The 72,089-nt window shown below is 38.9% G+C and overlaps 2 protein-coding genes across 5 annotated transcripts; one reads left to right on the top strand and one right to left on the bottom strand.

Annotated features, from left to right (window-relative positions):
• The first annotated feature begins 30,815 nt into the window (after positions 1 to 30,815).
• On the top strand, positions 30,816 to 32,344 carry LOC122052286 (protein WHAT'S THIS FACTOR 9, mitochondrial-like). Its single transcript, XM_042613736.1, has one exon. It carries the CDS (start codon positions 30,863 to 30,865, stop codon positions 32,093 to 32,095), a length of 1,233 nt encoding a protein of 410 aa, XP_042469670.1. The 5' UTR covers positions 30,816 to 30,862; the 3' UTR covers positions 32,096 to 32,344.
• Positions 32,345 to 32,707: 363 nt separating this feature from the next.
• Positions 32,708 to 51,821, bottom strand: LOC122052287 (probable serine/threonine-protein kinase PBL11). 4 transcript variants are annotated; one of them, XM_042613739.1, is made up of 8 exons: positions 51,692 to 51,821; positions 51,159 to 51,604; positions 47,299 to 47,380; positions 45,168 to 45,472; positions 44,665 to 44,800; positions 33,943 to 34,076; positions 33,735 to 33,858; positions 32,708 to 33,349 (listed from the first exon to the last, which is right to left on the bottom strand). In XM_042613739.1, the coding sequence occupies exons 2-8, from the start codon at positions 51,570 to 51,572 to the stop codon at positions 33,036 to 33,038; spliced, it is 1,509 nt and encodes a 502-aa protein (XP_042469673.1). In that variant the 5' UTR covers positions 51,573 to 51,604; positions 51,692 to 51,821; the 3' UTR covers positions 32,708 to 33,035. The 4 variants fall into 4 exon arrangements, with proteins under 4 accessions (XP_042469673.1, XP_042469674.1, XP_042469672.1 ...); XM_042613740.1 differs by lacking the exon at positions 51,692 to 51,821 and having other exon boundaries at positions 45,168 to 45,463; positions 51,159 to 51,678; XM_042613738.1 differs by lacking the exon at positions 51,692 to 51,821 and having other exon boundaries at positions 51,159 to 51,677.
• Positions 51,822 to 72,089: the final 20,268 nt, after the last annotated feature.

Genomic DNA, 72,089 nt, shown 5'->3' on the forward strand with positions numbered 1-72,089 from the left:
TTTTACATCCATTTGAAATAGCTTGAATCCTTTGTGTGCTGCATAGGCCAACAACATCCTGATGGATTCAAGTCTTGCTACAGGAGCATAGGTCTCATCATAGTCTAGCCCTTCTATTTGATTGAACCCTTTGGCTACTAACCTGGCTTTATTTCTTACTATTTCACCTTGATCATTTAATTTATTTCTAAAAACCCATTTAGTGTCAATTATGATTTTGTTAATGGGTTTAGGCACTAATTCCCATACCTGATTTCTTTCAAATTGGGCTAATTCTTCTTGCATTGCTATAGTCCAATCTGGGTCTGGTAGGGCTTCTTCTATGGTTTTGGGTTCAATTTTTGAAATTAGGGCTATTTGACTCTGGTTTCTATATGATGACCTAGTTCTTACTCCTACCGTTGGATCACCCAAGATTTGATCCGATGGGTGATTTGTGCTTGTTCTGGTTGGTCGTATGTCATTTGAATTAGTGACTTGTTCTTCAGATTCAATATGTTCAGATTGAATTTCGTCATCTTCTCTGTTTATTGGATTAGCATTTTCTGTATCTTCAGTTTCATCTATAGTGTCTTCATCAAATTTTATATTTGTTGTTTCTTCTACTTTTAGGGTATTCTTGTTATATACTCTATATGCTCTACTAGTGGTTGAGTACCCTAAGAATATTCCTGGGGTTGTTTTTGATGTAAATTTTCCTAAGTAGTCTTTAGTGTTTAAAATAAAAACTTTACACCCAAATACTTTTAAATAATTTAAGTTAGGAATTTTATTATAATAGATTTCATAGGGGGTTTTATTTTGAAATTTGTTAATTAAGATCCTATTTTGAATGTAGCATGCTGTATTAACTGCTTCAGCCCAGAATTGATTAGATAGATTATATTCGTTTAACATGGTTCTAGCAGCTTCTTGTAAGGTTCTGTTTTTACGTTCTACTAAACCATTTTGTTGGGGAGTTCTGGGGCAGGAGTACTCATGTTTGTATCCATTTATCTCACAAAATTCAGTGAAGTTGTGATTTTCAAATTCTCCTCCATGATCACTCCTTATCCTTTTAATTTTAGTATCTTTTTCATTTTCTGTTAGTTTGCAAAAATTACTAAATTTTTCAAAGGTTTCATCTTTTATTTTTAGAAATTTTACCAAGGTGAACCTGGAGTAGTCATCAATTATAACTAAGCAATACTGGTTCTTGCTTAGTGATTTGGCTCCATGTGAATCAAATAGATCTAGGTGAAGGAGCTCAAGTAGATAGGTAGTTCTAACCGTATTGGTTGACTTGTGGGTACACTTGGTTTGTTTTCCTTGTTGACATGCATTACAGATTGAGTTTTCAATAACTTTTAATTTGGGCAACCCTCTAACTAGTCCATTTTGACTCATTTTTGAAATGAATCTTGTGTGAGTGTGACCGAGTCTTCTGTGCCATAACTCAGTTTCCTCTTGTTGTGTTAGAAAACACTTTATTGAGGATGATGGTAGATAAATAGTGTAGACATTATCTTTCCTAGTGCCCTTAAGTATGATTTTTAGATTATCGACATGTTTGACTATACATTCAGACTTGGTAAAATTGACTGAATAACCAGTATCGCATAGTTGACTTATACTTAACAAATTAAAATTAAAATTTTCAACTAACAGTACTTTTCGAATAATAAAATCAGAATTAAGTTCGATATTACCTTTTCCGATTACTTTCAGTTTTCCATCGTTGCCGAATGCAACTGATCCTAGGTTCTTTAGTTTTAGCTTAGTGAACTTCAACCTATCTCCAGTCATATGTCTGGAGCATCCACTGTCCAACATCCATTGATCCAATTGTTAGGACCAAAAGTAGCTAGAGGGGGGGGTGAATAGCTCGTCGCGTTCGCTCGTTGCTCGGCGTTGCTTGTTCCTTCAAAGATGTGCAGCGGAAAATACAGAAACAAACACACAACGCTAACACGGTTGGTTTTACTTAGTATCCACCTCACAAGAGGTGACTAGTCCAAGGATCCACACCACGCACGCACCCTCCACTATGAAAACACTCCTTTATGGTAACTACCAAGGGCGGAGAAGCCCTACAAGACTCAATACAAGAAGAGAGGGAAAGGATACAAGAAATACAAGCTTACAAGCTTACAATGAGTACAAAACCCTAACCCTAGCTTCTCTTCTTGGCTTTGATCCGCCTCTTGACTTGGAAAGCTTCCAAGATCCTTCAAGAACTGGCGATCTGATCTTTGAGAGCGCTGTGGAGGAGCTGGCGAGTAATCTGGAGTGAATCGGAGAAGCGATGCCGCAGCCATCGAACGCCTGCAGCTATAAACGATGCCAACGGTCGGATCCCGATCGATTCGAATATTCCCAATCGATCGGGGAGGCTTTGGATCGATCCACGGATCGATCCAGAGCGCCTCTGTGCTTTGGAAACGCGCCTGGATCGATCCAGCGCTTATCGCGTGAAGCAGCCGCGTCCCAATCGATCCACTGATCGATTGGGACATCTGGATCGATCCACGGATCGATCCAGAGACTCTCTGTTCGCTGGGACAGGTCTGGATCGATCCACTGATCGATCCAGAGCCTGGATCGATCCACTGATCGATCCAGCACTTGATTTTTGTCCAAAACCAAGTCCCAAACCTCCCAAACCAACATCCGGTCAACCTTGACCTGTTGGTATGTCATGCCTAGCATCTAGTCACTCCCTTGACCTGCTAGGACTCCCTTACCAAGTGTCCGGTCAATCCCTTTGCCCCACTTGGACTTTTCTCTGTGCCAAGTATCCGGTCAATCCCTTTGACCTACTTGGACTTTTCTTTCATGCCAAGTATCCATCAATCCTTTGACCTACTTGATTCGACCAGATGTCCGATCATCCTCGATCCATCTGGATTTTCCTGCCCGGCTTCACTCACCGTGACTTTCACCCAGCTTCACTCACTGGGTTTTCCATCCGCCACCTTCACCACTAGGACTTTCACCCAGCTTCACTCACCAGGATTTCCTCCTAGCTTCACTCACTAGGACTTTCACCGGCTTCACTCACCAGATTTCCATCCGCCTAGCTTCACCACTAGGACTTTCACCGGCTCACTTACTGTGATTTCCATCGCCTAGCTTCACTCACTGGACTTCCTTCCCGGCTTCACTCACCAGGGACTTTCCTCTCTCGGCTTCACTCACGTGACTTTTCTTCTGGCTTCACTCACGGGACTTTCATCTTGCCTAGCTTCACTCACTAGGTCTTTCATTTTGCCTAACATCCCGCTAGACTTCCCATCAAGTATCCGGTCAACCTTGACCTACTTGACTCTTCTTCAATCAATATTTTATTGTCAAACATCTAAACCCAAACCAAGACTCACTTGGTTACCCAGTCAACCTTGACCGAGGGATATTGCACCAAGAATCTCCCCTTGATGTTTGACAATACCACAATAACACTTACAATCCCATATGTAAGTTAGGCTAATCCCATAGCCTCCTTCTTCATGCCACTAGGTAATGAAAGCATAAATTAAGCTCTTCATTCTCCCCCTAAGAAGGCAAACTCCTCTAGGTAATGAAAGTCTAACTTACTCCCTTTCATGAGTCCTTTCATTCTCCCCTATGACCTTCCCATAGGTAATGAAGGCCTAAGCTTAACCATACATTCTCCCCTATTGGCACACATCAACCCATCGTTGGACACACATCAACCTATGCTCCAATTCTAGGCACACTTCAACAAATCCATTTGTTGAAGACTCTCCCCCTGAAGAGTTGCTCATCGTTGTTCACAACATCACTCGTTATGATGATAAATGAAGGTCTCATACCCTTCATTTATCCTTAACTTCTCCCTCAATGTAGACAACTACCCAACCTTGAGCATTATCTACCACTTGAGTGTCCACTTGAAATAATGAGGATATCCACCCCATTTCTCCCCATTTCAAGTTTAAATGCTCAACCTTGAGCAAGTTCACAATGAAGGTTAACCACCTTCCAAGGTTCATGAAAATAATTTTCATGTCTTTAAAGAGTCCCTCCCCTAAAGACATGGTGGTAACTTCTGTCATTGCACCAACAATGACTTGGAATCCCTAAAACATTAGGAAACCCAAATTTAGAAGTTTTGAGGTTCAAATATTCAAAATTTGAAACAACCTCAACCTAAACTTCTACTTAGTCTTCGTTAACCAATCCATCCTTGTTTTCAACATGAAAACACCCTTTGTATGTATACAAATGTATTTAAGGGTTTGGAATGGTTACCTAGACTCAAAGAGGTTCAAAGATGCTGAAATCAAGCCTTCCCAGCCAAAATCAACACTTGGATCGATTGGAGTTGGGTTCCAATCGATTGAACCTTTCTCGAATCGATCCACCGATCGATTCAGACTCCTGATCGATCGGCTGATCGATCCAGGACTTCCATGGAATTACTGCTTGAATCGATCCATGGATCGATTCAGAACTCCAATCGATCCATGGATCGATCGAGCCGATAGTTGCTGAAATTCCATTTCAGTCAACTTCAGAAACCCCTAGAAAATTCTACAAAAATCCAAAAATTATGAAATTTAGTGTAGACATTATTTAGGGCGTTTACTATCACGGAAAAATAGTTTTCTATGAAAATACATCATATTTTCAAAGATTGACACAAACTTGAAAACTTGCAAAAACTTTAGTGTTTTTCTTCAAGTTTGTGTCTAACTATTCAATGGTGATTACTATCAAAAGATAGCCTTCACCAAGGTTTTCCAAAAACATTTTGAAAACATTTTCAAAACCAATATCCCATCATGTTCCTTGGGCATAATGCACATGACTTGTACATTAGCTTTCCCAATGATGGGAAAACACATAACCATAACTATGTGTTTTGATGAATTTAAAACTCAAAGGAATGCACTAAATCAACATCTTGAGCTTTGTTCATCATCCTAACATCTCACTTGTATATAATATGCACTAAAACACATACAAGTCACCTTATAGTCTTTGTGAGATGTAGATTTTGGTTTTTACCCTAATCTAGGGATCATGCATATTTATCTAGGCATTTTAGAAATGTTAGACATCCACCTAGGATGTCACTTGTTAATAAGGGTTGTTAAATGCTATTTGTCCTTAGTTACAAGGAATTAAACTTAATGCATGATTATGTTATGGCATACATCAAAAGAAAATAATTTTCAAAAGAAAATATCCTATTACTACATGATGTATGAATGTCATGACATGGTATTTTTGGATTTTTCATAATAAAACATGAATGCAAAACTAGACATGATGTCATGGCATATTGTGGGCAAACAATCATGGCAAGATTTAGCATAAATAAAATATACCTAGATTAGCTATCTAAGTATCCTTAAAATCTTAGCTAAACTTACAACTTAAACCTAGATTGCCCTAAAGTGCTTCAAGAGAATGCCAAAACCTAAATTGGCATTTCTAATTTCCTTGATTTAATGTATGCCAATTGAAAGTAAACATGTCCTCAAATGTTGGCATATTCCATTTTTCCTCAAGAGTAGCACTTTTAAATTTTAAGGCCCGGATTGCCTTAAATTGCCTAAGAACATACCAAAATCCCAACTTGATAGTTCTTATGAATTTCCCAATATGTGCCATTTAATATTAAAATCAATTCTTCCACCATTAGGCACATTTTACTCTTTCAAGGAGTAATCAATAATTCCATTTCATTTTCAAAGGTTAACTAAAACCTTGAAAATGCTCCTTGAGTGTCAATTTCCTCAAAGTTGGGTTAACTACCCTTCTAATCGGAGTTGACACTCTCTAACCCATCTATGGGGTAGAGAAGATGCTCCTAGGAACCCAACACCTATTGGTGCTCCTTGGATGCTCTAGGTACTCACTAGGGATAACTTCCTTAGATACCTTCCTAGTGACCTTGTTGGGCTTCTTAGAAGCCTTGGTCACATTTTCTAGGTCAACTCTAGGGATAACCTCCCTTGTGACCTTGTTTGTGACTTTCTTAGACTTCTTAGAAGTCTTAGTCACATTTATTGCAAAAATACTCTTAGGGATGACTTCCCTAGTATTTTTGGCTTGACCACTAGACCTAGGGTTTGTTCCATAACTATATGGAACTCTATGGTAAGAGGGCACATCCTTCTTAGCCTTTGGCTTGTATCCCAAACCTCTATGGCCATTGGATGGCTTTTGTACCCCTAAACCTAGGTTATGCTCATTTTGCCCTAATAGGATATTTTCCATCCTTTTTAGGGTCTTTTCCATTTTATCAAGTCTTGACCTCAAGACTTGATTTTCTATCACTAAGTCCTTAGTTTTAGATTTTTCATTTGATTCATGAGCATATTTGTTCTTGGGCTTGTATCTAAAATCTTTAGAGTTATTGCCCAAGTGTCTATCTACCTTCCTAACCTTAGGTTGGGTAGTTTTGGCATGTAGGGCCACATGTTTTTCCTTAAAGCCCTCATGCTTTCTATTCTTATGGTAAATTGCATTAAAATGATAAAAGTTAGAACTATCATGCTTTTTACCATAATGTAAAGGGGTAGGCTCAATAAATGTTACCTTCTTCTTTACCTTGGAGGCTCCCCCTTGACTAATGCCTCCTTGAGCCTTGACCATCTTCTTCCCCTTGGGGCATTGACTTCGGTAATGCCCTTTTTGGTTGCAAGAAACACACAATGTGCTCCTTGCTCTTCTTTGTCCCGGGTTTGGTCTCCTTTTTCGTCTCCTTGCCCTTTTGTGCCACTTGGCCCTTCTTCTTGGCCAAGTTGGGACACTTGCTCTTATAGTGCCCATGTTCCCTACACTCAAAACATATTATATGATTTTTATTTTTAATTGAAACATTTATACCTTCTTGTATAGGGATGGCACTTGCTCCTCCATTTGATATTTCTTGAATTTCGGAGGTGGCACCATCTTCTTCTTCTTCACTTGACCCGGATGTAGAAGCTTCTCCTTCTTCTTGATCCGGCGTCACCAAGGATTGCTCCCCCTCAATCCTAGAGGTGGAGGCTTCATCATCTTGAATATGAAACAAGGAGTATGCTCCCTCCTTGTTCCCTTCGTTGCATTCCCTTGAGGATGAAGCTTCTTGGATCTCCTCTTCTTCGGAGGTTGAGCATCTCTCAACCTTGGAGCCCTCCTCTTGGTCTTGCTCCAAAGAGTCACCCTCTCTGGATACTTCTTGCTCTTGTACAGTGGAGGGGATCTCTTCATGAAGCTTGGCCAATTTGCTCCATAGTTCCTTTGCATCTTCAAATTCTCCAATTTTGCAAAGGATGGTGCTTGGCAATAAATTGACCAAAAGCTTGGTCACTTTGTCATTGGCCTCGCACCTTTGGACTTGCTCTTGGTTCCACTTGCTCCTTTTGAGTACTTTGCCCTTGGAATTTGTGGGAGCTTCAAAACCTTCCATGAGAGCAAACCATTGCTCTATCTCCATCATAAGAAAATTTTCGATTCTTGATTTCCAAGAATCGAAGCTTGTAGATGAATATGGTGGAGCCACCCTTGTGTCAAATCCAAGTCCATCTTGGAATTGCATCTTGAAGTTGAGCTTCATAAAATCTTGAACTTGAAGAATTTGCTCCAACTTCTTCACCCCTCTAGCTTTTCTTGATATGTTTGCCCCTTCCGGCGGTGATTCCGGTGAAGAGCAACCTTGCTCTGATACCACTTGTTAGGACCAAAAGTAGCTAGAGGGGGGGGGGTGAATAGCTCGTCGCGTTCGCTCGTTGCTCGGCGTTGCTTGTTTCAAGAAGATGCAGCGGAAAATACAGAAACAAACACACAACGCTAACACGGTTGGTTTTACTTGGTATCCACCTCACAAGAGGTGACTAGTCCAAGGATCCACACCACGCACGCACCCTCCACTATGAAAACACTCCTTTATGGTAACTACCAAGGGCGGAGAAGCCCTACAAGACTCAATACAAGAAGAGAGGGAAAGGATACAAGAAATACAAGCTTACAAGCTTACAATGAGTACAAAACCCTAACCCTAGCTTCTCTTCTTGGCTTTGATCCGCCTCTTGACTTGGAGAGCTTCCAAGATCCTTCAAGAACTGGCGATCTGAGCTTTATGAGCGCTGTGGAGGAGTTGGCGAGAGCTCTGGAGTGAATCGGAGAAGCGTCGCGCCCATCACACGCCTGCGGCTATAAACGACGCTAACGGCGGTCGGATCCGATCGATTCAATATTCCCAATCGATCGGAGGTTTGGATCGATCCACGGATCGATCCGCAGCGCCTGCTATGGAAGCGTTCGGATCGATCCACGGATCGATCCAGCTCTTGGTCGATCGCCCCAATCGATCCATCGATCGATTGGGACCTCTGGATCGATCCACGGATCGATCCGGAGGCTCGATTGGGACAGTGCGGATCTATCCACCGATCGATCCGGATCCTGGATCGATCCATCGATCGATCCGACTCGATTTTGTCCAAAACCAAGTCCCAAACCTCCCAAACCAACATCCGGTCAACCTTGACCGTTGGTATGTCATGCCTAGCATCTAGTCACTCCCTCCTGCTAGGACTCCCTTACCAAGTGTCCGGTCAATCCTTCGACCCACTTGGACTTTTCTCTGTCAAGTATCCGGTCAATCCTTGACCTACTTGGACTTTTCTTTCATGCCAAGTATCCAATCAATCCTTTGACCTCTTCTCAATACCGGATGTCCGATCATCCTTGATCCATCCGGATTTTCCTTGCCTGGCTACTCACCGGGACTTTCACCTAGCTTCACTTACTAGGGTTTTCCATCTGCCTAGCTCACTCACAGGACTTTCACCCAGCTTCACTCACCGGATTTCCATCCGCCTAGCTTCACCACTAGGACTTTCAGCTTCACTCACGGGATTTCCATCTGCCTAGCTTCACTCACTAGGACTTTCACCTGGCTTCACTTACCAGGATTTCCATCTGCCTAGCTTCACTCACTAGGACTTCCTTCTGCCTGGCTTCACTCACCAGGACTTTCCTACTGCCTGGCTTCACTCACCAGGACTTTTCTTCTTCCTGGCTTCACTCACCAGGACTTTCATACTGCCTAGCTTCACTCACTAGGTCTTTCATTTTGCCTAACATCCCAGTTAGGACTTCCCAGTCAAGTATCCGGTCAACCTTGACCTACTTGACTCTTCTTCAATCAATATTTTATTGTCAAACATCTAAACCCAAACCAAGACTCAGCTTGGTTACCCAGGTCAACCTTGACCTGAGGGATATTGCACCAACACCAATTCCTACACATAAAGTAGTTGATGGATCAAAAGACAGTTTGATTGAAGTAAGTCTCTAATTTAGCATCTTACCTAATCTGAGTTAATTTTATGGGGGTTTGTTTGGTGATTTGATGTTTAATTGAGAATTATTTTAAATTAGTTCAATTTTGAAATTGTTTAAGTTAATTTGATTTGAAGATGTTTAAGTTAAGTAATTTGGAGGAATATTTAAATTTTAATTTGCTTAGTCATCTCACCTGATGTATGTTTTCAATCAGGGGATCCTATTATTTTGTGAGATGAATTAGTTCAATTTATAGGGTTTTCTTTAACTTTATGTTAGATTCGGGTTTAGCTTTGGGTTCAACAAGTAAGCGTTCTTTGGATAAACTTCTGGGCTATGGTGAGTCACAAGGAGCTCATTAAAGTAACCATGCCTTCGAGGTTTCCCAAATAGTCCTACCCATTGAGTTTAATAATAAACCTTGGTCTAACTAGTTAGGATCTATTTAAGGGTAGCTTCGGTTAGTTCCACTTGGCCAAATGCATCAGGTCGAAGTCATATCTTCCTAGACATGCGATGCCCAAGTTTTCCCAACGTACTATCATCCAAAAACTTCACCAGTACTGTGCTTCAAGTTAAAATTTAACCCTTTTTAATCTATCCTTATTTACCCATCCGGGTAATCTACTCTTGTTTACCCATTTCGGGTAGATTAAGTTCGGTTACCCTGTCGGGTAAATAGATTTCGGAGTTGCCAGTTATTCTGGACCCTCCTTCTATTTGATTTTTGAGTTTTAAATTTTATTAATAATTTTAAGTTTGAATTTTAAATTTTAATTACGAATTTTGAGTTTGAATTTTAAATTTTAATTTCGAATTTTGAATTTTGAATTTTGAGTTTTAGATTAATTTCGAATTTTGAATTTTGAGTTTTAGATTTATTTTGAATTTTGAGTTTTAGATTTATTTCGAATTTTGAATTTTGAGTTTTCGATTAATTTTGAATTTTGAATTTTGAGTTTTCGATTAATTTCTAATTTTGAATTTTGAGTTTTAGATTAATTTCTAATTTTTATTGTTTTAGCTCCCCCTTGGATCATAGCCTCGATAAGGTTTATTGAGGTAATGTATTTGATCCTTAGGAACCCAATAATGTCCAAGTCCAACTTGATTGATCAGGTTGGACTTGGCAACCCATGCTTGGATCATTTTTCTATTTGGTTTGTTTATTAAGGATAGGTAAGATTTATATTTCTTTTTATATCCTAGTCCAGTTCGATTGTAGATTGCCCTTTGTATTCCAAGAATCAAGTCAAGATTCTTGGATCCCAAGGAAAATCGTTCTAGGGTAGTTTTCAAATCCTTTACCTGACTTTTCAAATTGGAATTCTCTTCCTCAAGTTTTTGAACTTGAGTTGAGGTTCCAGTCTGAACTTGATCAGTTAAGGATTCGTTGTTTGGCGTTTCTTTAAGGAGTGTTACCTCCTTTAGAAGCGTTTTGATTCGAATCTTGGACTTAGCTACTTTATGCATTAAATAATTAATTAAGCTATATAAATGATTTTTACTTACAGAGAGGTTCGGTCCTTCGGAAACGGATGCGGATCCGTGGCTTCTCTCGGACTCGGTTTCCGATTCGTCCTCACTTCCGGATCCGTTGGTGTAGTCCCGGGCTGTCAAGGCGAGAAAGTTCGTCTGTTCTAGTTCTTCGTCGTCGGATTCCTCGGAAGAAGACTCGTCCCATGTTGCCTTCAATGCTTTCTTTCTTTGTTGCTTCTTATTTGGGCAATTTGCCTTGATGTGCCCTTTCTGATTGCATCCGTAGCAGGTGACTTTAATTTAACCTTCGAGCTTGTTTGGGCTGTCTTTTGGTTTTTGGATCCTTTTTGTTGAAGCCCTTCTTTTTGCAGAGCTTCTTTACTAAGTTGACTATCTCGATTGTAAGTTTATCGTCGTCTTTTGAATCTGATTCTTCTTCTGACTTAGGTTCGGTTCTCCGCTTGATTTTTGACTCACGCGATCTCCCTGTTCCTGCAACCAAAGCCAACCCTTTCTCGGTCGGGCGTGCATTAGTCTATTTATGAAGTTCGAGTTCTGCAAAAAGTTCATCTAGTTTAATGGTAGATAAGTCCTTGGAGACCTTGTAGGCATCTACCATGGATGCCCACAAGGTGTTCCTTGGAAAGGCGTTTAGAGAATACCTTATGATGTCCCGGTTGTCTACCTTCTGTCCAATTGCATGAAGACCATTGAGCAGATCTTGAATCCGGGCATGAAGTTGGGCAGCTGTTTCACCTTCCTGCAATTTGATGTTAAATAATTTATTAAAAATTAGGTCTCTTTTACTTACTTTGGTGTCGGATGTCCCTTCGTGAAGTTCAATTAGTTTCTCCCACAACTCTTTGGCACTATTGAAGGGGCCGATGCGGTTGAGTTCTTCTTTTGATAGGCCACACTGGAGGGTGCAGGTTGCCTTGGCATTAGCTTCCACTTTCTTTATCAAAGATGCATCCCAGTCCTCGTACGGTAGTGGTTTGTCGGCGCTGTCAGATGGTAGTTCGAATCCGGTTTTGACAATCATCCAGACTTCAAAGTGAGTCTGGAGATATGCCTCCATCCGACCTTTCCAGTACCCGAAGTCGTCTCCGGTGAATAGCGGAGGGCGGGTAGTACTGTAGCCTTCTTGAAGGGCCATTTTAGTTTTACCTAAAGTGAAAAACAACCAAAAAAAAAATGTCCCAGGACTTGGTCCTGGCTTAGTAGTGCGGTAGGAAAAAAAATGGATCACGAACTCGGGTGGTGTTGCACCAATTCCGAGAAAAACCGATTCGAGGGAAAAAGAATTATAATATAACTATGAGGCTAAATTCTAATCGATTCCGAAAATAAAAAATACCACGAAAAAATATTTTGAATGGTGGTTGCACCGATTTAAAATGACCCCGCTCTGATACCAATTGATGGATCGAAAGCGCTAGAGGGGGGTGAATAGCGCTCGTGACTATTTCGTTTTTCGAAATCGTAAAAGCTTGTTCAGAATTAACGTAGCGGAAAAGTAAATAAAGTGGACACGAAGGATTTACTTCGTTCGGAGCCTGTGACGACTCCTACTCGAAGGCCCGTGATCCTTGATCGCTTCCGGTGGGCAACAACTATAATTCATAAAAGCTATTACACGCTAAGTACAATTTAAGCAGAAAAGAATATTGTACCGACAATAAAAAGAATAAAGTTGAAGCTCCGAATTGTCGTTGCAGCACTTCTGAGTCGAGACGTTAGCAGCTTGTCGCACGGAGAATGCTTAGAAGATGGTTGTTTTTGAAGTTGCACCTCAACCCTCCTTTTATATGAGGTTCCGGGCGCCTGGGACCTTTCCGGGCGCCTGAAGTGTGACGTGGTCAGCCAACTAGGTTGCTCCACGTGGTGAAGTCGCGCAGGGGATAAAAGTTGGTCCCGGGCGCCCGGACCTCCTGCGCGCGGACCTGTCCGGGCGCCCGGACCTCCTTTTTCCAGGAGCCGCTTCTCCTGCAAAACAAGATTAGTCCGAGCAATTGCATACCTTGCAAGACAATGTTAGAATCTGATAGTTCATAAGTGAAAAAGAGCTGACAGTCTTCGGACTGTCCGAGTCTGACTTCGGATTTCCAACCAAAAACCCTAGGTCGACCCGACACCTACTGTTCCCTCTACGGGGAACGCGTCCTCACCTACTCCCCTCAGGAGAGATTACCTGATGCCAGTCCGGTCCTCCAGACCGACTGGACTTTCCATCTAGGGTTACCACCCCTTAGGACCTAGGGTTACCACCTCCTAGGGTTTTTCTCCACCTAGGGTTGTCACCCCCTAGGACCTAAGGTTACCGCCCCTTAGAGTTTTCCTCCACCTAGGGTTACCGCCCCCTAGGACCTAAGGTTACCACCCCTTAGGGTTTTTCACCTGCCTAACCGCAGCTAGGACTTTCCTGAAACACTCATTCAAACATGTTAGATCACACACTAACTTAACTTTGAATCCTTTGCCATTATCAAAACTAAGGTTTGATCGTCGGATGCTTCCCGCACCAACAATCTTTATGTTTTCGGATCTCTTTCTTAGATTGATAGAGTAGTTTGTCTTTGTTCTAGGATGAAGGGAGTATTTGTAAGGATTTCTTGATGTAAACTCTTGTGGATTTACCAATTCCCTATTTCTATGATTTTTCCCTATTTGTATCAATTAAATCTTGGATGTATTGTTGTGATTTGGACCTAATGCACATTCTTGATTGATTGTTTAAATGTCTTGTGGATCTTGTAGAGATTATCGCTGACTCGATTTTCTGAGGGAAGCACGCGTAAGGTGCAAGCTCATGAAAGGACGTTTGAGGGATGAGCTTTAGGGGGGAAATAGGATAATTCAAGAGGGTAGGATAGATTTATGCATTAATCTTTATATCTTAAGGGTTGAGAGGTAATGATTTTTATGTTGATTTTCCGAGAGATCTTCGTGACAGGAACATGCCCGTGTAAGGACAACATAGGCTCATATCTAATTGATCATATTTAGGTATAAATTTCAGTCCTAAGCCGGTTGTCTATTGCAAGAGAGAACCGACAACCTTCTTCAAATGGTGGACAATTAAGAAATAAGATTTGGTAGATCATTTACATTGAGGAATCTTACAAAGAAACCAAAACTCCTAGAACATCCCTTATCATTGCCCTTGTTCTTGTTTCCTATTCTTTTATTACTTTGTTTACTTTTCATAGTTACACTTAGACTTTCTTAATCTATTGATTTGTTGTCTGGCTAGTTCACGTTGAGATATTCTTAGTGCTTATTCCAGTCCCTGTGGATACGATAATCTTTTATATTACTTGCGATATTTCCGTACACTTGCGGAGGTTAACAATACCTTGACTTATCTTTTTGATATTGTCATTTGATATGTATAGTGGATTTTAATGAGTAGTAATAATTATGTTATATCTGCATCAGTATGTCATTGCTTGATTCCTTCAGCATGCTTATTTATTACCTGTTTTACATCCATTACCCTCTTGATTATTTACGCTCAAAGAGGTAGTAACATACCATACCTTATGATATACCAGACTAGAGATTTACCAAATCTGATACGTGTACCTAGATCTTCTTATTTGAGCCATTTATTTTTGATACATGTTTTATGGAGGTAGATATGGTCAGGATTTTCATGCTTAGTGTCATGCACCATCTCGCATGATTACATGCTGAGCGATTATCAGTTCCATTATTGTTGAGTAGATCGTCAGTTACATGGATCTGCACACAAAACCACTCACAGGGTAGTAGTTTTTATTCAGGCAGGGTGTATTGCAGTAGGTTGCTCGATGATCCGAGAGGCCCAGGTCGGTGACCAGTGCTTATAGTTCATTGGCAACCAGATAGCTTCTAGGCAACAGACGGAGTTCACCCGAGATGACAAGGGTGTTATTTATTTCTGAGGCAGGTTATGTGTACCTCAGTCTCACTCGATCTTGGAGAAGTTACTTCAGGAGGCTCACCGCTCTCGATTTGTGATACACCCAGGCAGAACTCACATGTATCGAGATTTGAGGCATTCCTATTAGTGGAACGGCATGAAGAAAGACATCGCGGAGTTTGTAGCTAGATGTCTAGTCTGTCAACAGGTGAAGGCTGAGCACCAGAGACCTGCCAGATTACTTTAGAGGATTCCGATTCCAGAATAGAAATGAGAGCACATCACCATGAATTTTATGGTGGGTTTGCCTAGGACACGACGAGGCCATGAAGTGAATTGGGTGATCGTTGACCGATTAATCAAATCTGCATACTTTTTAGCAATCCGGAAGACTAATTATCTGGATCGATTAGCAGTGCTGTATTGTCGGGAGATCATCAGATTGTATGGTATCCCTTTAAGCATTATATCAGATAGAGACCCACGGTTCACGTCCCAGTTCTAGCAAAGTCTGCAGCAGGCCTTGGGCACCCAGCTCCAATTCAGCACAGCATTCCATCCACAAATAGATGGGCAGTCAGAGCGGACCATCCAGACATTAGAGGATTTGCTGAGGTCTTGCGTTATGGATTTCGGAGGTAGCTGGGAGGACCACTTGCCATTAGTAGAGTTTGCCTACAACAATAGTTATCATTCAGCTATCCAAATGGCATCATTTGAAGCATTGTATGGTAGACCTTGTCGGACACCCACCTTCTGGGGGGAGGTTAGGGAGACCCAGCTGCTAGGACTTCAGAGAGCTCAGCAGGAGGCAGAGTTGGTCTGTACTATCAGACGGAGGATGTTAGAGGCGCAGGACCGCCAGAAAAGTTATGTTGATCGGAGACGTAAACCCCTGGAGTTCTCTACTGGCGACCATGTATTCCTTAGAGTTTCACCCACGAAAGGGGTGAAGAGATTTGTCTTCCGAGGTAAGCTAGCTCCATGATACAATGGGCCTTTCCAAATCTTGGAGAGGATTGGAGCAGTAACTTGTTGGTGCGGGAAGCATCCGACGATCGAACTCAAGTTTTGATAATGCCAAAGGGATTCAAAGTTAAGTTTAATTGTTATCTAATGTGTATGATTGAGTGTTTCAGGAAAGTCCTATCTATGGTTAGGCAAGGGGAAAACCCTAGGGGGTGGTAACCCTAGGTCATAGGGAGTGGTAACCCTATGCGGAAAGTCTTGGCAGGTCGGAGCTTTGGGCAAAAATCCTAGGGGGTGGTAACCCTAGGTTAAAATCCTGGTCTCCCGAATCGGGTAGAAGTCTGGATGGGTCGAGGACCGGACATCCAGCATGAAGACCGGAAGTATCGGACGCCGAGCAAAAGTCTAGTCGATCTGGAGGATCGCACTGGCAACAGGTAAATCTCCTGAGAGGAGTAGGTGAGGACGCGTTCCCCGTAGAGAGAACAATAGGCATCGGGTCGACCTAGGGTTTCCGGTAGGAAATCCAAAGTCAGACCCAGACAGTCCGGAGACTGTCAAATAGTCATTTATCATATTTATTATGTGCTAACTTTATGCTGCAAGGTATTTTTGGGGATTAACGTATCTTGCAGGGACCAAAGTACATTTTACACCTCATATGAACAGTACCCGAGGCGCCTCCATGGAGCTTGGAGGCGCCTCAGGTACAAGGCTGAAGATGGCTATGAAGTGAAGTTGGAGGTGCCTTCATGGAGACTGAAGGCGCCTTGGACTGCTTCATGGAGGCACCTTGGACCAGTGATGAAGGCGCCTTGAGTCGGATAAGAGGCAGCGACTAGAAGATTATCACAACGTTAATGACGGGATAAAACCTTATGGTTTGAGGCACCTCAATGGGGCTTTGAGGCGCCTCTAGTAGGATTTATAATGGGACTCGAGCAGCAGGTTCGATCATTGATCTTCCAAGCAACCTTCAAGCACCAAGCTGCTAACGAGACGTTCCGGACAAGCTACGACAAGCTCCCAACAACCCGGCACTCCGATCTCCTTAATTTTTATTGTTGGTATTACTTAAAATTCTGTTGTACTTAATTCATATCTGTACTTTACGATTTGATAGTGAATTGCCTAAAGTAATCGCTCAACGAGTGAGGGCCTTGGAGTAGGAGTCGCCCAAGGCTCCGAACCAAGTAAAAACACTTGGGTCTTTTCTGTGCATGTTCTAATTCCGCTGCGATTTCTCTATTGTTTTACGAATCCAAAACGAGTGAAAGCCACGAGCGCTATTCATCCCCCCCCTCTGTGCTTCTCGATCCAACATAGCTTATCGTCTGGCGCTACCACCGGCTCTGACAGACATTCATGATGTGTTCCATATGTCTATACTGAGGAGATATGTTGCCAACCCAGCACATGTTTTGTCAGATATATCAGTTCTCATTCAGCCTGACGTTACCTACGAGGAGGTTCCGATAGGGATTCTAAACCACAAAGAGCGTCAGTTGCGGAACAAGACTATCTAGTTGGTTAAAGTCGAATGGAAACATCATTTCGACGAGGAAGCTACTTGGGAGCATGAGGATACGATCCGAGCTCGATACCCCCATATTTTTACTCGAGGTATGTGGGTTCAATTCTGTTCAGCATTTATTTAGTTGGTTATTTCTAGTATTTGTTGATGATAATAACGAAAATTTAAGAACCAAATTTTTATTAGTGAGTGAGAATGTAAAATACTGAACAAATAATAATTTAATAATAAGATTATTTGACGAAATAATCATATTAGAATTTTTAGAAATTTTTTAAAAAATTTTGGGAATTTTTCGGAACTCGTATGACGAGATTAAGAGTATCAATTATTGTGCCAAGGGAAAGCCTGTTTAAGCTACCCGATTTAAACGAGGAAATGTTGAATTTCTTTAAATAATTTTTATTTTTTTTCTTTACTTTTTCTCACCCGTGCCCTACATCTTCGCCCGAGTCGATCCCTCTCCTCTTCTTCTCGTGAGACGTCGGTTCTTCTCCTCCTCCCCCAACCCGATCATCTCCTCCAGGTGTTGGTGTCGGCCTTCTTGCATGTCACGTGACACATTAAATTAATAAAGATTGGTAACTCAACTATACTATAGAAAACACGTGTAGTAAGGAGTCCCAAGTCATATTTTTCCAAGGTTAACTAATGAGTGTGTACATATCCTAGAATTGATTCAAGTTTAACTCTCTCGTAAACAAGATAAATTAAGCACTTCCTTTTTATTAACATTACAAACTGAATTCTTATACGATCAAAAGTAAATCAAAGAAGATTCATAACTGATTTAAACATGGTTCAACTCCACCTCATCAAGCTTACACAACTAATTAAGCATCATTGATTCAAATTCTTCAACTTAACTAATTTACCAATCTCATACATGATCAACAACCTTTCACTGAGGTAAATAATCAGTAACTCACATTAACATCCAACATTAAATCTTCATAACAGTGACAATAAATCCAAGCCATAGAACAATTGAAACTAAGCTTTAACTTGTAGAATCCGAAACATGGAATTAAAAACTAGAATTAGATTGCAAACTAAGTTAGAAACTAAACTTGACTAACATTACAGAAATCTGAAGTATCAAAATTGCAGATCAGAAATTAGAACTGGGATTGTATAAGAAAATTCATTCAAACGGAAATGGAAAATGCAAATAAAGAATCAAGCATGCAATCTAACTATCAGATCTTAAAATCTGAGCGAGTTCAAGAACAAATCAAAGTAAATTGCAAACAAAGTAAACATTCCTCATCCACAAACCCTTACCGCAATCTTCTCCTCCCTGCCGTGAAACAGAACAACCACTGGGAACGCCTCTCGAGCTGTTGGCTTTGAATCTAGAGCTTCCAACTATTCCGACCGGATGTTCATAGCCTCAAAGAATGCCCTTCTAGCTCACACCCAAGTGGAATCCACAACGCACGAAGAAACAACGCCGAGTTCTAGAATTACGCACGCCAATCGATTGATCAGATCGATTCCGGAATCGCTGATGGAATGGAGAAACGGGAGTGTGATCAGAGCTTCTGGGAACACCCTTGAGCTCCGGTGATAATGGAAATCACGGATCGGAGAACGCCCCTAAATCCGGATTGAAAAATGGACAGAACTCAACATCGTGGACTGGGGAACGCCCTCTGCCGCTTCTATGACCTCGAACGATGATCGCCGGAGTTCAGGAATCGCTGCCGGTGAAGAACGCTAACATCTGGATCTAGAATTTGGAATGGGAGTGTCAGCCGTCGCGCGAAGAAGAAGAAGCACTATAGCACAAAATCGCGAAGCCGAGCCTAAAGTTCACTGTAGCTTCTCGCGGGATTTAAACCTCTCCTCATCTGATCGGACGGTCCAGATTATTTCTGGGTTTGATCAACGGCTGGATGAACTTAGATCTGGATCAAAACCCTTGGATCTTCATCTATGGCTGTGATGTGCTTCCTTGTAGCTTGGATGGACCAGATACTTGACAGATGGCTCAAATCTCTCTGATCTTCAATGGATGGTCCAAAACACTCCAAGGCTTAATCGACTTGATTAGCCCTTGATTTGAGCCCAAATGTTGCCTGATCTGATTGGGTCCATGATCCTTTTGATGCCTACAAAATAATAAACAAATATTAGCATCAAATACCATGATAATAGGCCAATTTGTAATTAAGTCCAAGATAAAATGAAATTATGAAATGTAGAGTAAATATGACTTTAAGCTATGAAAATATCATTAAAAACATGCATTATGAATCAAGATAATATAGCCAAAATCATGGTTATCAAATCCCCCACACTTAGTCTTGGACATCTCGTTCAAGTCAAGAAAACTAAAAATCATCTTCACAATAATCCCCTAGCAGTACCTAGAAGATGATAAAAAGAATTTAACTAAGACCATCTAAAGATCACAAACATTCATGAATACAATCCAAACAATAATCAGTAGGTATGGTGGTTTCAATCCAATTAAAAAATTAAGCAAGTTGCAATCTCACAAGGTATTCGCCTATTCTAGCCCTCACACTCAAAAAATGTATTTTAGTGGAGCTCACTCAATGTCACTCACAACATTTCACTACCATAAGTTTGCTTATTTTCTAATTCTCCACCACTATAAATATAGCATACATGAATCAAAAGGATTTATCATCAAGAATTGAAATGGAGTTAAAAAGAATAATGAAAGTAGATGAAATGGCAAAAGAAAATAATTCAATGAAAAATATGAGAAGTGAGAGTATTGGAGGAATATACTTGATGAGTTGACCAATTTGATGTAAAAAGAGATGAATCTCATTTGTTGTCACTAATTCAAAGTATCAAGCTAACCTCTTCTTCAATTTGAATGCAAACATAGAATCTTGATACTCTATCTTCCATATTTGTTAGTCTTTTGATGTGCCATTTTTTCAAAAAAAAAAAAAATCACATTTTCAACCACTCAATTTCATCACTTGAAAACTCAAATAATCTCAATTCAATTTATGAAGAATAGCTCCCTCCCCCACACTTAAAATTTTGGCCGTCTCGGATAATTAAAACATATCATGTATCCAATAACTTTGATGCATCTCTACCCACTGTATCTTCCTTTCTTTCAGTCCTTGCTCAAGATTTCCAACTAATTTTTAGAAATATTATTCCAGGTCTGCAAGTTTCTGGATTTACTAGACTGGTACTATTCTTTTTGAACTCAAGTAACCAAGCAAATTGATTCAAAACCTCAATTCCAATAAGAGCTCAGATCATTACAGCAAAGTAGTTCAACAATCGAATTAATTCGGAACTAAATAGTTTGACAATTTCTACACTGTAGTTTCAGAAACCAATTCACTGGAGTAGTATGCTCTAGACAATAGCAGGCTTGCTGAATTCCCAACTTATCAACAGCAAAATCCATGTTGACTCATCAATTTTAGTATTACCAATTTGTTAATTTGTTTCTCCAGCAACAACAAGGAAAAGAACAGAATTTTAGAAACTCAGCTTTCTGAATTTCCATTTCAGAAATCAGAATATCAATCAACACAGCTCCAACCATGCAATATACAAATAAGGTGTGAGGACTGCAGATTAGCAGAGATTCTCATCCGGCACTAAACCATAGGAAGCTGAATATTCTTGGATTCTGAAATTGCTGCACATATACAATGTCAACTAGACAATCCAATAGTCAATACCATTCCTGCATTCCTAACTGCATTCCTGTTTTTTTTTACAGATTCCAAAAATTAAACCTGAAATTTCAGTAACAACTTATCGAGTTGTGTTTCCCAGCTTTATATACTCACTGATCCTACTCTATAGAATTGTCAATGCCTTTCAGCAACTTTCCTATTTGGTATCAAATTTCTTGCCTAAATTCTTATAAACTCTGGCAAAGAAAGTTATCCATTTATCACCACTCAAATAACAGCTGGGTTTCAAAAATTTTCTCGAAATAATAGCTTTGAACACCATTCTGCATTGCCAACTGCTGATTTCAGTTTTTCTTCCTCCTCTTATGGACTTTGTATCAATTTGTCACCATTCATTCCCAAAATGGTTTGATACCCAAACTAGATTGTAGAATGTTGCAATCCATGAAGTAGCTGTTCAAATTCAAATTCGAAACTAGAGTGTGGCTGCCAATTCCAAATTCTACAAGTTCTTTTGGAACATCACTTCCTGCGAAAGTTCAAATTTGATTTTAGCACATCTCCTGTATATTTCCATACTGCTGAAACTTATAGCATTCTTTATTTCTGCATCTTTTGGAGGTTGGCAATAAGAGTTCCATCTTAGTAACTTTGAATTCCTGGAAATGTAATTCAATTCCTGCAGATTTTTCATTTCTGTAGCTCTTACTTCTCTATTTCTGTTCTGCAGATTCAAACTTATTGTTTCCTGTCCAACAACAATCCTCTTTCTCTTTTCTGTAAATAGAACTTTCACAATTTAGAATCTAAATTTGGTACAGTCTTGAAGAAATTGATACATCACTTGCAAATTTCATTTCTGCAAGTTTCTGGTTTTACTGGACATAAACTTAAACTCTTCCTTACTGATTACTCTTTGCACTGCAATGAAACTAGACAGTTTTAGAAAAGACAGAAGGATTTGCAGCTGCCGAAGGTGCATGGTGTCAAATTCTAGATTCAACTTCATTCAACATCACATGTTATAATTCTATCCTTAGTTCGTAACAACTTATTTTCAGCATGTTGTTTTCCATGCTTAATAACAGCATTTCGATTCCTCACAACCTATAAGTTTTGCACACAAAAGTCTTGAAAGATATAGAGCTTCACAAATCACAGATTTACACCACAAAATCTGATTTCAGAATTCAGAATAAGTGACTCTAAAAGTTCTCATTTCTTCCTCTTTTGCATTAGATTTAGAGTAAGGCTTGATCACATTTTTGTTCAATTGCCCCATCTAACATCATGTAGCATAGCTAAATGCAGTTCTAGATTCTTGTACAGAATCATGACATTGTATCAACATTGCCTTGTTTAGCCACTAAAAATCTCAATACTTCTTCATCTTGTTCCTTAATATCCCTCTCAATAAATACTAAAAAGCTTTCCAGGTTTTCAGCAGCTCTACATTCCTTATTTTGTAGAATTTTGTTCATTTCTGTTTTTGTACAAATTTTCAGCTTAACAAAGATTTCCATTCAGCATAAAATGAATAAGAATTGAATTGAGGTTGCTGATGACACAGGAACAACAATTGCTGAAAAATAAAAACCCATCAGTTTCTGGAACACTAATTGTTTTCTGTTGTTCTTTTATATTCCACTATCAAGGAGTTCACTTACTTCTTCTTTCAAAAATCCAGAACCTACCAATTCAACCCCTCTGATTTTGTCCAAGTCCTTCCCCACACTTATAATTTAATCCATCTCGGCAATCTAACTCATCAAGAATTCCATTAATACTCTCAATGAAAGAATAACAAGCAAAGATAGTTAAGAGTTAGAATTCTAGATGGGAATGTATAAAGAAAATTGTGGGAAAGAAATTGGAAAGTATGAAGGGGAACAAAATTAACAAAATCCTCAATTTCCATGCACACAAATGCTATTGTGACTTTGAAAAGAAACTAAGCAAGTTCTAGAGTTTCAATTGCTATGAGAGCATATCACACAAGAGAAAATAATAGTGCATAGACTTAAAGTGGTCCTCTCTAGGTATTTTTTTTTTATATACAATCAAGCTCAATTGATCAAATTGGAATCCACCACTAAATTAACCAATATCATGTAAGAAAAACATCTAATCATGTTAAATGACCTAAAATTGATGATCAAATTTAAGAAGCTTTTACCATCTTAAAAATATTACTAGAAAATTTCATGGAGAATTTATTCAAATTGAAATGTTATGTACTAAACAAAATGCAAAGTATGAAAGTAAAATGCAAAATGCAAAGTATGAAACTAAAAAAATGCATAAAAAGAATTTATTAACAAAGCATGAATTAAAATGCAAAAGAAAACGAAATTGGAATCAACTCCCATTTAATTCCAGTGGTCGAAGAAGATTTAGCAACAAAATCCACACCGGTAGAGGTGTAATTGTGGTTCCACAAAAATACTTGTTATTCTTCATTTTTCCTTTTAAAGCTTTTTCTAGAGGACTGAGGCGGTTCAGTTCAAGCATCCACTCCAGGAGCTTGTATTCTCTTACAACATCATTAAAAAACAAGACCTCTCATACAAATGTGGGATAAAAAGAAAATAGGAGAATATTAGTGTGAGTAGAAAATTTATCAAGAAATGAATCACACCTAATGAAATCAATGAACAGTACCTCTATAAAATTTTCTGAAAAATCACAAAAAATACTTACCTTGTCATCTTGAGAGGTACCTGGAGTGGTGATTGTTACCTCTTCCTCATCAAATGAATGCTCAAGCTCTAGTTCTAGTGAATGTTCAACCTCATGTGGTGATCCTTGGGTGCTTGGCTCCATAGCACAAGTCCCTACACTTTCATCCTCAAATTTAGGTAATCCTTGGGGTAATGCTTCCAGTAAGCATTCCCCTACACTTAAATAATCTTCTAAATGAATTCCTGCATCATTTCCAACATCTAGAACAACATCATTAGTAGAATCAAAATTATATTCAACTACATCATCACAACAATAAAAAGTACTTAAAGAATCTAGTGAAAAAGTAGATGTAGTGTTAGGCCTGACAAGATCTCCACAATCCATCTCCTCACTGGCGTTTTGTGTTTGTAATTGATGAATGGATGATGCAATTTGATCTAACTGATTATGTATGTTCTATATCCTTGAGAATTGCTGCTCTTGATATTCACTCATTTTTTGCATAATCTCCCTGAGTTTCCATGTTGACTCATCCATCTGAGAATCGTTTTGTTGAAAAGGTTGTGGTAAAAATGATGTTGAAACCTCTTAAAATCCATATGAATTCTGGTAAGCTAGATATGGTTCAATAATTGATCCTTGTGCATTTTCATACCTGAAACATGAATTATCCACCCAATTAGCATTAAAATCATTTGAAAATGACTCATACCTATTTTGTTGATCCATGTATGGGTAAAATTGATACTCGGGCTGAAAATATTGATTCTCCATTCCACCTCCAAAATTCTGAAAATATAGATCCATGCTAAACAAATCTCCTGTTCTTCACTACAACACTAAAAATCAAGATTAGAAAACTTAAAAGCATAAAGTTTCAAACACATGAAGATATGAACATAATAAACTTAAAAATTCAGAATTAAATCAACATGAAAATACAAAAAGAAATAAACAATCAAATCAAACAACATGCTAACAAAGACAATCAATCAATGCACAATCTAAAATTAAACACACACTACTAGTTAGTTGCTCCCCGGCAACAGCGCCAAAATTTGGTGTCGGCCTCTTGCATGTCACGTGGCACATCAAATTAATAAAGATTGGTAACTCAACTATACTAAAGAAAACACGTGTAGTAAGGAGTCCCAAGTTGTATTTTTTCAAGGTTAATTAGTGAGTGTGTACATATCCTAGAATTGATTCAAGTTTAACTCTCTCGTAAACAAGGTAAATTAAGCACTTCCTTTTCATTAACATTACAAACTGAATTCCTATACGATCAAAAGTAAATCAAAGAAGATTCATAACTAATTTAAACATGGTTTAACTCCACCTCATCAAGCTTACACAACTAATTAAGCATCATTGATTCAAATTCTTCAACTTAACTAATTTACCAATCTCATACATGATCAACAACCTTTCACTGAGGTAAACAATCAGTAACTCACATTAACATCCAACATTAAATCTTCATAACAGTGACAATAAATCCAAGCCATAGATCAATTGAAACTAAGCTTTAACTTGTAAAATCCGAAACATGGAATTAAAAACTAGAATTAGATTGCAAACTAAGTTAGAAACTAAACTTGACTAACATTACAGAAATCTGAAGTATCAAAATTGCATATCAGAAATTAGAACCGAGATTGTATAAGAAAATTCATTCAAATGGAAATGGAAAATGCAAACAAAGAATCAAGCATGCAATCTAACTATCAGATCTTAAGATATGAGCGAGTTAAAGAACAAATCAAAGTAAATTGCAAACAAAGTAAACATTCCTCATCCACAAATCCTTGTCACAAGCTTCTCCTCCCTGCTGTGAAACAGAACAACCACTGGGAACACCTCTCGAGCTGTTGGCTTTAAATCTAGAGCTTCCAACTAATCCGACCGGATGTTCATAGCCTCAGAGAACGCCCTTCTAGCTCACACCCAAGTGGAATCCACAATGCATGAAGAAATAGTGCCGAGTTCTGGAATTACGCACGCCAATCGATTGATCAGATCGATTCCGGAATCGCTGATGGAATGGAGAAACGGGAGTGTGATCGGAGCTTCTGGGAATGCCCTCGAGCTCCGGTGATAATGGAAATCACGGATTAGAGAACGCCCCTAAATCCGGATTGTGAAATGGACAGAACTCAACATCACGAACTGGGGAACGCCTTCTGCCGCTTCTATGACCTCGCACGATGATCGTCGGAGCTCAAGAATCGCCGCCGGTGAAGAACGCTAGCATTTGGATCTAGAATTTGGAACGGGAGCGTCGGTCATCGCGCGAAGAAGAAGAAGCACTGTAGCACAAAATCGCGAAGCCAAGCCCAAAGTTCACTGTAGTTTCTGGCGGGATTTAAACCTCTCCTTATCTGATCGGGTGGTCCAGATTATTTCTGGGCTTGATCAACGGCTGGATGAACTTAGATCTGGATCAAAACCCTTGGATCTTCATATACGGTTGTGATGCGCTTCCTCGTAGCTTGGATGGACTAGATCCTTGACGGATGGCTCAGATCTCTCTGATCTTCAATGGATGGTCCAAAACACTCCAAGGCTTGATCAACTTGATTAGCCCTTGATTTGAGCCCAAATGTGGCCTGATCTAATCAGGTCCATGACCCTTTTGATGCCTACAAAATAATAAACAAATATTAGCATCAAATACCATGATAATAGGCCAATTTACAATTAAGTCTAAGATAAAATGAAATTATAAAATGTAGAGTAAATATGACTTTAAGTTATGAAAATATCATTAAAAATATGCATTATGAATCAAGATAATATAGCCAAAATCATGGTTATCAGGCGTCGATCCCTCTTCTCCCACACGTACAAAACCATCGGCCAAGCTTCTTCCTTCCTTTCTCGGAGTCATCGGCCAAGGAGAGGAGTTGTGCCCTAGCTTCCACCCGAATCCCCTTTCTTCACCCTGATATGCTTCGACGTTGCATCAGCCACTGAATCACGTCGGCGTCGCCCAACACATCACCAGATGAGTCTCCGATCTCCTCTACTCCTTCCCGGGAGTCTCACCTATAGATCTTCTCTCTGAAACGCTGCCTCGTGCAAGTGATCTTTTGTCAGGTGAGGAGATTTGAGCTCCAATGTCACTGGAGTTGAATCAGCGGTTCCAGTGCTCAATCTTGGTTGAAAATTTACGTGTCAAGCGGCAGTATCATCTTTCCGAGCTCTGAAGCTGAGCTTCTCCCACCGAGTCTTGCTCTGCGAATCTCTACAACCATTCGTTGTGGTTCCCGTCGTTGAGGTAGGATAGGGTATGATATTTTGGTTTTTGGGTTTTATAGCTGTGGAGATTTGAGATTCGATTTCAGTATGGATGTTGTGCTAACTGGGGGGTTATTCCTGGCAGTCACACTCTATAATAGCCCCAGCTATGAACCTCCAACAGCAGATACCACCGGCTAGCATTCCCAGCAGCTGCCCTTTTCGACCGTGGATCAACAGGGGAGGCATTGTGGTAGGGTAAGTTATTGGGAATTGGATTCTTATTTTAGCTTAATCAGAATTAATGCAGGTATGGTTAGGGATAGCTGATCATGTGGTTTCAGAATGATTGAGGATATATGTTGAATTCAATCTAGGCTTTGGGTTGGATCCGATTTATTTAGTTAACCGAGATCAATGAATAAATTAGGGTTTCCTGGTTAATAGGAAATTTGATTAAGCTATTGGATATCTGCGAGCATGACTTAACTATATGTATGTTGTTACAGGACTTTGATTCGAGACAAGTATCTCGACGTGGAATTTATCTGATACGATCCCCATTATTGAGGCGGGTACCTTAACTTATCTTTTAGATATTGTCATTTGATATGCATAGTGGATTTTAATGAATAGTAATAATTATGTTATATCTGCATCAGTATGTCATTGCTTGATTCCTTCAGTATGCTTATTTATTACCTATTTTGCATCCATTACCCTCTTGATTATTTATGCTCATAGAGGTAGTGACATACTATATCTTATGATATACCAGACTAGACATTTACCATATCTGATACGTGTACCTAGATCTTCTTATTTGAGCCATTTATTTTTGGTACATGTTTTATGGAGGTAGATATGGTCAGGATTTTCATGCTTAGTATCATGCACCATCTTGCACGATTGCATGCTAAGCGTTTGTCGGCTCCATTATTGTTGAGCACATCGCCACTTATATGGATCTGCACACACAACCACTCATGGGTTAGTGGTTTTATTCAGGCAGGGTGTGTTGCAGCAGGTTGCTCTATCGGTGCTCTGCTGGTCCACTTATGGATAGCGTGATGCAACATAGTAGCAGGATAGGGATCCCTCCTCTGGACTGGCTCAGGGAGATGAGAGCATTGAGCTCCCCCACTTATGATTTGGGGTAGGAGGATAAGTGTACTCTGACAACATCCTGTCCACTCGGTCACTCAAGAGCAATGATGACAGAGTGCACAGTTGTCACAGCACTACCCACTCGGTCTCACCATCGTGTGTGAGATGGCTGACTGGTGTCAAGGGTGACCAGGACATGTCATTTACATCATATGCATGATTGCATTTATTGCTTGTGTTTGCTGCACTTTGTTTACTGCATATTTGGTGGATGCATATGATTGACATGCATACATGAGATATGACATTTTCGGTCTAACGACCTTATTATTCTGATAGGAGGTCCTGGTGAGTACAGCTTCTCCCATTTCCTTAAGTTTTTCATTTTTCATTTTTATTCAGGAGACTGTATGCATAATTGTTACTATTGGTTATTTCCTACTATACATGTCAGCTTGGTATCCACTGAGTGTTGGACTCACCTCGATGATATATTTTCTATTTCAGGTTGATGCTGTCAGGAGGTTCCAGTCGCTAGTCCCCACCCTGAGTTGCGACGGTTTTCTATCTTTGAACTTTTGGTTTCCTTGTTGTATTCCTACATACTTATGATGTGTGGTTGTACTCGAGGATTTTTATATCGAGTTTTGGTCTACTACCTTTGTTTTTCACTGTGATGGTTTTCTGTTGTGGGTTGTGTTTTCCTCGAGTAGTGGTATAGGTTTATTGAACTACGTGGTTGTGAATTGTTGTCAAGTCAGCCGTAGGCTGAATTATATAAACTGGGTGGTTATTTAAATATTTTATTATATATATTTCGACCGTGTTGGTCGAGGTTTGTGAGTCCTAAGGGCTATGTAGATGAGTTTCATATTATCACCCGTACAGGGGAGATGTTATCGAAATTTCCTCTAGCAGGGACTCCCCTGGAGTGTGACAAGGTAAGTATGGTACACGCCTTAACTCCTAAAGAGTCATTTCAATTTATTAAATTACTTTCCATGGATTTAGTAAAACTAGAAAGAGAAAATGCTGAATTAAAAATAATCTTAGTAAAAACCTGCCCTTTAGAAATGTTTGATAAGTTAAAGGAAGAAAATAAAAATTGAAGGACCAAATTAAAAAATCTAGAAATTCTGCATGTCTTAATCAAAATATCTAGAAAAATGATAAAAGTCTAAATTGGTATTTTAGATATCATAAGGGACAAATTAGAAAGTTATCACCATAATATGTTCCTAAAAGATAATTAATCCAGTAGGAAGAAACCTATATTGGGTTCCCAAATTCTGCTTTGATTAAATTATTTTTAAAAAAAAAAAGGTTAGAATTTGCAGAAAGAAAATTAAATGTTTAATTTCTTTAAAAGACTTTGTCTAGAAGTGATTGTTGTTCCAATATCCAAGAAAACCTAGTACCTCACTACTGCCTAGAAGTCAATTATTGAAATAATTATTTAATAAACTAACTGTTAAATAGTTAGCTGTTATAATATTTTTAAAAGGTAGTTTTTAAATTAAAAGTTTTTTTTTTGCTTAAGTTAACTCCTTTGTGTAAAATTTTATATTTGCTTTATATATATTTAACTCCTATTTTTAGATTTTTTTTTCAATACTCGAAAATATATTTTTGTAAATTTTTTGATAAATAATAAATTTTCTATGAATTATTTGCCGAAAACTTTATTTCTAAAAATGAAAAATCTTGAAACTTATTTTTGATAAATTTAAATTCTGTTGACCCTTAAGAAAAGTTTTCCTTAACCCTTAGAAAATTTTAATTCTTTATTTAACTTTGCCTTTCTTATTTTATTTTTCATATGATCAAAGGGGGAGAAATTAGTACAAGTTCAGGAGGAGTTTGGATATTTGTAGTTTTTTTTTTATTCTTTAATTCATTATATTGCAATTATTATTTGCAATTTACCTATGTTATTGTATTTTTTTTAACCCTAACTTGAACTTGGATTAATGCACATCAAAAAGGAGGAGATTGTTAGAACCCCGGGATAGTTTTGATGTGGTCAATCAAGTTCAGTTAGGTCCTGCTGTATTTGATCCTTGTGTCTAAGTGTGCAGGAGCTTAGGAACACAAGAAGTCGAGCAGAACACAGAGCTAGCGAGAAGGACGACACGGGGGAGAGCTGACAGGCTCGGTGCTTTCGAGGGACGAGGTGCTATGAAAGAGTACACTAGTGGACAAGAATGACGTGCGCAATGTTCAAGGGACGAGAAGCCGTGGAGGAAGTGCCCAATTCCAGATGGACATAATCACCGAGACGATCTGAGCAGCAAAAGAGCAAAGGGAGTGCTGTAAGAGCTGCTGGAGGTGCCTTCAACAGTTGAAGGCGCCCCCTCCCGTGCACTTCTCTGTGGAAGGTGACTTCGATGAACAGTACGAAGGTGTCTTTCAGCCTTTGAAGGCACCTTCTGATAGTCGTTAGCCGTGGATAAGCTTTATCTTTAGTGGATAAATTTTATCTGATGGAAGGCATCTTGGACCTCTTTGGAGGCGCCTTCAAACTACGGATAGAATTTTCCAGGAGCTATAAAAAAACCCCTGGAGCTAGGAAATATGCAACAACTTCAATATTTATTTTCTAGCAACTTTCTTAGCGTTCAAAGTGTGTAAAAGACATCTCCGCCTTCAACGAAGGAGATTTGTTAATACTTTTTTCCAAGACGATTGTAAGTTATAACTAAGTAAACTTCTAACCTTTTACTTATTCTTTATTTTATTAGTTGATTATTTATTGTTATTATAATTACTATTGTGCTCTAATCTACATTAAAAGAATGAGAAAATTTTTCTATTTTTAATTTACAAATAATTCATCCCCTCCCTCTGGGCAGCACGAGGGCCAACAAAGGGTATCTTTAATGAAAACTAAAGTAAGGATTTAGGGTGGTTTGATTTTCAGCCAAATCAATATAGATTTAATGGATGCTTTTACAAAATCGGATGCCTATTGAGGCAAAATTGCAAACAGGTCGACCAAGGGAACACTACCCGATGTTGTGCCCCAGCCGGCAGCGCGCACGATTCGAGCTCCGCCGCTTACCCTTCCTAGCGGATCAGCGGGCGACACTGGTGAACGTCAAACTCAAATGGGTTAAGGATCGGCCTCTCGATTCGGTGGTGGCCAGCGAACGTCATCTCCGCCCCGTCCTCCACCTCGTCCACCTCCTCTCTTACCATCCCCGCGGTCGCGTCCCCTCCTTCAACCTCCTCAAACGCTGCCGGCAATTCGGCCTTCCTCACCGCCACGGCGACATCGTCGCCTTCATGCGACGCTACCCCACCATCTTCCGCGAGTCCCCCGATCCAGGCGCCAGAAACGGCGACGGAGCCCCTTGTTTCTCCCTCTCCGAAGACGCTATCCGCCTCCGCGAGCAGGAAGTCGAAGCGCTCGCCGATGCCGAGACGGACCTCGTGGACCGCCTCCGTCGTCTCCTTATGCTGACTGCCGACAGGTCCCTTCCCCTCCCCACCGTCGATCAGCTGCAGTGGGACATGGGTCTGCCGTCGGATTACCACCTCACCCTCATCCCTCGCCATCCAGAGGCCTTCTCTATCGTTCGCCTCCCTGGCGACGAGCGCCTGTGGCTCAGGCTCGTCTGCTGGGATCCTCGCCTCGCCGTCTCGGAGCTGGAGAAGAAGAGCGTCGCCTCGGAGACAGAGACAGAGGGCAAGGGCTTGGCGTTCCCGGTGAAGTTCACGAAGGGGTTCGGGCTGAGGAAGAAATGCATGGAGTGGCTGCGGGAGTGGCAGACGCTGCCCTACACCAGCCCCTACGCGGACGCGTCCCATCTGGATCCCCGGACCGACGAGTCCGAGAAAAGGAATGTGGGGGTATTCCACGAGCTCCTGCATCTCACCATCGCCAAGAAGACGGAGCGTAGGAACGTGAGCAACCTCCGGAAGCCGCTCAGTCTGCCTCAGAAGTTCACCAAGGCGTTTGAGCGCCACCCAGGCATCTTCTACCTGTCGGAGAAGCTGGCCACGCAGACGGTTGTGCTCAGGGAGGCGTACGACGGCAGGAAGCTCCTAATTAGCCACCCTCTCCAGGAAATCAGACGCAAGTATGTGGGCTTGCTCAGGGCGGCTCGATCGCAGTGGACCGGAAGATCCAGCACCAAGATTGATGAACAAGCAACATTGTATTCAAAGGCAGTCGACCTTGCTGATGCTTCCGAATCATCCTCCAGCGACGATGAACGCGGCGATGTCTATGCCTCATCATGACCGTGGCTTGCCTACGGCAGTCGTCGTCAACATTCAACTTGTGCAAGGTACAGTGAGGTTGGTAGGAACTGGAACCTTCAAATCTTGGAACTAATTTGACAACCATCACTCTTCTTTCGATATTAGTCGTGTTTTTGTTTGAGATTAGTGCCAAAAGAAATTTGTGTTTTTGTGAGTTCATAGTTGGCCATAAACATGAAAAAAATGCATTCATTCCGGAAGGAGGATATTATAAGCTTAGCCGCTTCAGGTTGTTTGTAGATTTATTACTCGTAACACTGCTTACAAATGCACGTTGTTGGCAAAATGTCCAAGAGAATCCTCTCTCTCTCTATCGGCAAAATGCAAACCACAAGTTTCCCCATAAAATCATCAAATCTAAATTTGTCAAAAGTTTCAAACGTTAATAATGATGTAAAATACAATTTGTAAATTCAATAAAATACTATTTTCATTGCAACCTTCAATCTCTTTCTCAATATACAAAACCATTACATTGCTCAAATATTCTGGCTAGATAAGAGTAATTGATCCCACGGACCACGCCAACCAACCTGACTGACAGGTTCAGAATAAATATTCAGATGAGCATTTACAAAAGAAAAGAAAAAGTATAGGAACAAATCCACTATATTCATTATTAGTAAAATTCAAGCACTGAGATGTCTACAAGGAACATACACCATTACAAAATCCTAATACAGACATTAGAGTCCTGATTAGTTACTTTAATCAAAGTGATCATCAACTTGGAACTTCTAGGAATTTTGCACATCAATCCTAAACAGCATAAGCTTGTAAGAAATTTCAAGTTGTTCATGAATCCTCCTCGCTGTATAAGCTTACATCTACATCTATGATGCGTAGATGAAATGAATTTAAATGGATGACCACTATAAGATCATCTGATCACTCCGAAGGCTAAGATACAGGGCAAGCTTCAACTTGTACTGGGGCAAATGCTCTCAAGGACCTCCAATACAGTTTTCATATCAGGTCGGCTATTGCCAGAGTTGCTAGTACACGATCCACATAGTTTCGCTAATTCAAAAGCATGCTTCGATTGATATTCACAGCCAAGTTTTGGATCCATGAATTTATGCAACCTCCTTTCAACATAAATGAAGTCAGAAGCGTACGAGACCAAGTGTTGTTTATGACGTGGTCGGCTACGATCAAACACCTTCAGGCCAGAAAGCAGTTGAAGCATTACTATCCCAAATGCATACACATCAGCTTTTGCATCCAGATGACCTGATCAAGAAGATTATAAATATACATATATAATCAGCAGTTAAGAAAAAAAAATTAAGTACTCAACAAACTAGGCGATATTATCATATCAATTCTGGTTGAATAATTAATACCCAACGGTGTTCTCTTATATAAAGCATGACTTTTGATGTGTACAGTGAATTGGAGTAAAAGGTGATAATGCTCACTCCTAACGATCTGTTGGGAATTGACCCTAAGACCTATTGGAACAACCACGCATGTAGTACAGTGAATGATCAATATAAGCATTAGGATAAGATGCTATTACTTTGAAGCTTATTAATCAAGCTGAAGAGTGTTATCAATCAATTAGCTATGCAGTTTTATCGTCTGGAAAAGAAGATTGTAAAATAACATAACAAACCAGTCATGGCGTACTCGGGATCTACATATCCAGCTGTGCCCATGAGTTGAGTTGACACTTCAGTTGCTCCATCGGTTGGGCCTTCCCTCGAACACCCCAAGCCAGAAAGCTTTACATTGAACTCCTAGGTAGAGAAATGAAAACATCTTATTTGTGCCACTTTTTTCCAAGTAATTAGCTGGGTTGAAGGAGGCTAAGCCTTACATACCCAATCAAGAAGGATGACAGACGGTTTGATGACACGATGAATGATGTTTTTCTCTGGTGTATGCAGAAATGCAAGAGCTCCAGCAACACCCGTTGCTATTTTAATCCTTTGCTGCCACGACAGTGGTTCATCACCTGTCAAAACATACAACACAGCATTTTGCTTTCCTTATTGCCTCTAATTCATCACGTCTAGGTCATTATGCCAAGAAAATCAATATACATTCTTGCATAAAATCAAAGTTTAATGTGGCATTTAGGTTTAGACAAAAACAGAAGTTTTTTTCTTGGCACTTATGCTCGAACACTACAAGAGTGCATGTATATGCCCAATCATTTCTAAATGCATAAAAAGGCATATATCAAAGAAGTAATGCCAATTAAAACATTTCAAAGCTTATTGGGTACATATTTAATAGGGCGCCCATGGGGACATACCATTGACTATAAGACTTTCTAGAATGATGCATCGAAAATCCACCTCCACATTGGGATAGTGATTCCCTTCAAGGTTAGCAATCCAATCTACATGGGTCTCCTACATGTGAGCAAAGCCACCCACGTGTCTCAGCTTCAGTTCCCGACTCAACTTAGATTCCCGAGCCCCTTATACGACTCGGCATCCCGAGTTACCCATACATCTCAGCATCCTGAATTCCTCATACAATCGGCCACCCAAGTCCTTCCTGTAGCTCTACCTCCAAAACACCCCACGACTTGGTACTCAAGTCCCTAAAATACTCCACTTGGGGTTTTTCTCGAGCTTTGTACTTAACTCTCCCTTGCGATCATTCTAGACTCCATTAAATCCCCCATGTTGGGCCCAATCTCTCAATAAATTGTAGGGATGAGCCATAATCAGACATGATCTTTGTAGGAATAGATCATACTAGACATGGACCTCACGGGGATGGGCCATAATTGGACATAATCTTTGCAGGGATGGGCCATAACTAGATGTAGTCAGGGCGGGTATAGGTCAATGGGGGCATAACCTCTTCATGATTCGCAAGGCTACAACCCATGATCCCTAGGGGCCAAGAGCCCTATGGTTTAGCATACAGACACCTCTATATACATATAAGGAAAAACCTAATCTCTCTTCTTCTACTTCTACCTCTACTTCTACTTCTACTACTTTTTATTGTTTCATTAGCCTTCATGGTCGAAGGATGGTAGGACAGTCTCCATCTTTGACTGGGGCATCCGATTCAATATCCAATGTGGAGGTGAATTTTCAATGTATCATAAGACATGTCAAAAGTTTCAATAAATTGACACAATATGTGGTAGAATTACTCTATAATGCATGTGCCATGCGCCTATGCAGCAAAAGGTTCACCTTAACAACCCTCTAAGGCGGCCCCTCTAACCCTCTGTTTGGATAGGATGAGGGAAGGTTCATTAACAGAAGGAGAAGGGAGGGAAAGTAAAGTATTTATATTCTCCTTGTTTGGGAGGGAGGGAAGATTCATTAACGTAACATGTGTTACCGTGTTTGGGAGGAAAGTGAGGGTAATGAAGGTTAAATATACAAAGTTACAAAATTACCCTCACTTTGGTTAAAAACTTACGCATTCAAAAACTTAGTGCATCTTGCATACATTTATTGGTTAAGACTTATGCATTCAAACATTTGTAGCTCATTTGTTAAAGTTGGCATCGACATCAAAGTCGGTGTTTGCGTCAAAGTCAGTGTCGACATTGAACTCGACATCGAAGTCGGCGTCGACATTGGCATTGGCATCGACGGAGTGCGAGCGTTGGGCGGTGCGAGTCGAGTGGTGCGAGTATTTTTCGTCGCGACACAAAGAATATGTAAAACAATGATTTTTGGAATTAATATAATAAAATAGGGATAAAATTGGAACATATTTTTTTTAATTCCCCTTACCTTCCTTACACCCTAAATCGGGATGTAAGAAATTGTTTCGTTTCATGGCTAAGGAAGGTTAAAGCTTACCCTTCTTTACCTGTTCTTTCCGTAGCTCACTTCCTCTCAAACATGGTTTCAAGTTTCCCTTCCCCTTCTTTACCCTCCCCTCCCCTTCCCTCCCCTCCTCCCAAACAGTGCATAAGACGACCCCACACACTTTATAAGGGGATAAATCACGAGGGTATTTACATGAATGCATATGTAGTCATTTTTTTTAAAGTTAATTAACAAAATTGGCAATAATGTGCACCATCACATGTCAAAATTATGTTTTATCTCCTATATACTATATCACTTTAATACAATCAATAATATAAGACTTACATTATTAATTTTAACAATTAATTTATAGTGATTCTAAAAAATTCATAATTTCATATAAGATATCTTGAATAAATATAAGATAAGGGCACGTATCAATGCATGTTAACTTTCCGCATAATTTATATTATTGACCTAAATAACACAAAGTCTTGGTTTGTGTATTTGGAAAAATAATCAAATAAAATTTATATTAACTTGATATGTTCTAAATATCAACAAGGATGGATTGGTTTATTTTGTAGTCCTCATGTGATCATAAGTGCTTACCCACCTAATAGGATAAAGCTTGGTTGTTGGTTGTTGTGGTCATAAGTGATTATAATGCCACCTTTCACTGCATCAATCTAGTGGCCGCATAAACAACTTATATGAAAATTTTTTAAGATAATAGTTTTGCCTTTGAGTATATGCATCTTAACATTTTGATCTCGATAAATTTCATACAAAGCACTTCATGTGAAGAGCTACTAACAGATTGCCATTTTAATTAATGAGAATGTTAAAAGATTGTGAAAGAATTAAAAAATATTATATTATTTTTATTCATCAATCTCATAAATATATATAGAATATCTAGACTTAGTCAAATTCCTAAATCATATCCTCATATATCCTATTTTTATTTATATATTTGGTAACACTCTCCCTCAATCAAGCAAATGAATCATAATATTGATCGTGCCCAACTTGTTAGATATTAATCATGTCCATTTTGTTACAAAAATAATCAACCCAAACTTAATTTAAAGTTTTTGCAAAAATATCTCTTAATTGTTCTATTGTCTTCACATACCCTGTAGAGATTAACTCTTATTGAATCTTTTCACGTGCAAAATGATAATCAATTTCAATATACTTAGTTCGCTCATAAAATACGGGATTGGAAGAAATATGTAGTCACTTAATTATCACAACACAATTTGACTAGTACTAAAGTTGTAAGACTTAATTCAATCAGAAGTTGATATCTCCACGTTATCTCACACACAACTTTTGTTGTAATTCTATATTCTGATTATGCACTCGAATGTGTGATATCATTTTGCTTATTACTTTTCAATGAAACTAGATTTCCCTTAACAAAGATACAATAACCATATGTGAATATTTGATCATCCTTGGATCCTGCCCCTTCAGCATATGAAAAAGACCCAACCTTAGTAAGGCCATGATTGTTGCACAAGATACCTTGTCCATGTATTCCATTTAAATAACACAAAATTAGTTCTATAGCTACCCAATGATTAACTATTGGAGAAGTCATATATTGACTTGCAATACTAACTAAATATACAATATCTAAACAAGTCACAATAAGATAATTTACCTTTCCAACCAATCTTCTATACCTCTCAAGATTCTCAAATAATTCACCATCTTTAGGAGTCATCGGAATACTATATGTTTTGCCCCTAATTCTTTTATCTCAAACAATAAGTCAAATATATATTTCCTTTGAGATAAGAAGATTACTTTTCTTACTTCTTGTTAGCTCAACACCCAAGAAGTATTTTAAAATCCCTAAATCTTTTATATGAAACTAACTATAAAGAAAAGAATTAAGAGACGAACTTCTTGCATTATCATTCTGAGTAATGACGACATCGTCCACTTATAGATGATGTCCACTGCAAACTGTCTATAGTACACAAAATGCTCAAACTTATATTTCTTCATTCTAAACTTCTTATACTAAATTTGTCAAACCAAACACAAGGACTTTGTTTCACACCATATAAGGACTTACAAAAATAATAGATTTTCCTATACTCCCCCGAATCAATAAAGTCTGGTGGTTGTTTCATATAAACTTCCTCCTAAAGGTGATGTTGGGGAATCTGTGATCGCCAATCAAAACGGTCCCAAAACTTTAAAAAGCTATAACTTTTGGCTCAAATTGAACCATGAGATTTTTAACATATCAAATTGAAACTTAGACTAAATTTGCCAAACTAGGCACATGGACTTTATTTTAAACCATATAAAGACTCACGAAAACAATGAACTTTCCTATACTTCTCCTGAGCAATAAAGCCGGATGGTTGCTCCATATAACTTCCTCCTAATGGTGATGCAGGGGAATTTGTGATTGCCGGTCAAAATGGTCCCAAAACTTTGAAAAGTCATAACTTTTGGCTCAAATTGAACCACGAAATTTTTAATATATAAAATCAAAGTTTATTCAGAGATCTACAATTAGTTACTAGGCGAAACTCGTATGGCCCAGTCTTGGATAAAAAAGGTTGTTTAAGGCATTTTCGGAGGCTCCAAAGATTTTTTCCTTTTTATTAAGATTTTTTTTCCTTTCTATTAAGATTTTTTTTCTTTTTATTAGGATTTTTTTTCTTTCTATTAGGATTTATTTTCGTCTTTTGTATCTTAGCATTTTGGGTCTATTTAAACAAATTTAGTTGTTGTTAGGGACCATCTTTTGTTTTGTACTAATTTATTTCAATTAAACCTAGAGATGACTTCTCTACATTTGACAATTCCTTATTTCTTCTCTAAAATCCCTCCATGAAAACAAGCCTCCAGAATAATTGCTATTATGTTCGGTGCCAGTTGGTATCAAAGCCTCAACATCTACTTCGATGAAACTTCGTCAGTTTCAATGGCAGGTCATCACGGTCGTGGTCGTAATGGGCAAGCTCTGAATGAGGAAGCCCCACATTGTGATCGTAGCGTTCAGGATGTGAGGATTGAGGATTTATAGAGAAAAGTCGTATAATTAATCCTATCTGATGACGCGGGATTTTGAAGATCGTGAGACCTGCAATCTTGATTTTGATTCCACTTTCGCAAACTTTGAAGATCATGAGATCTCCAATCTTGATTTTGATTCCACTTTCGCAAACCCATATCACAATCGTGCTAAATTTCGAGAATGCTGTAGACGAGAGGTGTTGTTTATAGGAGAGTACTAACACAGTAATTGCACCAAAATAGCAAGCATGCAATAAACGGGTAAATAGATGAGTAAGGCTAAGAAATTGGTATCTCCGGTTGAAGCGTCGGCATGCCGACTGTCTTTAGAGAATTTATTGCCGCCCACGGTGCAGAGGCTCTCCGACAAAATTCTCCCAAGATCCGACAACCACTCACGTCGTCCGTAGGTGCACTCCAAGACGAATGTCGCACTCGGATTCAACCTCAGATTGCGGAACACCAAGCCTTAGAACAGGGAAAAACTAAACTCTTAGTGAAAAGGAGAAAGCACAGAGAGATAGAGAAGAAGGAGAAAGCAGACTGCTTTATTTTTTCTTGGTGTGAGGAACGAAGAACAGAGGCGCAGCATTTATTCACGCTGAAGCATTGCTTTGCCAGCGAACTAGGCAGGTGCGTCGCTTCCTCACGCGCGGGCAGGTGCCGCGCAGGCATAGGTGCGCCGCTTCCTCACGCTCAGGGACAGAACCAAGAACCAGACCAAACCAGAGACTGGCAAAAACAAACCAGGCCGCCTGCAAGCGCGAGGCCCACGAGTTGGGGATTTGCACCCCCCCCCCCTCGCGCGCGCGCGCGATGATCACGTGCGTCGCGCCCGGTTTATGGATTTCCGGCTCGAACCCCCCGAAACCACCTGATTTGGGCTCGGCCCGCGCATGCGTGTAGGTCCCCTTAACTTTGCTAAGCAAGCATGGAAGGGCTCCATATATAAGGCCTTCCAACCTTTCTTTGCTTAGCAATGTGCGACTAAATGCATACATCTATGCATTACATAAAAAAACAAAAAATAGTTTGAATTAAAACTCAACAAGAGGAACGATTTCGAGACCTCGGTTTTCAAGTTGATTTGCCTAAGTTTTCTAGTACGTTACAAGCAAAGAGATTCGTTGATTGAATTAACGAAGTGGAGAAAATTTTTTATCATAAGAAAGTGCTTGATCATGTGAAAGTGAAATAGATTGTCATTAAACACAAAGGTCGAGTATCAACATGGTGGGAGCAATTGCGACGATCACGTGACAGACAAGCAAAACTAAGATCACTGATTGGGAGAAAATGAAAAAAAAAATGAAGAGTCACTTTCTTCCCTTCGGTTACACTCAAACTTTGTTACAGCAACTTCATGCGTTGAAGCAAGATGCAAGATTCGTCGATGATTATATGGAGGAATTTTACCAGTTGGATAATTCATCAGTGATTAGTTCATTTGTTGATTGTGGCTATGCTATAAACAAGGATTGTGAGATGAGTCCAATTTCTGTTCAAAGCAACATTTAGGATCATCCTTTTCCTTTATTCACTGATAATGCAAGTGCTAAAACAAGCAAACGGTAAAACTCATTAGCAATAGAGCAAAAGAGCTCAGAATCTCCTTAATTTGAAAACAAACAGAGTGATGCATTTCCTAATTTTCATGGTGAACATAAACTGAATGATCAATTTTCAAGATGGGGCTCTTAATAATGATATTTGTGTTGTCAAGGATTCTTCAAGAATGGCTCCAACGATCAATTCTTTGATGTTGCCAAATGAAGGGTCTCATGAAACTATGCTCTCTGAGAACTCTAGGCTACTAACAGCTATTGCTTACCGGGTAAAATCTTTGAACAAAGACTTAAAATACAGAGAAGTTTCCTCCTAGGCTACCACCTATGAGAGATATCCAGCGTCAAATTGACCTTGTTCCGATGTTGAGTTTGCCTAATCGACTAGCATATCTCCAAAGTCCCAAGGAGGCTAAAGAATTGCAGTGCCAGGTGGGAGAGCATGAGCTCGTGTAAAATCTATGAACCCTCCCAAGCAAAAAAGCAAGCATACGAAACGAAAATCAAAAACTCATAATAGAAGCAAGAACGTGCATGATGATGACTCTAAAGCACGTAGGGATCGCAGGTGGCCTCCCCCGACCAACAAAAATAAGAAAGATTAAATGCAAGGTTCACCACCTGGTTCAGAAGGCAGTAGGGAAAGCAGGAGGCAACATTCAGCTAGAAAGCACAAGTAGCAACATTTCCATCGAGATTCTTTGTCATCTGACATTGAATCTGATAGCCAAAAGAGGAAGAAATCAACATCCAAGCAGAAGCGGAGACACCATGTAAACTCTAAGTACTTCGGACAGTTATGATTTTGATCACCATCATCATCATTGTCATTGGAAGCATAGTCATCGTCATCAACTTAAAGCTCGGAAGATTGAACCTTGTGAGATAATGCAGAAGATCAATGATAATGCTTACAGGTTATGCCTTCCTAGTCACTTGAAGACTCTTGATGTCTTTAATGTGAAGTACTTGTCCTTGTTTTGTGGATTCTAATAACAATACTTTGAACTCAAGGATGAGTTCTTTTCAACTAGGGTGACTGATGTAAGAATATGTGATCGTCAAGCAAAACAACCCAAAACTTTGAAAGACCATAACTTTTTGTGAAATTAAAGCTCGTTTAGAGATCTACAATTGGTTATTAGGTGAAACCCATAATGACCAGTCTTGGACCCAAAAAAAACATCCTTTTCAAAGGCTCTGAAGTTCTTTCTTTTCTGTTATGATTTCTTTTTTCTCTATTAGAATTTTTTTCTTTTTGTTAGGATTATTTTCATCTTTTACATCTTAAAGTTTTGAGTCTATTTAAACAATTATTTAGTTGTTGTTAGGTATATCTTTTGTTTTGAATCAATTTATTTCAGTTAAACCTAGAGACAATTTCTCTACGTTTGACAATTTATTGTTTATTCTCCAAAATTTCTCTATGAAAACGAGCCTCCAGAATAATTGCTATTCTATTCAGCGTCAAAAGATCACCATAGAGAATTTTTTTTTAATGTCTACTAGATATAAGGGTCAATTATGATTGGCTACCATTGAAATAAATAACCAGATGGAAGTAAATTTAGCCATAGGAGAAAAGTATCGAAAAAATCCACTTCACAAGTTTGGGTATAGTTTTAGCAACAAGACTGGCTTTCAGTCAAACAATACACCCATCAAGATTAACTTTAATGATAAACACTCATTTACATCTAATTGTCTTCTTCCCTATAAGTAATTCGACTAGGGCCCAAGTACCATTGCCATTCAAAGCATTCATCTCTTTGATATAACATTATGTTATCTAGGATAAGTTAGAGCTTCATGAGTAGTTTTAGGAAGAGATACAAAATTGAGAGATAGAATAAAGGAACAAGAAGATGATGATAAGTTATTATAAGACAAAGAAGACATTGGATAAGTACATTGACATTTACCTTTACGAAGAGCAATTGGTAGATCATCACTTGAAACTGGATGAAGACATAGATCATGAAGAATGTCGCCGAGAATAAACATGTCATATGGGAGGCTTAATAAGAACAAATTCAATAAGATCGGAAATAGAGGATGTAATGGTATAGAATAGCAAATCAACATCCTCCCCCTTACCAAGGCATTCAATAGAGGGAAAGAAAGGTGTAGTTTCAAGAAAAGTGCACAAGTGGACATCAAATACTTGCTAAGATTAGGATAGCAACATTTATATCCTTTTTGAACCCGAGAATACTCAAGAAAAACGCACTTTAGAGATTTTAGATCAGGTTTTGTAACCTGGGGACGAATATTACAAACAAAGCAGGTACAACCAAATGTTCTAGGTTCAGTAGGAAACAATGACTTACTTGGAAAGAAAACTTAACAAGGAGTTACCATGAAGAGATGACATACAATTAATTAGAAAGCAAGCTATAGACACTACATCAACCCCAACCGTGGTTACATCAAGGATCAACCCTAAATCTTTATCTTTTTAAATTAATTATGGACAAATTCACTAAAAAACATCCAAGATACAATACTGCGATGTATGTTGTTTGCAGATGATATTGTTTTGATAGATGAGAATGTAAAGGAGTAAATTTTAAACTTGAATCTCGGCGGGAAATACTAGAAGTGAAAGGTTTTAAGCTTAGTAGAGTAAAGACATAATATATGAAATTTAAGTTTAGTAATATTAGACATAACGAGATAATTGTTAAGATAAGAAATAATGAGTTGTCTATAACCGACAACTTAAGTATTTATGATCATTTTTGTAAAAGAATGGAGGGATTAAGAGATGTCTTACATAGAATACAAAGAGGATGGTTGAAATGGATAAAGAGCGTTAGGTTCTCTTTAGAGGGTAGCCAGGTGCACAAAGCAAGACTCTCTCATAGTCCTCAGCATTCTTGAATTTGAAGAGGAGCCACATAGTCTTATGAATATGAACTTCATACTGCACTTTCCACCACCTCGCCATGTCATTAACGGTCGGCCAACCAGGAAGCGTCCAACGAATCGTCCAACCAAGCAATCACCTACTGCAGCCTTAATTGCGTCCACATCATCCATCTCTAGGGAAACTCGTTCAATATCAGGTCACACAAATTGAAGGGCATTCTCGGGCAAATAACCTGTTTGATGAGAACAAGTTTGTCCACTTCCTTCGATCATTGCCTCTCAAGTTTTTGTTTCCTGCTGGTTGGTTTGTTTTCTCCAAATGTTGGTTCATTGCAGCCCTTCTCATCTCCACCACCTGCTCCCTAGACCTCGCCATCGTTGGCAAGGTAGCAGAGATGGTAAGTTATGAATGAGCTCTTGCCCAATTGGATAAAGAGGTGTGATGCAACCTCCTTGAGTTTTCAAAAGTGTAATGATATACAAATGAAAAGAGCACAATAAGTATAATCAGGAACCCTTTGCGGCTTATTTGGAAATTGGAATAACAAAATCTTATGAAATTGAATTTCTAATCACGACATTCTAGCACTTTCCTAGTTTTGAAAACCAAGTGGAAATTAGAATACTAACATTACAAAAGTTAAGGATTTGCAAATATGATCAATTTTTATTAAATTTGTGTTGAGAAAACCTGAGAATTATGCGACCAACAAATTATATTATACAATCCAATGTGCATCCCTACTCGTTATGATTCAAACCTTCTTGGAGTATGATTCTTATATATTCTTTTATAAAATGGAATTATAACTTTTTCGTATAGGAACTTAGTTTCAAGAAAGTAAAAAAAATAAAATTTGATTGAGCATGAAAAAGTAAATACAACTCCTTGGTCCTAATTTGTATATCGACCCAACAATACCATGACCAGACCCAGTACAAGTTTTGAACCTGATCTTGTCGGTCAAAGTCTGACAAAACCTATTATTTGGAGTATCCAAGTTTTTTTCCCTTCAAAAATAGCCTATCCTTTGGAAAAGCCAACTTCTCTAATCCATCCAAAGAAACTCTTTCATAATTCAGTCCTGGGAAGGGGGATAAGGAAAAATTCTAATAGGAGATCCATGTCTTACCAAATAGATCCTCCTGAAAAGGCACAAAAACTCAAACCACTGCAGACACTACCGTTATTCTGTTAATTACTTGTCTAAATAACAAGATACTCGCAACAGATCATAGCTATATATAGCAAGTTACATCATGATAATTTACTCTTATGCAGTAATAGCAAACAAAAGTGTACTAGATTTGAAATTATACTCACCTCTATCAAAGATTCGTTCCAAGTCTCCATTATTCATCAACTCATAGACAAGAATAATCTCATTGTCTCCATTACAGCAGCCCAAGAGCTTGATAAGATTAGGATGTCTCATATTGCCTAAAACATTCATCTCATTCTGTGCAAAAGAAGAAAGCCAACAGCCCAATATTTAATCTTAATATTTCTTAAGCACACATCAAACAATTGTAATAATACAAATGGCCATAGTTCTAATTTAATAAAAGAACAAGGACAATCTTGCTATTGATTTTCCTTAGAGCATATGATACATCGACCAGGCTCCTCTTAACCCATCAAGGATCAGTTATAAGTAACATATGCAGAATAGTCATTAAGCAAAAATTTGATAATTGTTATCAGGCTGAGATTGCATACAAACTTCTAGGAAACCCTCGGTACTGGACTGTAAGAAGCAAAATCACAATAGCCATAACGAAAAACAGTGAGCAAACTATAATAGTCAGGATTGCATAGGTAATCACCTCCCACTCCTGTAAACCGTCTGCATAGGATTCCCATTTCTTAACAGCGACAGGAATATTGTCGTCCACTATTCCTCTGTACACATTGGTGAATTCTCCTCTCCCAATAATGTTCTCTACTGCAAAGTGATTTGTGGCCACCCACAATTCGTGGAGCCTGAAGATCCGGGGTTGTCTTTCCTGACTAACTTCAGCCATGTTAGATTCAACTTTTATTTGATCTTTGAGACTTTTTCTAGATTTGAAGATTTGACTAACTGCATCTTTGACCCCATGGTTTCTATTTGTTACCCTTCCTGATAGTCCTGAGGAAACATTAGTGTCAACGTACTAAAAATTAATTTAATTTAGACAAACATCATAGTGGTATATCCTAACATAGAACTAAATCACCAGATAAGATTTATACAGTTAATCATAAATATTTGAGACAAAGATATCATTGTTTTAAAGCAGCCAAGTGTATCCTCAAGATCAAGATAAGGTTTAAAATCTCAAGTGTCATGCCGGAGTTTCAGTGACCAACTAAAATGGTACAGTTTGGGTATAACACCATATCATGTTGATATGATTTGAGATTTTATATAATTCAGAATATAAGCAAATATAAATTAAAATTTTATTTACATAGACATTTAAGAGAAATAGATATAATTGATTTATAACTACATGATCAAATAATACTTAACATAATATTTTTCCTATGATTAGTTTTCTTAATTAATCATCTGCTGCTCATGTTCTAAGCAAGTTTCCCAATGGATGAATTTTAAGGAGGTAATTCTTTCTTGATTGTTTCACTTGATAGATTTTAACTCATTATTTAAAAACCATTAGATATTTTTTTTCATATACTTGTTCAATACCACAATTTCCTTCTTGAATTCATTTATCACATATCATTCAAGGATATGGGTTAATGTAAGACACATGGATATCCTAAGGGCATGAATATGAAATGAGTCAAGATCCATACACGTGAACCCAAGAGGATCCAACACGAAAACCATGAAGTCTATGGCCATTAGAACTACGACCACAACTTTCCATTATATTATATCCTATTAAATAATTTTAAAGTATTAATAATTATATAATGACAAAAAAATTGTTTAATAAAAAATGCATTAACAAAAACTTAAAATTAAATCTTACCTCAATGCAAAGATATGCATTGTCAGAGTGGTGATATGCTTACAAGGTTATCGACAACACCGTAAGAAATTATAAGGTTATTATAAAATAGATAATAAAATAATAAAGTTATAGATATTAGTGAGAAAATAGAGTAAACATGAGTTTAGCAAATGAGAGATACAAGAGTGAGCTGAGAGTATGAGAATAAGAGAATGAGTTGAGAGTATGAGAATCAGAGTTGTATATATAAAGGATGAGGAGTGGGATTAAGAAAAGTTATAGGAAAATTTTAGGATTTTTTGAAAGATAATTTGGTAATTTTGTAAAAGTTAACCCAAATACACCAAGATTTTAGCCATTTAATTTGCCCTCGGAACTAAATTGAGCTAACCCAACATGCAGGTTGTGCCTTGACTACAGGTCAAGCTGCCCCGTCCGCCCTAACCCGTAATCAGGTTGGGCTCATTCTGGTCCAATTTCCACTTCTACACGACTCAGCACCTCAATTCATGCTATGGATACTGTTTATCTTTTTCTTATATGAACATGTTATGTTTATTTCTATTGTTTAAGATAGCATGTATAAATGTTACTTTCAGCATTTTATTTAGTATAGAACTTTTATGTCTGCATATTAACTATGATTAGATGGAGACAGTAAACACTATGTACAACCACGAGGAAACAATTAATCAAGAAATCAAAAAGTGGGAGGCAGAAACTATACCATCTAAGCTAACAGATATATGTGCTTTTGTAATAAGACCAAAACATCACTGGCCCTACTTGATCCAACGTTGGATTCAGATTTTTATAGTTTCACTCATGAAACTCGTGTCTAGTTGAATTTCTCATAAAGTTGGATGGAACCAGAACCATTTCACTTGCACCCTATCATCCAGCTTAGAGTAGCTTATGAATTTCCTGGGAGAATCTCATTGTCGATGGACTTCTACAAATGACCCTCTGATAAGAGAAAGAATTAGTTGACTACCAGAACTTGATGGAGCATTTTGCACAGGGTCTCCATAGGTGGAATCTTGAGGTTGATCTTTTCTAGCCGATCCTCTTCTTTCCTGAGAAACCACACAAGTTGGAAATATTATAAACACAGAAGATTACATTTAACGGATACTACAAACAACGTGATGGGATAATGTTGTGATGGAGATTAGAATTTAAATAAAATAACATGGAAGGGAAAATTGATGAGTCATGACAAATTAATGTGTTCGGAGTTTTTAATTACAAGTATTATGAATTTGAAAATTTGCTACTAATAGTAGAGCTATACTATCTGATGAATTCCCCCAGAATCACAAATGCAAATGTTGAAAATTTTAAAATAAATCATTGGAAACCGAGCATGCACTAGGAATATTGAGATTAGGAGAAAACAAGAGAAAAGGCAAAAAAATACACATTGTTTTGATCCTAATCTAAAGATAACTAAGAAAAATTTAGGACTGATTCCAAATGACATGTAGCATCTTGCATAAATTGTAGCAAAGGTGATAATGTTCACCCCATGCGCTCCTCACAGTCCGTCCCCAGATTATGTAAAGAGAGGTAAATTACGGGGTTAGCTTATAGCCGACCGCTATAGTGGCTATCAGGTGGAAGGAGATTTTTTTCTCCGAGGGCATGCATCCACCGGAATTTGATCTCTTGCCCCATTGTAGCAAGTTTGTCACCCTCTAGCCAACTGGGAATCCCATGGGGACTGCATCTTTCATAAAGAACTTATGTAAGAAAGAGACTAGGTACCGACACTTGGATCTTGATAGTCCTAGTGGAGACCCAAGATTTCTATTGATCACAATGTAAACCAAAGTATTCACGCCGTAGAATTTGATACAATAATTGAAAGAATCAATCTCAAGAAGTCTGGGAAGTACAACAAGAAAAATAAATTTGGGCAGAACAGAAGAAGCGGAAGAAGTTGACGCAAAGCTGGTGGTGATAATGAAGAAGATGAAACCGAAGTAGTCTGCCATGAAGAAGAAATCTGCCTCAAGGTTAAACCGAGTACTAATATGCCGAAAAGAAACAAAGAATCCACTAGAATACTGCATGACAGGAACCATGGTGAGGAAAAGGCAGATTTGTAAGAACTAGAACAAATCTAACGAGGAATGGTGATAAAGAATCACGATGAGAAGACCCAATAAATTGCATAATAGTGACTAGAATCTAAAAGAACTACCCTTCTTGCTAAATCAGGATGAAGTTGGTTGCTGCCCTCCACAAAGGCTTGACCAGGGGGATCATTAAACGTGTTGCTCGAGAAGACCCAAAAGATTGCTATGAAAAAGCTTGATTACCATTTTGTAATTTAGGATCAATTATTAGAGTTAATTTTGTAGTATCGTTCATCAAATGTATATTTCTTTTACTTCGTTTTAATAACTATTTATAAAATACTAGTAATTGATGATAAATTTTAGTTAACTAATGACATAATAAAAATGTTTGAGATAGTTATTGATCACAATGCAAAACTACAACATTCCGATGACTTGAGTGCTACAGTAGTACAGTCGGCTGATAGTGGATTCCAGTTAATTGAAGTAGCCATTGCAAGACTAGGAGTTATTGCAATCAAGAAAAAAACAACCGATTGATGGTGGATCCAAATGATTAATTGGTGACAAAAAAATAGATCAATAAGTGAAGTTATAGATGATTGAAGACTATAAAAGAAGGACCACGGCTGGCATTTGAAAACTAGCGTTTACTGCATAAGCTCTTTTGTACTCATTGTCTTAATCTTCTAGCTTCCAATTGTAATCATCTTGTAAAGAGATTTATAAGCAGTTTTTTCACATATGGAAGAAGTCCAAAAAGAAGAAAACCAAGTGAAATTTTAGGAGTGGTTCGCCGAAGAGTCATAAGTAGTGGAGTAGAAATGAGGGTTCCAAACTGTGTTATGTTAATTAAACTTGCTAAGTCATTAGCAAGACCTTAAGTGTTGATTGGAGGATTAAACGCTTTTCACTCTCCTCCTCTAGCCATCTAACCATCTAATACAATGCTCCCAACACATGTATCTAAAACCAAATGATTGATTATGACTTTCATCTCTCTGTTGGGATAGTACCTTAGAAAGTGGATCAACTAGATTGTCATAGGTCGGTAATCTTTTTATTGTGATATCTCTGAGTTTGATAAACTCCTTGATTAGATGGAATCGTTTGAATTGGATCACTGATAAAAATTGTGGTTCTTTAGCGAGTGCAATGGTCTTTTTTTATTTGCATAAATCAACAATTCTTACGTTGCTACCCGTGCAATCTACTTAACTTTTATCATTGAATTGATTTTAAAATCTTACTTTGAACTCTTGCAATTAATTACACCTCTATTTAGATAGAAAACATATCTTGATTATAACCATAAGTCATAATGCTCAGATTGGAAACTTGTATCTATGATGAGTCTCCATCTCCAACTCTATACACAAGATAGGTTTGTAGATCTTCTCAAGTGCATGGGATATTTTTTACTATAGTCTAGTGATTTTATTAGTGCAATCATAACCTAAGTGATCTTGTTCAACAATATTATTTTGATGTGTCTGCTAAAGGATTTAAGCTAGGTTTATCAATGTTTTTGATGTGCACATTAATTTTTGCAGAAGTTAGTACAATGCACATGGAACTCATGGAGCTTGTGGCTCCACATGGTTGAGTTATGAATGATGATTTGCTAATGCCAAATTGGTATAGCTCGATGGCTCGAGGTAAATTGGAGATCAAAGAAGGATGATGGGACGTCCATATAGAAAAAATGACAATGTTGAGATAGACATACCAAAATACTAGAAAACATATAAAAATATAAAATGCTATATTGTGAGAAAACTAAACAATAAAATGAAAGTGATGACACAGATAATGATTAATACATTTAACTAAATTTGTATGGTTCAATCTCAATTTCTATTTCCATGAATATTAGCTAAAACTTACTTGTTTTAGAGAAAATATACTATTATATTTTGGATTTTAATAATCAGACACTAAAAGTATTAAAACTTTTCTATGTGAATGTATAAGAAGACAACATATTGCATAACTAATTTATGTTCTCCATTTGTATAATGCTATTTTCTCTATCATAAGGAACTGACATTCCTATATAACAAATGACAAAGTAGTCCCCTAAGGCGTGATGGAGTGGTAAAGCAGTTACTCCCTATTTACTTGGGAGAGCAAAAATAAAAGCTAGGAAAAATTTCCCATGGTGGAAATGTTTCCACTGTTTATTTTATAAAAAAGGATGGATTGTTTATCTTTGTCATTGTTTATCTATTGTCAAATAATGGATGGATGTAAGAATCCATCCATGGACTATTTTTAGACTTTTTTTTATCCTCCAAAATTAGATGGAATGAACTTTCCTTCCTCCCTCGTTGAATCTCTCCCAACGATGCCGACCTCGAGGTTGCCTGCCCGCGACCGTGAGTTCGTTCGCGGCCGTTTGGGAGGTCGCAAGTGACCTTGCTCGCAGCCGCAGGCTCACTCATGGCCACAGGCAGTCTTACACTTTTTCTTTCCTTTTCCTTCTTGCTTCCTTTCCTTTTCTCTTTCTTTTCCTTGAGGATTTTTTTTCCACCTTTAATTCCTTTCCTTTCACAATCCACAAAGTAAACAAAGCATAAAGGACGACCACAATTTGAATCTTAAATGTGGCAAATATGTTGAACGTTGACTTCTCAATAAATATGAGATATTCTGAATTTATGCAGTAGATGAATCAGGAAAAGGAAAAGGAATAGACCGTCTAGCTTTTGCCCAAACAATTGGATTATAAAACTAAACATAAACATAACAAACGACAAAGCGGACATACCCTCGTCAGTTTACGGAGTTCTACTTGATTGATGACTGGAATAAGCTTCAGGTAGCGATCGATCTCTTCCTCCGCAGTCCTGAACCGACGCTCAATCTTCCACCCCATTATAAAAAGATAAGGAAAGCTGCGGTCTTGGCAACTCTTGACGAGGAGGTACGCCCTCTTTAGCTCATCCTCCAACCGCTTCAATGGCGCGCTCGTCGCAGGGGAATCATTCAGATCCGAAAGATTGAACGGCTCTATTAGGTCGCAGATCATCTGCACGTAACCGGACAAGGCCTTGCACTTGGTTTTGTGCATTCGTGCGTTAGCGGCGGCTTTTACAATTAGGGCGATGAGTCTCACGGCATCGAGTCCCACTAGCTGCGCAATGTTAGCAGTATTCCCTATCGGTCCGCATAGTGACGCCATGGACGTGCCCCCCACTTCCAGAATCTTCAGATCTGCATGGGAAAAGAGGGGAAATTGAATCCTCTTCTTTCCTTGGAGAACATAGTGGAGAAAAGCTTGGTATGTCTAGTTCATAGTACCTTTATCGGCAAAATCCTGACAGTGGCGGCGTAGTCGCGCTTCCGCTCAGCTGGTCAAAGGATCACTACAAATACGATGAAATGACGAAGAAGACTTAGCATTGACTCAACAATAACTAACAAAACTGTTAATGAATATCTATATTATCACTTAGATATATATAATTTGATCCCTAGCTATAATAAATTTATAAAAAAAAAATTCTTCAAATAAAACACTCAACCAAAGGATATCGAGCATTTTTTGATTTATCCTGATGACTAATAAAAAATTTTCATAGAACCGGATCGATCAATCAGACTCAATGTTACCAACTTGATTAATATTTTTTTTTATAAACTACTTCGTGATATTATATTCCTTATATAGTATACCCTAGGGCTTGGTACCATTGTCCCGAGCTAGGGTATAGTGGAAATGGAAGGGTACTTAGTTGTTATCCAAATATCCATAGTTCGATTTCGCAATTAAGAGATATTGACCTTTTGAGTCACTAGTTATGAGTGCTTCTCAATTTATCTTAGAGGCCAATGAAAACTTTCATAGGACAGGATGAATCCAATCATCCCAAGTCGAATGTTATCACATTTTTTTTATTGTTGATAGAGAAACGGAATAAAGAAATGGTCCATTTTTATGAAGATTTCCATATTATCTATTTAATTTTCTAAGAAATAAATAAATAAAAGGCTGACCAATACTCAGAATCAACCTATAATTTTTACCGAATATATTCCATATATACTATTCATTTTAAATTTAATTAGAATGATATTAGAGTAAGACTACTCTACAAAGTACCTTATGGTGATGGAAGAAGGGCTTAGTACAACATGACCTTATTTTGATGGGTAAGTTTCTTTTGTTGGATATCTTGTATGGAATACTCCGGAGATGATTTTGGAGATAAGATTGACTTCAACAAGTGGAGCAGCGAAGTGACGAAGAGAGTCAAGTTTAGGTCAAAGTTACAATAACTAATCTACAAGAGAAGTTTAAAATACAAACTCTCCTGGCAATACAATAATGAAAACTAAGCACAAAAACGATACCAAGAGCTTCAAGTAGAAACTTTTTGACTTGTCTAAGCTCTTGAAAATCTTTGAACATTATTAGCACAATAATAAAGAAATATGAGAATGTATTCGAGCAACCTTTTCAAGCTCAAAGCTCTCTGAAAACTTGTCTAAGAGCTCTCTAACAACTTCACATTAGTCAATTTACTCATCAAGGTATCAACAAGAGATTTATCAACAATTTGTGCTTGTTGTTCGACAAACTCTTTAAATTCCTTAACTTTATACATGCTCGAATAGTCATATTTAAGTTATTGACAACAACCATCCGCATAAAGGTTGATCTACTTGACATCTCTCATTTATATAGAGAGTCTTATATGTTGATGTAATTAGCCTCCAGGGTTTTGATTTTTGACAATATACCTAAGTCTCATCAATTTGACCAAGGGTGAATCCAAATAGGACTTAATGATTAGAAGAAAGAAATCTAGTCAGGACTAGATAACTAGCAAGAGTAAGTCCTAATCGGAAGTTAGACAAATGAGAAGTCTACTAAATGACTAGTTCTAACTAGAGGTTCGACAAGAGGAAGTCTCAGTGAGTGAAGCAAAACAGTGGAAGTCCTAGTGAGTGAAGCTAGGTGGTAAAAGTCTTGTTGAGTGAAATCAGACAGTGGAAGTCCTAGTGAGTGAAGCTAGGTGGTGGAAATCCTGGTGAGTGAAGTTAGGTGGTGAAAGTCCTAGTGAGTAAAGCTAGACTCTAGTGAGTGAACTAGGTGGTGAAAGTCCTAATGAGTGAAGCTAGGTAGTGAAAAATCCTAGGAGAAGTAACCCTAAATAATAAGAAGTCTTGCAGGAGTAAACTCCAAGCATGTGTAATTGAATGGTTTCCAGTTGACCATGTACAGTTGACTGGACCAGCGAATCTTAAAAGCTGCTAACACTAATTTACTATAATATTTTATATCTATTGTACTAACTTGGTGTTATATGAAAGATTTACTTGATCAGATTGATCAGATACTAAGCAAAACCAAAGAAAGTCCAAACAAGTCCGGTGGAGTAAATATTTGGTAGGTAAGGTCAGATAAGCAATTAGAGAAGAAATCTAGTGAGGACAAGTCCCAGTGGGACTGTAGGTGCTGTTAGATTTGAGGAATATTTTAAGACAATCGTCTTATGATTTTACTATTTATTTGATAAATATAGATTACTATTTGAGTACATATTATATGTTTAAATAGTTTTAAACTCATTTACAGAATATTTGCAATACAATTCATAATATGAGAGAATTTGTAATTGGATCACGATTAATGATTATCTCTATATGCGCAATTATGAATGTATTAGAATTTACTTAGTCATAGAATTGGTGCATTCGAATATCATCAATTTTGTAAGACTAACACGGGTTATACTCCTTGGTTCGGCCAAGCAGTTATTTCTCACTAGCTGGAGACATTGGGATGTCGAGAGTTAAACGTGAATGCAAGTTATAGTAACTAGATCATTAGAATGTCTTGCTGTAAGACTTCATATGGTTCTCTACATATATAGATATGTCTGTGAAGTTTTTACTACAACTCGAGTGCAAGTTTTCTTCGACTTGAGGTATATAAGTTAGCTTGGTCATGGAGACTTACACTTTGACATCTTAAGTAAACATCTCTTAGAGGTGTGAACCTGAGATGATTGGGTATAAGTCGAAGTGTCCGAAGGTGTTTGGATAGCCCACAGAGGATTCACCACTCCTTGTGAGGAGACGTATACCCTATGACCACTCTTTAGGATTATTACTCAAAATCTTTGGTCAAAATATCACATGTTAAAAGTATGAGACTCTTGTACACATGTACGAGTAATTTGAATTTATAAAATAAGAAAGTATTAATTGGGTCAGGTGTGATGTAGTCAGCCTAGTAGGGGCAGACACATAGACCATGTTTTGAACCAAATGTGTATAAGATTAGTGAAAGGAACGAGGCATGACTCACTGTAGCTGTTGAAAGTCTCAAAATTAGTTCTGAGATCAACTATAATTTTATGGTTAATTGGGGGGTCATGATCCATTGCTATGTGTCACACATGATCATTCCATAATTAAATAGTTAATTATGGATGACAAAGATATACTGGGAATCTATTGGGTCACACGCACTATGAGTCTCTAAAAGACATAAAACAAGTTAGAGAATAGGTGTTGGAGCAATCCCAATGGTTCGCGGGACCATGTGTTTTGGTGTTTGGGCAAAGGGTTTAAGTTAGGTTTACCCTCGTTATTTGATATGTGTACTTGAGTTGTGCAGGACTGCAGGTGACACATGTGACTCAGGTTGACGGCTTCGGGTCTGATGAAGGATGGCATTGAGGACAAGCCGCGAGCTTGAATGCATCTGAGGGATCGTGGACAAGGCAGCAAGGACAAGGGCCGAGGGAAGCGACTTCGAGGCATACGCGAAGGATGGCATTGGAGACAAGCCACGAGCTTGGATGCATCCGAGGGACGAGAGACAAAGGAAGTAGGCTTGAAGGCAAGAGGTCAAGGCTGCAAAGAAGAGTCAAGTGAGTCGTGAGGGTCCGAGTGCGAGTGAAATGTACTCGGGATGGGAAACCCTAAGTTTAGGGTTGTACCAGTCGACTGGTACTAGGACCAGTCGACTGGTGGTGAGCACAGAAGCATTCTGTGCCCGAAATGGCTGGGATCAGTCGACTGGTCATGGGACCAGTCGACTGATAGATAGCCGTTGGAGTGTCGTTGGGCTGGCACCAGTCGACTGGTGCAAAGACTAGTCGACTGGTAACGGGCAAATCAACAAGGCTGATTTCCCCAAGCTCTATAAGAAGGAGCTTGGGATGGCCGGCCAACTTGACGAAATAAAGGTGGTTAATCTCTATTAGTAGTCTACCTATGCCCTAGCGTCAAAGGAGCTCTTGTGAGGGTTGTGGTGAGGTTTCTCCACCCACAAGGAGGTTTGAGCTAGCCGGAAGTTTTCCGGGGAGTAATCCACCGAAGGATCGGGATCGTCCACCTTACGGACAGCCGTGGAGTAGGAGCCCTAATCTCCGAACCACGTTACATCGAACGTGTTAGCGGTTTGGTTTGCATTTCTTATTCTTGTCTTAAGCTTTCTTTGTATTCATATTTGTAGTTAGTATTAGATTTCCGCTGCGCATAATAACAATAGTGTAGAAAGCGAGTATTTGGGGGCGCCGTCTATCCAACCCCCCTTCAAGCCGGCCACCGATCCTCCAACAAGTGGTATCAGAGCGAGGACGCTCTCCATTGGACTAACCGCCAAGGAAGCACAAAATGACCGGCTTGATAGAACCGCCAAAGTTCGAAGGAGGAAGCTTATGGGACATCACCTTTTGGATGGTGAAGATGAAGAACTTCCTCTAGACGGATTGGGACACAATGATGGTCGTCGAGGAACCATTTGAAGCCCCAAGAGACAAGAAAGGAAAGAAGCTCCGACCACGACATTGGACCGAGGAGCAAACCACACGATCGGAGGCAAATTCAAAGGTAATATCAATATTGATTGAAATTTTGCCTTCTAACGTGATAAGTCATGTAGGTGAATACAAGAACGCCCATGAGTTGTGGAGCAAGGTAAAGAAAGTTCTAGGAGAAGAACTTTTGCCTACACATGATGAGATAGAGCCCAAGGAGATGGGCTTAGTAGCTCAAGAAGAGGAGGAGGAGCAACCGGGAGTTGAGCCATGCTCAACATCCGAGGAGGAGAAGGAAGATGAGACATCATCTACATCCTCAAGGGTTGAAGAAAAGTCCAAGACAAGTGAAGAGGATGAAGAAGAGGTCTTGGAGGTCAACCTAGTGAGCACCTCTACCGAAGCAAAATCAAAAGCTCACATTGTGTGCTTCGGGTGCAATAAGAAGGGACACTACAAGAGTAGATGTCCTTTGGGTAAGAAAGAGGTAATTCCTAAGCCCACTCAAATTATTTTAGATACTAATTTGGGTTGTAGGAATGATGGTGCCAAGAAGAAGAACGAGAAGAAGCATATTAGATGCTTCACTTGTGGTGAAATAGGGCACTACCACACCAAATGCCCAAGGAAGAGAGAGCTCAAAAGGTTGGGGCATTTAAGGATGTGGGAAAAGAAGTGGAGGAAGAATGGAGGCTCATGTCAAGGGGGAGCTCCAAAGGTAAAGGGTAAGGTAAACCCTAATTTAAATTTGAAGTCAAATTTAAATTCTTCCATGCATGCTAGGAAAAATAATGTTAATCATTATATGCCCATGCAAAATTTTGGTTTCAAATATCATGATAGAAATAGGGTTAATGTAGATCAAAACCCTAGGAGGCCAATTCAAGAAAGACCTAGAAATGGTAGACCTGAGGAGACCCAAGGCATTAATCCCAAGAAGGGGAGACACATGCCTAGAAAGGGTAGGTCTAGGAATGTCCAAGGTGGACATATTGACTCTAGGGTTAGGAACCTAGAGAGGGAGAATCAAGCTTTGAAGTCAAAGCTTGATAATTTGGAGAAATTCCTTAAGAGATTCACTATTGGATCTAAAGGATTAAATATGGTGTTGGGTAGTCAAAGACCCAACAATGATAGATCGGGCTTGGGATATCGATTTAGTCCCTCCAAGGCCAATGAGAGTTCATATGATAGGGTGGCAAATGATCATGGCAAGGGAGAGTCCTCCAAAATTAAGGGAAAGTCCTATGCTAGGGTTGCATATGACTATAGCAAGGAGAAGCCAATAAATGACAAGGGAAAGCCATTTAAAAGTAAGGAAAAATTAACCAAGGACAAAGTGTCCAAGGTTAAGAAAGTTAGGTTTGTAGGCCAAGTGTCACCGGAGGTGCACCGATGTAGCCTAGTCATTGTAGATGAGTCACCTAGGGAGGTGACTAAGGCAAAGAGCTCTAGGGAGAGCTCTAAGAGTCAATTTGGGACCCATGGCCAATGGATCTCAGGTGGGTTCTACTTGGGGGGTCTAAAGGAGCCATGGAGTGTGCCAAATGGTTTAGAGACAGACTTGAGTCTCAAACCTAGGGATTTGGCACACATGGATTGTGTTTCATGCAAGAAATATGACATTTTGGGTCATATAGCATGATAATTGGTTTTGGATATATAGATGTCATATAAACCAATGCTAGGGATGCATTGTGGGTTGGTATGAGCAAATACATCAAAAGGAAGGCAAAACTAGGACTTTAGGTCAAGGTTCAATTGAACCATTTAGCTAGTTTTAGATTTTGTGTTAATCTTGGGATTGGTAATAGATACATTTTGTAATGTATTTTTCCCAAGTAGACAAGGGTACAATAGACCTCTCCACAAAATTTGGGAATTTTTGGAGGACTAGGGAATTACTGGTGCATTTCTGAAGTTGGCCTGAAAAGGCTGATTTTTTCAGAAATAGGGTACCAGTCGACTGGCACTTGGGGCAGTCGACTAATACCAGTCTGAAACTGTTTTCAGCATTGGTTTGTGACCATGTCAACTCGCTTAGATGTATGGGATCCAAGGGGGACTAATACATGAGTTTAGGGTCAGTTTGGATGATAAGTTTTCAACAATTGGGATGTTGTTGGAGAACTTTTTGGATGTTAGGTAAAGGGGGAGAATTAAGGTTTAAATTGGGAAAACCTTAAGTGCCTTTGCGTAGGGGGAGCCTTGGGATAGGTTCTTAAAAAGTTCGTGGTAAAATCCTAGCTCATTGGGGAGTTTAGGTGTAGGGGGAGCCTTGGGATAGGTTCTTAAAAAGCCCGTGGTAAAATCCTAGCTCAATGGGGAGCGTAGGTGTAGGGGGAGCCTTGTGATAGGTTCCAATACTTCATTCGGCGGTTGCCAAGTGTGTAGCCTTGGCAACGTAAGTCCATTCGGCATTATAAGTCCAAGTGTGTAACCTTGGCAATGTAAGTCCATTCGGCGGTTGCCAAGTGTGTAGCCTTGGCAACGTAAGTCCATTCGACATTATAAGTTTAAGTGTGTAACCTTGGCAATGTAACTCCATTCGGCGGTTGCCAAGTGTGTAGCCTTGGCAACGTAAGTCCATTGTTTTAGCATGTTTATTTGCTATATGTTTTCCCTAACTTAAACGTATTGCCAAACACCAAAAAGGGGGAGATTGTTGGAGCAATCCCAATGGTTCGCGGGACCATGTGTTTTGGTGTTTGGGCAAAAGGTTTAAGTTAGGTTTACCCTCGTTATTTGATATGTGTACTTGAGTTGTGCAGGACTGCAGGTGACACATGTGACTCAGGTTGACGGCTTCGGGTCCGATGAAGGATGGCATTGAGGACAAGCCGCGAGCTTGAATGCATCTGAGGGATCGTGGACAAGGCAGCAAGGACAAGGGCCGAGGGAAGCGACTTCGAGGCATACGCGAAGGATGACATTGGAGACAAGCCGCGAGCTTGGATGCATCCGAGGGACGAGAGCCAAAGGAAGTAGGCTTGAAGGCAAGAGGTCAAGGCTGCAAAGAAGAGTCAAGTAAGTCGTGAGGGTCCGAGTGCGAGTGAAATGTACTCGGGATGGGAAACCCAAAGTTTAGGGTTGTACCAGTCGACTGGTACTGGGACCAGTCGACTGGTGGTGAGCACAGAAGCATTCTGTGCCCGAAATGGCTGGGATCAGTCGACTGGTCATGGGACCAGTCGACTGATAGATAGCCGTTGGAGTGTCGTTGGGCTGGCACCAGTCGACTGGTGCATGGACCAGTCGACTGGTAATGGGCAAATCAGCAAGGCTGATTTCCCCAAGCTCTATAAGAAGGAACTTGGGATGGCCGGCCAACTTGACGAAATAGAGGTGGTTAATCTCTATTAGTAGTCTACCTGTGCCCTAGCGTCAAAGGAGCTCTTGTGAGGGTTGTGGTGAGGTTTCTCCACCCACAAGGAGGTTTGAGCTAGCCGGAAGTTTTCCGGGGAGTAATCCACCGAAGGATCGGGATCGTCCACCTTACGGACAGCCGTGGAGTAGGAGCCCTAATCTCCGAACCACGTTACATCGAACGTGTTAGCGGTTTGGTTTGCATTTCTTATTCTTGTCTTAAGCTTTCTTTGTATTCATATTTGTAGTTAGTATTAGATTTCCGCTGCGCATAATAACAATAGTGTAGAAAGCGAGTATTTGGGGGCGCCGTCTATCCAACCCCCCTTCAAGCCGGCCACCGATCCTCCAACAATAGGATTCTCAAATCAAGAGATAAATGTTTGATTGGACTATACATAAGACAAATATGAAAAATATTTGTTGGAACAGAAGTACGGATGGGCCACACCTCTTATAAAAGAGTTGGACCCAATTTGGTTTAGTCATGAACCAACTTGATTTAGTTGTAAGTTAAACCAAGGGGTTAATGTGCTAATTTTTAGTTAAGGCATAATGGGTTGAATTTGAGCTTTCTAATCTAAGTCATTAAAGAGGACTATATATTGATATGGTTAAGAGAGAATTAATACATAATTTATTATTGGCTTGATTAGGTTTCGAAAACCTAAACCAAATACCTCTCTCTCCCTCTCCCTCTCTCTTGCCGCCGAACATAATAAGAGGGTCTTCTCTTGTTGCCGTGAGCCACCCAAAGGAAGAAGATCTTGATAGGATCGAGTAGCGCGATAGAGGGGGGGGGGGGTGAATATCGCTTCTTTTTAAAATTATTCTTTTCTTTTTAAGTCAGAATCGTGCAGCGAAAAATAAGAAAGGAGACACAATCGTTTACTTCGTTTGGAGCCTAGCTCGACTCCTACTCGAAGGCCCGTGGTCCTTGACCGAACCGATGGACAAAACACTATAATCCTTCTTTCCGAACTCCTCGGAAAGAAGTGAATCGTATAAGTACAGATATGTAAGATAGTAACACTTCTACTATCTTACAGAATTAAAGTGCAGTACAAAAATAAAGCTATACCGACAATTGTAGAATTTAAGTCGTAGCTCGGTCGGCAATCGGATGAAGTCGCTTGCAAATTTGATGAAGACTTGTAGCGTGGACAGATTGCAAACGAGCACAAGAGTTGATCAGAAAAGTTGTTCCTGGCCTCTGACCTCGAGCCTTTATTTATATGTGCACTGAGGTTCGGTCGACCGATCCCTCTGTTCGGTCGACCGAACCAGCTCCGATCACCCACAGCTGGAGTTTGACGCTGGCTCATAAATTCTGCATTAACTGGCCTTCAATGGTTCGGTCGACCGAACCCTTTTATCGGTCGACCGAACAAGGTTTTTCCTTGTTTGCTGAAATCTGCCGAGATCACCCTTTAATGCTGATTGGATCGGTCGACCGATCCCCAGGTTCGGTCGACCGATCCCCAGGTTCGGTCGACCGATCAGCTTCTATTTCCTTTGCTATTGATCGGTGCTGACATAACTGATCTGTGCTGAGTCAACTTGGTTCGGTCGACCGATCCCTCTGTTCGGTCGACCGATCCGGCTATACCTGCAACATAGAGTTAAGCAAAGTATCCCTGCAACACAAAGGTTAGAACAGTAATATATAATGCATGAGTAGTATAAAGACAGTAGGACTGTCTTGATCTCAACTTGGAAATCTTCCCGATTTCTTCAGTTGGATCAGCGACCTTAGGTTGATCCCTTTGGGAACCCGACCTCACTGTCGCTCCTCCAGTTGTTTACTTCAACTTACCTGCCAAACATGCTCCTCCAGACATGTTTGGACTTTTGCCTACTCAGTGTCTGATCGCCTGATCCACTAAGACTTTTCCTGCAATACCATATTAGCCAACATCAATAATAGTAATACAGAAAACAATAGTAAACCTAAACCTAGATTTACCGAGACCCGCTGGTTGGGTCGACTGCGCGCGGTTGACTAGAAACCATCCGATTAACCTTTCTTGGAGTTCACTCCTCCAAGACTTCTCGTTACCTAAGGTTACCACCCCTTAGGATTTTCTCCACTTGGCTTCACTCACAAAGACTCAGTATTCGGCTACCCAAGGATCAAGTCCTCCAGACCTATCCACCTGGCTTCCACGACATACCGAGATTTCCCTTACCTAGCCTACAACTAGGACTCAGTATTCGGCTACCCAGGGATCAGGTCCTCCAGACCTATCCACCCGACTTCCACGATATACCAAGATTTCTCTCCTTGCCTAGCCTCCAATTAGGACTTCCCTTGCCTAGCCTACAACTAGGACTTCCCTAGATCAAGTTCCATACTAAACATTCTTACTTAAACATATTTGTTTGACATTAAAACCTAGGAGGTCGATTGCACCAACAATCTCCTCCTTTTTGATGTTTGACAAATATGTTTAAGTTAGATCAATTCAAAAAGATTTATATTTCTAACTTAAACCCTTCTTCTCCCCCTTTTGTCATACACCAAAAAGAACCACTCCATAAATGACTTTAATTGCTAAAGATCCCTAAGTTTTGCACCAATAATGATGAAATACTTGTAAATATTTTCAAGATGTGCCTAAGGTATTCCCTCACCCATTTGATGTATTATAGAGTTTTCAAAAATGATTCATAGAGATTTTGAAAAAGCCTCATTCCGTAAAAAAATTGAGTAAATATGCAGTATCTTTTTCAAAAATAATTTTGAAGAATGCACTAAGTAAGAATATGTTACAAAAAGTATTTCAAGACTTAAAGTATTTTTGCAAAAACATGATACAGAAGTTTTAATGCTTGTAAAAATTTCTTAGAACTTCTTTCAAAAATACTTTTCTTATGCACTAAGTATTTTTTTTTTATGTGTAAGGAATACTTCAAAGTATGAAAGTTGTAGAGAAATTTTGAAAGTATTTTTGAAACTATGATTTTTAAAAAGTGTTCAAAAAGCTATGAGTTTGAAGAATATGATTTTGAGTTATATTTAAAGGATAAACTTTTGTAAGCAATTTTTCAAAAATATTTTTAAATTAATGTCAAAACTAGAATTCTTTAAATAAGTTTGTAAAAGTAATTTTCAAAAAGTATTTAAGTAAGAGATTTTAAAGATAATTTCAAAAAGATTTGTAAAAAGGTATTATCAAGCAATTTTCAAAAAGTGTTTTGAAACATTTTTTTTTAAAATATGTTTTCAAAAGCATGATTTTGAATAAAAAATATGTCCTTCAACCAAGTCTCTCCCCCTTAACTGGACACTATTTTTTAGATATCCTTGTTACCCACAAGGAAGACTTTTCTATGTGTGTCTAAGAGTCACGATTGACTTAAGGTTCTAAAGACTTAGGCGGTGAATAACAATAATTATATATAATACACTCAATCATTCATCAATCAAGATTTGAAAAATATTTCATAAGAAAATAGATTTATAAGTTTTCAAAATCCTTTTTAAGAAAATAGTTTTTAATTTTCTTAGCATCTCACTCATTTTAAATTTTCAAGTATGGTAATCCTATAATTGTGTGAGATGACTTTACTTAAATTAAATTTTAGTTTAACTTAAATTAATTTTGGGTTAAAATGATTAATTAATAGTAACATTATTTGAACTAATATTTAGTTTACTGATTTTAAATTTATTAACTAATTAATAAAGGATTAATTTTAAAATTCAATGATTATTAATTAATTTTAATTGCTATGGTTGTAGGTTGATTGTTAATAATTGGTTTTAAAAAAAATAGTTTCAATTTAGTATGATTATTTAAGTTTAATTAATTACTTTTTAAAGGTTAAAGTTAAATTAATTTATTTATTGTTTTAAAAATAATCTTGATTAAGTTTTAAAAATAATTAAGTTTTTTTTAAAATAATTTTAATTAAGTTTTTAAATAATTAAGTTTTTAAAATAATTTTAATTAAGTTTTAAAATAATTTTAATTAAGTTTTAAAATAATTTTAATTAAGTTTTAAAATAATTTTAATTAAGTTTTTAAATAATTTTAATAAAGTTTTTTAAAATAATTTTAATTAAGTTTTTAAATAATTTTAATTATGTTTTAAAATAATTTTAATTAAATTTTTAAAAATGATTTTAATTAAGTTTTTAAATAATTAAGTTTTAAAATAATTTTAATTAAGTTTTAAAATAAATTTAATTAAGTTTTAAAATAAATTGATTTGAATTAAGTTTGAATTTGAATTAATTTAGTTTGAATTAGATTTTATTGAAAAAGGTTATTGAACCCATGTTAGATTCAAACTTAGCTTTGGGTTAATTAAGCATGCGTCCTAAGGATAAGTTTCAGTTCAGTGGCGAGACATATGACCTACTTGAATATCATTAGACCACTTGCTGAAGAGTTTCCAAACTGTTCCTGCCCAAAAAACTTAATACTAAGCTTTGGTCTAACTAGCCCATGTTTAACTGGGGTAGCTTCGGTCAGATCCAATAAGTCTAGTGTGTTGGTGCAACCTTAGGTCAAGGTTGACCTGGTTGACCCGACTCGAGTTGACTTGACTCGAGTTGTATTTTGATGTTTGACTTGGGAAGATTGTTGATGCAACCTTAGGTCAAGATTGACCTAGTTGAGTTGCATGTTGATGTTTGACACTCGTGGAAGAGTTGTATTCTTGATGTGAGACAAGAATAGATGGTTGGGAGATTATTGGTGCAACCCTAGGTCAAGGTTGACCTGGTTGACCTGAAAAGTCCAAGTATGGAGACTTGGCAAACGGAAAAGTCCAAGCAGCTTGGCCGCGAAAAGTCCAAGTATGGAGACTTGGCATGGAAAAGTCCAAATCACGGAGACTTGGCAGGAAAAGTCAAGCGGTAGCTTGCGGAAAGTCCAAGTATGGAGACTTGGCGGGAAAGTCCAAGCAGGAGTTTGCACGGGAGAAAGTCACGTGAGTGAAGCCCGGTGGAAAGTCTGGTGAGTGAAGCCGAGGCGGTTGGAGAAAGTCACGTGAGTGAAGCAGGAAAGACCTAGTGAGTGAAGCTAGGCGGTGTGGAAATCTGGTGAGTGAAGCGGTGAAAATCCTAGTGAGTGAAGCTGGTGAAAGGAAAGTCCGGTGAGTGAAGCGGTGAAAGTCCGTGAGTGAAGCCGAAGGGGAAAGTCTAAGCGGGATGTTAGGCGGTGTGAAATCCGGTGAGTGAAGCGGTGAAAGTCCTGTAAGTGAAGCCGTGCGAGGAAAATCCAGATGGATCGGGATGATCGGACATCCGGTGTTGAGAAAGTCAAGTAGGTCAAAGGGATTGACCGGACACTTGGCGAGGAGTTCTAGCAGTCAAGGGTGACCGGATGCTAGGGATGAAGTACCAATAGGTCAAGGTTGACCGGATATTGGAAGTCTTGGGACTTGGTTTGGGCCAAACCCAAGCTGGATCGGTCACCGGACCGATCGGTGTCTGTTGCTCCGATCGGTGCGGTGACCGATCGATGCAACAAGCTCTGTTCGATTCTTGTCGATACGGTGGTGACCGATCGCCAAAAGAGGCAAAGAGAGCGGTGATCGGTCTGCATCGATCGAGTCCATCTCGATCGGTCGGGGACCGATCGAGACGGCGATAGAAAGCAAGGGTTGGGATCGGTGCGTGGACCGATCCGGCTCTTTGATCGGTCCGGGATCGAACCCGCAGAAGGTGGGCGACTTTACGTGAAGAAAGTCGATCGATCCGGGGACCGTCGAATAGGTCTGATCGGTCCCCGACCGATCGAGCACTAGCCGCCGCGGCAACGCCAGATTTCTTCTGTGTTTTCTTCGCTTTCTTGGCGGTATAAATGAGGGCTATGGGACTTGGTAAAACTCTCGCCCTGCTACGCTTCTTCCTTCCGGAAGTTCTCTCAAGCTACACGCTTTACGGTGCTCAGCTTTCGAGCTCAGCTTGCCTGAAGCTTGGCGTGAGCTTCCGGCAGTGTTTTCTCTTGTGGCTTGCTGTTGCATCTGTCCGTGGAGTTGCTACTTCATCCGGGACCTCAGTCGACGAGAAGGCAAGCTTGTTTGTTTTACATTCATTTTGTTCTTGCTATTCTCTTGTACTCTTAGCTTGCTGTTGCAAGTGATTGTGGCGAGGTTTCTCCACCCACAAGGAGTTGATATTAGCCGGTTCTCCGGGGACTCATCCACCGACGGATTGATAGGGCTCGTCCACCTTACGGACACGCCGAGGAGTAGGAGTATCATCTCCGAACCTCGTACATCGCTGTGTTAAGGTTTGATTTTCTTCTCCTTTCGTTTCTATTTGTATTTCCGCTGCACTAACCTAATCGTAGGAAGAAACGCGATCGATTGGGGTCGGCTATTCACACCCCCCCTCTCTAGCCGTACGAAGGATCCTAACATAGTGCACCAGGTAGAATTCCATATTCTGCCTAGACATGCCTTCGACAAAGTTTCCTTGACGTACTATCATCCCAATCCATTCCGGTGCTATGTTGTTAGGGTTTGGTAAACTTTTTTAACTAACCGTTCTAAACTAGTAGCATATAGAAAAGATGCATGACATGTTAAATAATAGATAAGTATGCATGAACATGGCAAGTCATATAATTCAAACAAGTCATACATGATTTATTATTGTTTAGTTATTTATTTATTGTGTTATTATTGTTATTATTGCTGTTATGGTTGTTTTATTATTATTATTATTATTGTTGTTGTTGTTGTTGTTTTATTATTATTGTTATTATTATTATTGTTGTTGTTGTTTTATTATTATTGTTATTATTATTATTGTTGTTATTGTTTTATTATTATTGTTATTATTATTATTGTTATTATTATTATTATTATTATTATTATTATTGTTATTGTTGTTTTATTATTATTATTATTATTATTGTTGTTGTTGTTATTGTTTTATTATTATTGTTATTATTATTATTGTTGTTATTATTATTGTTGTTATTGTTTTATTATTATTCTTATTATTATTATTGTTTAGTTTTATAATTAAAAGGTACATTATTATAATTAAGTTTATGAAAGTTTTGTTTTAAATTTGGTTTTGATTTATAATTTAAATCTAGATTTTGTGAGTTTATAAAATTATTAATAATATTTTCTAATTTATTAATTTTATTTTGCAAAACATTATTTTGTTTTTCTAGTTTTCTAAAATTTGATTTATAGTTTAATTTCTTAGTTTTACTTTCTAGATTTTTAGTTAAATTCTGTTTGCTGTTAGTTAATTTTAGATAATTATTATTTTGATTCGAATTATGTTGAATATATTGATTAAATAGATCTGAGTCTTGATTAAGGTTTGGGTTGATTTGGTCAATTTTAATTTTATTAATTAAGTTTTTATTATTTTTGTTAAGTATTTTTAATGTTGAATTTTCATGCATTTTTAATTTTATATTACCATTCAAGTAAGAAGGATCTAAAGCATGTAAATTTTCATATAATTTAAGATTATTTACCATACTAGCTCCCCCTGAATCCTTGAGTCTTTTCTCCGAGCATTGAGATTTGTAGTATCCCATCTTTTTGCACTTGAAACATTCGATGTGGTCCTTCATTTTCCGGACTCTAGGCTTCGGCTCCTCCTTTGCCTCCGGTTGTGCAGATCGACTCATCGGGCATTTATTTTTGTAGTGCCCCTTTTCACTGCAATTAAAACACATTATGTGTACTTTAAATTTTGTATTTAAAATATTACCTTTTGAATCCTCATTAGGATTCTCCCCCTTGACCATTGCCGTTTCAGATTCAGACTCAAGTGTTCGGTCAGACTCGGGTTCAGATCTATTAGCCTCGTCCTCAGCCACTAGAGCGATGAAGCTGATTTGGTCTAGATCTTCTAGATCTGGTTCTGAGGATAGCTCTTCGGATTCGGATTCGGACTCACTTTCTCCTTGATCTTCTAGCCTCGACGGGGTCTCGTGAAGCTTGATCAACTTGGTCCACATCTCGAATGCATTCTTGTAACCTTCTAGTTGACACAAAACTTCATTAGGCAAAACATCTATTAACATATTCATTACCTTTTTGTTCGATTCTGAGTTTCGAGAAGGTTGTCTTAGTGCGATCCAGTAGTTGAAATTGTTACTTCCAACGAAGCATTCCATCATTTGCCTCCAGGAACTGAAGTATACTCGATCATATGGAGGAGGGTCATAGATACTTCGTCCTTCTTGATATGATATCATCATTCTTGCAAGAAAAGATTTAAAAAATATTTCCAAGACTTTTGTCTTGGGATTAGTAGTGCTTGAAAGATAAATATACAAAGAAAAAAATAATATACTAAAAGAAAATAAAAAAGTTTTAAAATGCTTTGAAAGTCGGTTAAGAAATTTCAGAGCTAACCTGCTCTGATACCAATTGATAGGATTGAGTAGCGCTATAGAGGGGGGGGGGCGAATATCGCTTCTTTTTAAAACTATTCTTTTCTTTTTAAGTCAGAATCGTGCAGCAGAAAATAAGAAAGGAGACACAATCGTTTACTTCGTTCGGAGCCTAGCTCGACTCCTACTCGAAGGCCCGCGGTCCTTGACCGCACCGATGGGCAAAACACTATAATCTTTCTTTCCGAACTCCTCGGAAAGAAGTGAATCGTACAAGTACAGATATGTAAGATAGTAACACTTCTACTATCTTACAGAATTAAAGTGCAGTACAAAAATAAAGCTATACCGACAATTGCAGAATTTAAGTCGTAGCTCGGTCGGCAATCGGATGAAGTCGCTTGCAAATTTGATGAAGACTTGTAGCGTGGACAGATTGCAAACGAGCACAAGAGTTGATCAGAAAAGTTGTTCCCGCCTCTGTCTTCGAGCCTGGTTTTATAAGATTATTGAGGGTTCAGTCGATCGATCTCTGTTCGGTCGACCGAACGGAGTCTGACGCTGGCTCGTAAATTCTGCATTAATTGGCCTTCAATGGTTCGGTCGACCGAACCCTTTTATCGGTCGACCGAACAAGGTTTTTCCTTGTTCGCTGAAATCTGCCGAGATCACCCTTTAATGCTGATTGGATCGGTTGACCGATCCCCAGGTTCAGTCGACCGATCAGCTTCTATTTCCTTTGCTGCTGATCGGTGTTGACATAACTGATCTGTGCTGAGTCAACTTGGTTCGGTCGACCGATCCGGCTATACCTGCAACACAGAGTTAAGCAAAGTATCCCTGCAACACAAAGGTTAGAACAGTAATATATAATGCATAAGTAGTATAAAGACAGTAGGACTGTCTTGATCTCAACTTGGAAACCTTCCCGGTTTCTTCAGTTGGATCAGCGACCTTAGGTTGTTCCCTTTGGGAACCCGACCTCACTGTCGCTCCTCCAGTTGTTTACCTCAACTTACCTACCAAACATGCTCCTCCAAACATGTTTGGACTTTTGCCTGCTCAGTGTCTGATCACCTGATCCACTAAGACTTTTCCTGCAATACCATATTAGCCAACAACAATAATATTAATACAGAAAACAATAGTAAACCTAAACCTAGATTTACCGAGATCCGCTGGTCCGGTCGACTGCGCGCGGTCGACTGGAAACCATCCGATCAACCTTTCTTGAAGTTCACTCCTCCAAGACTTCTCGTTACCTAAGATTACTTTAACGACCCGCCTTCTATCGACTAGGTTGTAAGGTCGGACCGACACATTATGCTGTGCTAAACTATATCCATGACCATCACTAAATCTAGATGCGGAAGCTGTACTAATTAAAACCTTGTTAAGCTCTTATCATTTCTTTATTCTATATGTGCTAAGGGGTGTAATCTAAACTATTCATGACATATTTTACATCCCCCATGGTCAAGGAACTGAAATAAGGGTCTTCCGACTGTTGTTAGGCCTCCCAATCGATCCATGGATCGATTGGAATGGTCTAATCGATCCAGCGATCAACCCAGCATGCTACTGTATGTGGAACTTAGGTTGGATCGATCCAGTGATCGATCCAGCACGCTACTGTACTCGGGGAAATATTCTGGATCGATCAGCTGATCGATCCAGGCTAATCAATCGATCCAAGAATCGATTTGGGAGCTCTCTGTTCGCGAGGCTAATTCCCCCGATCGATCCCACGATCGATCCCAGGGCCTTCTGTTCGCGACGGACTGCATCCGGATCGATCGGCTGATCGATCCAGAAGCTTTCTGTTCGCGGTATGAGCTTCTCAATCGATTGGCTGATCGATTGAGAAGCCTCCAATCGATCGACCGATCGATTGGGGTTTCTGATTTCGTACCAGAAGTCTGATTTCAGCACTGTTTCATGCCAAACTCAACTACAAGAGTTCTATAACAGCTAGAAACATACTAATAACACATAACTAGAATTATGAGCATAAATACTAACAATCTAAGCAAGTCTTTCATGATTCAAGGCATTAAAATAACTAGAGATGCGGAAAATAGCATTATATGAAAACTAAAGTCTTAGTTTGGTAATTTCTCCAAGATCTTTATTCCAGGTTCCATCCACACACATCTTCATCGCATTGACCTCCAGCCTCCGCTAATCCATCTTCCCTTTACCTTTATCTGCAGTATAAGGAAAGAAGTATCTGTAAGCTTTACGCTTAGTAAGAAACCATCTACCTCACAAAACATGCATACGATGCAATTTATGCTTTTAAAACATGCTATTTGAAATATATGCTGAATAGGTAAAAGCATAGCATGACATACAACACATAGGACTAAGAAACTGATCATGGCAATAAAAGTTAATCATAAACTATCATGTTGTATCAACAGAAAACTAAACTGATACAAAAGCTGCATTAAGCTAATACTAATCTGATGTTAAAGTTGTACTGAACTCACATAACTATTTTGTGATATTTGAAAACTATATTCATAGGTAGATCAAAATAATAATCATGCTGCTGTTTGGGCCCGACAACTGTACTTGCTATGCGCGCATCCCTAACTAGACCCGGGTTTGTAAGTCCCGAATTTAGTAGGGTTACTAGGTTATCTGAACCTAGGGATGACTATGGGAGCCCAACCCAATGGATATCTAATCCAGTACAGTGCCACTGAGAAAGTAAAATACTGAACATAGCTAATTATTGCTTGTCTTGCTCTTTCTAGGTTATCTGAACCTAGAGCTAGGTTGTCTGAACATAGAGGCAACTGTGGGAGCCCACCCATTGGACATCTAGTCCCATAAGAGCTGTAGCAAGACTAAATAAGCTATAAAAATGCTTCTATTGCATTTATCTAAGCTAATAAAATGCCTAAGTTGCATTTTAACTGTGCTAATAATTTAATCGAACACTTGGTATGCGCTAGTTCGCATCCTTTGTGCCGAAAGTCTACATACTACTAAACTGAAGCATAAAATTCATACGGAAGCTACTTATACTGTAGGTGAGGGGTTTCTTACCTCCTGTTCGGATTTTCTTACAAATCTAATCGCTAGGTTTTCCGGTGGAGACGATCTTCTCGACGGTTCCCTCGCGTCTACGTGTTCCTCTCATGAAGGGAAGCGTCCTCGTGTCGGAGTCGTCGCCGGAAGGTGCTCCTAGAGCCCTTAGGATTGGTGCACCGAGAGAGGAAGAGGAGGAAGAGGTGGGCGGCGGTGAGGGTTTGAGGGAGAGGAGAGTTGCGTTAAAACCCAACCCCACTTAATAATTTCCTATTTATATCAAGTGGTTAAATTCACCCAACTCAAATATAAATATAATTGTTTCCCTTTCCTTTCAGTACGGCCCTGCTGGGTTCACTTGGTTTACTAAAACTATCTATAAGTCATAGGGTTCGCTAGGTCTATTTTACGATTCTATTTATTTTTGCTACTTCCGCTATTCTAAAAATTCTGTAAAAATATCCTAAAATTCCAGAAAAATACTAGGATATTTCTAATAATTATTTTGAGAATTTTCGGGCGTTACAATCCCCCATACCTTATAAAAAGTTCATCCTCGAACTTAGAATAACTCTGGGTACTTCTGCCTCATACTAGCTTCTGTCTTCCAAATTGCCTCTTCTGCTGAGTGATTTTGCCAAATGACTTTTACTAATGGTACCTCCTTGTTCCACAATTTCTTAACTGCTCGGTCTATTATCTGAATAGGCTGACTATCATAGCTGAGGTCTTCGCGGACTGGTACCGACTGGGGCTCAATCACCTGGGTGGCATCTGGGATATGCTTCTTCAGCATAGAGACATGAAATACATTATGGATGGCTGACATCTCCTGTGGTAGCTCTAACTCATATGCTACCTTGCCAACTCTTCTAGTGATAAGGTACGGTCCCACATATCTGGGACTTAGTTTGCCCTTCTTCCCAAAACGCATTACTCCCTTCATGGGAGCTACTCTGAGGAATACTGAATCCCCAACTGAAAACTCTAACGGTCTGCGCCGTGTATCAGCATAGCTTTTCTGGCGGCTCTAAGCTGTCGCTGCTGTGGTGTCTGCTACTAGATCTGTCTGAAGTTCTAGTTCTTTCTGTTCACCACTCTCATACCAGCAGATTGGAGATCTACACCTCTGCCCATAGAGAGCCTCGTAAGGTGTCATGCCGATAGTGGCCTGATAGCTGTTGTTGTATA

Source organism: Zingiber officinale, chromosome 3A, assembly GCF_018446385.1.
Source record: "Zingiber officinale cultivar Zhangliang chromosome 3A, Zo_v1.1, whole genome shotgun sequence".
NCBI lineage: Eukaryota > Viridiplantae > Streptophyta > Magnoliopsida > Zingiberales > Zingiberaceae > Zingiber > Zingiber officinale.

Bases quoted from the DNA above. Each gene is read 5' to 3' on its own strand.
- LOC122052286 (XM_042613736.1), top strand. From the start codon at position 30,863: ATGTTGTGCCCCAGCCGGCAGCGCGCACGATTCGAGCTCCGCCGCTTA.
- LOC122052287 (XM_042613739.1), bottom strand. From the start codon at position 51,572: ATGGCGTCACTATGCGGACCGATAGGGAATACTGCTAACATTGCGCAG. The intron at 33,859-33,942 runs GTATGTAAGGCT...TTCTCTACCTAG, and splicing joins CTGTCATCCTTCTTGATTGG to GAGTTCAATGTAAAGCTTTC. The intron at 33,350-33,734 runs GTTTGTTATGTT...CTTCTTGATCAG, and splicing joins TCCCGAGTACGCCATGACTG to GTCATCTGGATGCAAAAGCT.